The sequence below is a fragment of the Pinus tabuliformis genome, chromosome 3_2 (assembly GCF_031772625.1).
Source record: "Pinus tabuliformis cultivar Carrire ecotype Pingquan chromosome 3_2, CPIR1, whole genome shotgun sequence".
Classification (NCBI taxonomy): domain Eukaryota; kingdom Viridiplantae; phylum Streptophyta; class Pinopsida; order Pinales; family Pinaceae; genus Pinus; species Pinus tabuliformis.
The window spans coordinates 511893107-511965195 of NC_142302.1; the positions used below are offsets into that span (position 1 = coordinate 511893107).

General features: G+C 35.8%; 2 protein-coding genes across 2 annotated transcripts; both read right to left on the reverse strand.

The window, feature by feature from the left end:
• Positions 1 to 26862: 26862 nt before the first annotated feature.
• On the reverse strand, positions 26863 to 32546 carry LOC149181570 (ubiquitin-NEDD8-like protein RUB2). The gene is made up of 3 exons (XM_089418355.1): positions 32454 to 32546; positions 31750 to 32009; positions 26863 to 26971 (listed from the first exon to the last, which is right to left on the reverse strand). The coding sequence occupies exons 1-3, from the start codon at positions 32544 to 32546 to the stop codon at positions 26863 to 26865; spliced, it is 462 nt and encodes a 153-aa protein (XP_089274481.1).
• A 6625-nt stretch (positions 32547 to 39171) lies between these two features.
• On the reverse strand, positions 39172 to 40330 carry LOC149181571 (auxin-induced protein 5NG4-like). The gene is made up of 4 exons (XM_089418357.1): positions 40058 to 40330; positions 39783 to 39944; positions 39520 to 39671; positions 39172 to 39447 (listed from the first exon to the last, which is right to left on the reverse strand). Exons 1-4 carry the CDS (start codon positions 40328 to 40330, stop codon positions 39255 to 39257), a joined length of 780 nt encoding a protein of 259 aa, XP_089274483.1. The 3' UTR covers positions 39172 to 39254.
• Between the last annotated feature and the right edge of the window lie 31759 nt (positions 40331 to 72089).

The following is a 72089-nucleotide window of genomic DNA, read 5'->3' on the forward strand; positions in this document are numbered from 1 at the left end:
TACCTTTCCTGATAAAACAAATGTTTTGTCAGTTTGAACAAAAGGTGGCCTTTAAACTTTATTTTATACCCGGGGGCATAAAAACCTTTTGGCATGCAAGCGAAGAGTGACTATTTATTTTTTTAAATTTGTAGGTCCTCTAACCCTTTAAACTCATAGGATTGGTTGTTTCCTAACTTGCATAAAGAAAGGATGTGGGGAAAAACTCTAAAAATTGTCGTTTTTAAATGGGTCATTCTTATTATATGACTGGATGTATTGAGCAGTTTTAGCGCATAGTTCAAGCTCGTTAAAAAATAAACATAAGCCATGAGCAAATATTTCCCCCCGCGTTTAAGCTCATTAAAAAATGAACTATTTCCCTGTAAATAACCATCGTGAATGTAATATTTCAGCCTTTAAAAGACTTGGTCATGTTCTAATCATCACCTCCACTCTGTATTGGCCGATCATTCACCTCCATTTGATTGTTTACCCCTTTTTGAGGAACAGCTGCGAAGAGTGATCTCACTAGCCATCCTTGTAACACTGTCGTGCTTGGAAAATTCCAAACCTTACCTGGAATCAACTGCTACCAAATTTTATCACTCGTTCCTCAAAAGAAGAGTCTCCTTTAAGCTCTTTTCAGCTGACTCGTAAAACATGAAAAGATTCCCGAGCCATTGGCCTCTCTAGCTCGTTAAAGGGACCGGAAGTGCTATCCCTCCTCTAAATTTTAATCTCTTTGGACCTGAGGGATTATTACACAAAAAGATCGAGCGCTTGTTTTGTTCGGCTCGTTAAAAGGATCGAAAATTCATCCCTTCTGTATTGTTTTATACTTTTTCGAACTTAAGGGATTAGATGACGAAAAAGGGAATTTGGAGTTTTCTTTACGTTCCTTTTCAGACTCTCTAAAATTGAAAAGGACCTAGTTATCTTTGTCATTAAACTCGTTAAAACTTAATAGCGACAAACTTGTCTATAGACGAGAACGAGTTTCACTATCGCTAGGCTCGTTAAAGCATAGCGATGGGTTTGCCCGAAGGGCAAATTATAGAACAAGCATATGTTATCCTCCTCAAGCTTGACAAAAATAAAGAGGTGCTAGTCAGCAATGACTGGGGAAAAATTGGGAAGAAAACTTGAAGAAACTTTGTTGGTAGCAAGTCGCTCTTGAACATGACACTTTCACTCTGCATCCAAGTCGGGTTGGGTTGTTTCATTCACTGGTCACGTCACCATGATCCCATCACACCATCCACATTTGGGGTTAATGCTACCAATCCATCATGTCAGTGTCGCCGATATGTTCAAGAGAAGTCATTCAGAGAATTCACCTGTGTCTCACCCGCTACAATACATTTACACTCCATTCTTTCATGACCGCCACCCTGAACCTTATATCACCAGATCGTTTTCACCTCCATTAAAATCATTAGCTTTGTTCCGTGTCATTGATGTGGGATTCATTAAGGCCCTCCTATGACAGATCGCTTCTTGTCAACATCATCTCATTATCCAAGAAGTCGATCTAGGAACACCCCATTCAGTACTTTGAAGCTTGCATGCCTCAATGGCAAGTTTCTCACTTCCAGTGACAGGTTTACATCAATGACCTTTGACCGAAATATTTTGCGTGGTGTTCAACGCCAAGTCCTTTATTCACACCACATGAATTGTACTGTAGTACCTTGAGGGTCATTATCATTATCGGTGATTCCTCTCGCGCCTATTAATAGCTTACATCATTGGCTGGTAATCAGGCGATATCTTTCCATGTTCGACTCGAGAACATCTCTCACATGGATCGACTTGTACTTCGAGTGAAGATCGAACGAGATTGAAGACCCCGGATCTAGTTTCATCCATCCTGGCTGCGATATATATTCAGGGAAATAAAGACATCAAATGTACATCATTGCTGCACAGATAATCATCCAATCAAAGGGATGATGGCTCTACCAGAATCATCAGTCTACACTCATACGATTGTCTGTCCTATGTACATGAAAATGAATTTATAAAGCTGAGCATGGGAATGCCCGCCTCAGCTAGATCATGAAAATATTATGAAGATAATGTATTGTATTATATCTTATTACAGGTCTCCTCCCATCTTGAAAGAACTTCGGATCCTCATAATAAAGCATTTCACCCGACATCAAAAGATTAACAACCTCATGCTTTATGGGGCAACTGTTATAGACATTTTTGGGCACTACAACCCCAAGCATGAAATTTCCATAAACCAAGGGCTCCTAAGTCCCTAAAAGTGTTGTTCTAACCCCTAAAGGAGCAAGGTCAACTGATTACAGCTTCTCCCAGAATTTCTCCATGAAAAACTGCTCAGAATTGGTCAAAACAGGATCATTTCAGATGCTCCATACGCAAAGTGCATTGCATCTCACCTAAACACACTGTGTGGGTGCATTTTATTTCAAAAAGCCCTTCTATGGGGTGCGATGGGCGAGAAGTGACAAATGGCAGTGTCATTCCGCGAGGTGGAGAGGCATGGAAACTTCCAGAAACTTCTCCTGTGACACTTGCCTCTCTGAATTCAACCAAGGATGAGTAAGAGATCATCAATATCCAAGTGGAAGCAAGAACTATCAGAGGGAAGACACTAATCAAATCACAAGCTCACTCATCTCCCTTACAGATATCTATATATGGATCCCTCATCCTAGAGATCCAGAGGCTGGAATTTTGCATATTGTGAGGAATTGTTGTTGGTTTCTTGAGATAAAACATCAAATTGTTGGGTGATCTAAGCTTTGTATGAGGTGAAGAGGGGCTTCCTTGCTGAGAGGATGATGCTAGGTCAGAACAACTGGTTGTAACTCCCCTTGGCTCTTTCTTGTTTATCAATAAAAGCTATTCAAGTTTTCCTCCATACTCTTGTGTAATTTATGTTTGCTGCATTTGTATGGTCAATTTACATCCGATCCTAGATTGTTTATGATTATAGATCCATGTTCTTGTATAGTGCTATGCTACTGTGATCTTACAAGTACTCTTTGAAGCTGGGCGTTCAAGGGAACAAGTAGCGAAATACTATCAAGAAAGAGAGGAATCGAACCAGGAGATTAGCGCAAGACAGAGGTTGGTCTTCTTCATTCTTTTTTATCTATACTTCATAAAGGAAAAACGAAAGTAGTTTTACTTTGTTTGTTTCTAAGGCAGCTATCACACCTTAGTGGGATAAGTAGTTCTGAGTAGACATTTTTCCCTGTAACAGGGAGATAATCATTTTGAGCTCAACATTCCCCCATTCCTTGGCATGCACCCAGTGTTCAATGTGGATCACCTTCATCCATACTTTCCACCATTACTTGACACATCTAATATTGTAGAACATATCACACAAACAGAGTTAAATACAGAGTGTATGGAACAAGCTGCAACTGATCAGATCATGGATACATAGATCAAGAACACTCACCAGCAGAATATCCAACTGTATCGAGTTGTCAAAGCTGGCTAACTCCTGCACCAAGGAAAATTGCTCACTAGGAACCAAGTTCAGCAAAAGCATCTTCATCTCATGGAGGAACTCAATGCAATGGAGACCATTTCTTCCTAAGGGGGAGGAATGATCTAGGTGGGTATTGGTGTCCACCCACCTATTCCATGTGCGCCCACCATTATTTCTTTCAGTTTTTCAATTTTCTTAATTGTAGCACAGTTTACTATTTTTGGCAATTTTTCGGGTCGTGAACTTCCGGAGCCATTTTCAAGCACCAAACAATGTTTTTTCTGGAAATATTCCTATAATTGATTTCACTGAAATATCATTTTTAGTTGTATTCCTTAGAGACATATTTCCAACAAGGTATCATGCACGTCAAACAAAGATAATATGACCAAGTTACGACCCTGGGAAGTTGGCTGCCCAACTAACCCCAATGAGGCCCATAAACTCTTGGTGTTACACCTCCTCGGTATAGGGTTTTGGTTGTTTATGGTTTTCTCTTATTGTTCAATAATAAAAAGGACCTTGAGCCTCATTGTAACTCAGTTCACATGCATGTAACCACGACATCTCTTCTCAGAGATAAGCTACGATTGCCCGAGCTAGTCTCATTTCCATTCTATTTGTAAGTATATTTCATTATTTGATATTAATGAAAGATAGTGTTATTTGTGTTGCATCTTTGTATTTATGGTTATATCTGTAATATTTTTCATTCCTATTTAAATTTGGATTAAAACATGTGGGAAAGAAGGAAGATAGGGAAATATTGAAGAAGGAAAAGGAAGGGGTGGGATAGAAAGAGTAGGATGGAGAGAATGAGGGAGAGGTAGAGAAAGAAAGATAGTGGGAGTGAAATGGAGCAGGCGGGAGGGAGAGAGAGTGGAAGAGGAAGAGGGAGAGGGAGTGGCCAAAGGATGGGGGAATGGTGTGAATGAGAAGGATAGGGGGATAGGGAGAAGGAGTGGGGTGATATAGATACATATAGAGAAATAAATATGGAGATAAAGAGTAGAGGGGGGAAGAGAGACAAATAGAATCATGGGGGAGAGATCAAGAGGAGAGGGATCAAAAGGGATCGTGAGGAGGAGTTTAAGGGGAGATGAATGGAGAAATTAATTGGGCGGGTGAGGTATAGGGAGAAAGAGGGGAGAGAAAGGGATAAATATAGAGAAAGATTTGGTAGGAGAGTACTTGAGAGGGAGAGAGAGGTGAAGAGGTTTGATAGATAAAAATACAAGATATTGAGAGAGAGGAGGGGATGAAAAGGGGGAGAAATAGAGGTAGAGAGGGAAATAAAACATGTGATAGAGAGAGAGAGAGAGCGAGAGGATAAGAGGGGGAGAGAGGGATACAAGGAGAGTAGAAGAGGAAGACAGAGATAGAGGGAGAGGATAAGATATATGGAAAGGGAGACAGGAAGTGGGAGTAGAGGAGAAATAGAGGGTGAAAGTGGGAGAGAGGTAGGGGTGGTGGGATATGTGAGAATATGGGAGAGTAATGGAGAGAGAGGTGTATAGGGTGAGGGGGTACATATGGAAGGTTAGACAAAGGGGGGAGGTGAGGGAGACAAAGGGGACAAGGAGGTGTAGAGAGAGGGGGAGTGAGTGGGATCATGAGTGAAGAGAAAAATTAAGAGAGATATAAGGATAAAGAGACGAATGGAGAGGGGAGAGATCAATATGGTAATAGTGTGAGAGGGATAAAGGAAGCATAAAATAAAGAGAGGGAGGGAAAGGCTAGGGAGAGCACAATGGGAAAGGAGATTAGAAGAGAGGGAGAGAAGAAGAGGTAGTGCAAGGGAAGGAGGGTAGTATAATTGGAGGGAGCATGTTGGATAGGGGGAAAGAGGGGGTGTGAGGAAGAGATTAGGAGAAATTGAGAGAGGGATTAAGAGAGACATAGAAAAAGGGTGAGAGGGATAGGTGGAGGGGAATAGAGAGAGGAGAAAGGTTGGTAGAGAGAGAGTAGAAATAAGAGGGAGTGATGGGGATATAGATAATGGGAGAGAGGGGAGAGAAATGGGGAGTGAAGAAGGAGAAACCAAGTGTGGGAAAGTAGGAAAGGGAGAGAGGAATGGGGGAGAGAGAGAGGGATAGGAGGAGAGAGTGAGGGATGGAGGGAGAACTTGAGAAAAAGGGTAAGGGACAAGATGATGGGTAATGGAGTAGAGGGAGACGGGGAGGCAAGGAGAGAATAAAATGGGAAGGAGGTAGGGAGGGAGGAGAACAAAGTGGGTAGGGGAAGGAATAAGAAAAGGGAGATAGGGAGGGGATAGGCATAGAGTAGGAGAGATGGATAAATGGTTCAATATATACAATTATATAGAATGTAAGCTATAAAGAGAGAGTAGAGTGGGAGAAAAAGAGAGAGAGGTGGGGATAGAGACTCGAGGTGAGATGAGGGGTAGGGAAGGAGGTAGGCAGAGAGAGTGGGAAAAAGAGGTGATGGGTGAGAGAGGGAAAGTGTAGATGAAAGGAACAGGTGGGAGAGAGAGTGAAAGGGAGTGAGATAGAGAGTGGGCAAAAGAGGGGCAAGAGATATTTTTATTAGTGGGAGAGAGGGAGAGGGAGAAAAAATGAGAGGCAAATGGGGAGGTAGGAATGGGAAAGATATAGGAGAGGTAGAGGCAAATTGAAGGAGAGTGTGAAGAGAGGAGAGGGAGAGGAGAATATGGGGCATGAGTGAGTGAGAGAGGGTAACATAGTGGTATGTAGCATGCATGAGAGTGAGAAAATGAGGGAGGGAGAGAAGAAGAGGGGGCATGCGGGTGTGAGAGCAGCAACATAGTGGGAAATATGATGTACGAAACTCATAAAGAGAGTGGGATATGGAGTGACCATTTTCGGGGGACGAGAGATAGTGAACAGTGGGTGCGAGTAGCTAGGGTTATGAGATTAGCAGAGGCGGTTTCCAATGGAGGGTGGTAGAGGAGGGAGCTCCACTCTCTCCTACAAGGACACGGTATCCAACAAAGGTAAATCACTGGAGATAAACAGCAAAGGGGTGGATGAGGTAAGAAATAGGAACAACAAAAAGGGGACAGAGGGGACCAAGACCAAGGTTAATAGTAGCACAAAGGACAAGGAGGAAGAAGACAAAAGCCAAGGTTCAGAAGTACAGAAGCAACAGGGACCTTGCAGGACTAAAGCAGAAATCACTCCCAGAGTAATATTAAATGATCCTGCTTTGCAGGCGCACAGGGAACACATGGGTAACTACACCATCATCTTTAAATTTATGGGGCTATGGCCCACAGAAAAAGATTTACAAATGTCGATCAAGTATCACTAGAAACCCAAAGGAAGCATTGACCTACATCTCGAGTCAAAGGGTTTCTTCATAGTGGTGTTCTCAAACATCGGAGATAAAGACAGAATATTATAAGGAGCGCCCTACTTTTATGCAACAGTTGGTCTCTATATGAGGCCTTGGATGATGAACTTTGTCTCAGAGCGGGAGACCTTTACTTCGGTTCCAGTATGGGTAAGGCCCTATTCTTTACCTCTCGATTATTGGCAAAATGAATCTCTAGCAGCCATAGGTAATAAATTAGGGCGTTTTGTCAAAATTTCTAAGGCCACAAGGAGAGGGAAATACACCTCTTTTGCAAGAATATGTGTGTGAATGGATCTATCAGAAGCTCTTCCAGATGAAGTAATTTTGGAAGTTTTTGATGATGAGTGGGTGCAGACAGTGGACTACGAGCATATCCCATCAACTATTATAGATGCCATGAACATGGACATCTTTTCAGAGATTGCCCTCTAAGCAAAGAAGACAATAAAGGGAAACCCAATACAATGAATGATACAAAAAGCTTTCAGAAAGTGGCAAGTAGAAGAAAAAGTGGAAAAAAGGGGTTAAAGCTACAATAGAACGAGAGGCAGAAGGTCAATCAGAACAATTTTCAAGTGTTAGAAGATAATGAAGAAAACATGAAGGTATATCAATCTCAAGAGGAAGATCCTAAAGAAAAAGAAAAGGAAGAAAACAATAAACTTTTTCATGATAGGGGCAATCGAAATGAGACTGGTACAAGTGAATTAGGAATGGAAATGGACCAGGAAATGACCCAAAGTGAAATAGATCTGAAAGATCATGAACTATAGGAAATTTTAGACAAGGAAAACTTGGATCTGGAAGGATTCTTGAGGCAGGGAACTAAGGGAGGAATCGATTCACTACCCCAAGAATAAAACACTAGAATACAACAATTATTTTTATGGAAAACACAAGAAAGAGAGTTGGATAAAGGTAAAAATATTCACAAGTAGGAGCACAGAGGTGTGAAAACTATGAAATTAACTCCAGGATTATCAACTAGAAATCCAAGAAAGAAAAGGGGTCAGAAGAAGAAAAATGAGCTCTTGATGGAGTGTGGAAAGCTAATGATAGATTTGGGTAAGATGAAAGACCTAACCAGTTACTCTTTCACAAACCTTTAATTATGAAGTTCATATCTTGGAATATCAGAGGTCTAGGTAGTAAAAGAAAACAAATAATGCTAAGTAACAGAATGAAACTAGCAACACCAATTATTATCTTTATTCAAGAAACAAAATGTTTCATTCAAAAAATAAAGAAAATCCACAGTAAATGGCTGGATAGATTTTAGTTTCTAGAAGTGAAAGCAGAGAACATAGCGAGAGGCATCCTCACTCTATGGAAACCCCAAAAAGTGAACATATTAGATGTGGAGGCATCAAGAAATTATTTATCTATAATTTTTCAACCAGTGGGAGTCGTGGACAGTTTCCTCGTTACAAATGTTTATGGTCCTCAAAGAATAGATGAGAAACTCATACTCTTAAACTCCTTGGCAGGACTCAGAAGCAAACATAAGGAAATACCTTGGCTCTTGGGAGGAGATTTCAACATGATTAAATCCATTTAGAAAAAAAAAGGGGGCACCAGATTGTTAAGTAAAGACTTTGAATTGTTCCAAACCTTCACAGATGATATGAATCTGGTGGACTCAGCAACACATAATGGCCTTTTTACTTGGAACAATAGAAGAGGAGGTGAGGCTCAAGTTGCCTCCAAGCTACACAGATTTTTGGTCTCAAAGAAGCTCATGCTAGCAAATAGAGAAGTAACAACTAGAATTCTCCCCTTTGGAGGCTCAGACCAGTGGCCGATTCAATTAGAGATTAAGGGGTTTGATTCTCCCAGGAATAGATCGTTCAGGTTTGAGAATATTTGGCTCTCCCACCCAGATTTCATCAGCAACATTGAAAAATGGTGGACCAAAGATTTGTAGATCCAAGGCACTAATATGTTCATCCTGCAAAAAAGACTTCAGCATATTAACTTCAAACATAAAGAATGGAATAAGAAGGAGTTTGGTAACATTTTTGTGGATAAAAAGACAGTGGAAACCAAACCACAAGAACTTAATGAAGCACTGGTCATAAAGGGTTTTGATAAAGTCAAAATTTAGCAAGCTGATATACACCATCACGAATGGGAAGAATTATGTAAACTAGAGGAAATCTTTCGGAGACAAAAGTCTCGAATTCAATGGCTCAAAGAAGGTGAACGTAATACTAAATTTTTTCATAGATCCACCATGGCCAATAGAGCACATAACAGAATCTCTTCGATATTGAATAATAATGGGGAGCTCCAGACCTCTCATAAGAATATTGAAGATGTGTTGGTACAACATTTTAGAGGTATCACTAAGGAAGACAATCCAGACAGAGAGCAATGCATTAAAGAAATTACAAAAAATATCCCTAAGCTGGTGTCAAGAGAAGATAATATTAACCTAAATAAACCAGTGACCAAAGAGGAAATCAGTGAGGTTATTAATGACATGCAGAATGGCAAAGCTCCAGGGCCAGATGGTTTCAATGTAGACTTTTTCAAGGCCTGCTGGAACTTTGTCAAGCAGGATATCCTGATTGTTGTGGAGGATTCCAGAAGAAGCAGGACTATTCTGAAAGCACTCAACACCTCCTTCATCTCCCTCATCCCAAATAGGATGCCGCCCTGACTGCTGACAAGTTTATACCCATTGTTTTACACAATGTGGTATACAAGATTATATCCAAAGTTTTGGCTAACAGACTCAAACCTCTTCTTCCTTCTTTAATTTCAGGGGAACAATCTGGTTATGTGGAAGGAAAAAAAATCCTTAACAATATTATTCTAGCCCACGAGGTAGTGCACATGCTAACCAACAAGAAACAGGTTGATATGATCATGCAATTAGATATTGCCAAAGCCTATGACAAGGTAAACTCGAGCTATATCAAAAAATTCCTTTCTGCTTTTGGGTTCGATCACAACTGGATCAAATGGGTTATGGCTCTGGTAACCTCTTCCAGCTTTTCTATTTTAGTGAATGGCTCAACCTCTGAAATCTTCTCTTCTTCCACAGGACTTAGGCAAGGTGATCCACTCTCTCCCTTTCTCTTTATTCTAATGATGGAAGGACTCGGTAGGTCCATCAAGCAGGCTAAGTCTTAGGAAAGATTAAGGGCCTTCAATTAACAGAGAATGGTCAAACCATGACTCACCAACAATTTGTGAATGACACAATGTTGCATCGAATTCCTATAGTCAAAGAAGCTTCAACGTACAAACATATCCTGAATGACTTTGCCTTGGCTACATGTATGGAAGTAAATCTCTCCAAATCAAAAATATTTTTCTTAAATACTAACATTGCTATTCAGAGAAATATCTCCCATATTCTGGGCTATCAAAGGGATTCCCTCCCTTCAAAGTATCTGGGAATTCCCCTTACAGAAAGACCCTTGCACAAAAGTAAATGGGAACCAGTGCTCAACAAGATGCAAGACAAAGTCAAAAAGTGGACTATCAGATTGTTGAACCTGGCTGGTAGGTTGATTTTGACAAAAGTTGTCCTTCAGGAAATCCCGGTATTCCTGTTATCAACACTCCCAGCCCCCAAAGGTGTCTTATAGCAATTCAGGAATATCCAGAGAGACTTCCTTTGGGGCAAGGAACATACAAGGAAGAAATGGGCCCTTGTTTCATGGGATAAAATCTGTAAACCCAAGAGTCACGGGGGTCTAGGCTTATATGATCAGGAAATTTTGAGTAAAGTTTTAGGAGCCAAACTCTGGTGGAGATGGATTAAAGAACCAGAAGCTCAATGGGCTAAAATATGGAAAGAAAAATATGCAAGTTCATTGCCAACAAAGGATCTTATCATAATGTCTAGAAACATAAAGGGCTCTTACATCTGGAATAAAGCCTGGGAAAATAGAGGCCTAGTACAAGACAATAGTTTCTGGGAAATCAGATCAAGAGACCTTGCTCTCTTTTTGGAGGATAAATGGTAATAAGAACCAATGCTGTTAAGCGAGGAATTTAGAAGCCTCAAGAAGGAAACAGATTCCCAACGATTAACAAAAGTTAAATATTTCTGGAGTCTTCCTCACATCTCCAAGAAGTGGAGAAACTGGAGAAACATAGACTGCAGAGATTGACAACCCCATAAAAATAAAAGCAGAGGAAATCATGAACAAGCTAAAACAAAGAAAAATATTGGTAACAGAGGGGCAGGATCAGTTAAGATGGAGACTCGATAAAGAAGGCTCCTTTAATCTTAAGGAAGCAAAAAGCATCATCCTGAACCTAGATTCCAATGTTTCGACGAATCCCTGGCAACAACTTTGGAGGCACCAAGGGTGGATGAAGATCAAGCTTTTTATGTGGTTAGTTCATCACAATAAAATTTTGACTTGGGACAACATAAGGAAAAGAGGGGTCATTGGGCCTTCCATATGTCAGCTTTGTGATGCTCAAGAGGAAACAATGGAGCACATTCTCAATAGTTGCACCTATACTTCCTGGCTGTGGGATGCTTTTGCCACCTTTTTTCAACAGACAGACAGAGATAAAGGCAACATCACTAACACTCTAATCAAATGGAGAAGGAACATTTCAGAGAATGAGATCCTTAATTTTGTTTGCGTCTTTACACCAAACTTCATTATCTGGAATGTTTGGAAAGAATGGAATAAAATGATTTTCAAGGATGAAAAGACTATTACTCTTCACCTATTGGATCTGATCTTTAAGCAGATTAAGGAGACAGTTAGCACCTCTGTTCGTAATTATCCCAACAACCCTCCCACAAAAAATGAGATGAGAACTCTCAGACAACTTAGAATGCATGAGTTGACTCCCAATGGACTTAGTAGAAAGGATGGACATTTAGAAACGAAAAAGGATTTCCGGCATCCTCCACCAAAAGGTTTTCTAAAATAAAAAATTGATGGTGCTTCAAAAGGCAACCCTGGAATAACAGGATATGGACGGGTTTTATGAAATGAAGGAGTCATAATCTTCATTTTTCACTGCCACTTAGGTAAAGCCACAAACAATATGGCTGAATTAATTGCTTTAGAACAATGTCTCGAACCGCTGAGTCGAAATTATAGCTCTAATGTCATTGTAAAAGAAAACTCAGAGATCTCTATAAAAGCTATTAAAAGAATCAGTTGGGGAGTAGCACAAGAAAGGGTCTCAAAACATTGGAAACTCATACAAGTGTATCAAAGAATTCAAAAACATCTCCTGAGTCTACGAACTGTGAGTTTCAGCCATGTTAGAAGAAAAGCCAATAAATTAGCAGATACTCTAGCTAACCAAGGGGTGATTAATTTAGAGTGCAAATTTGAGATGAAGTGGTATGAGATGCCTCAGGGCAGAATAAAAGATCTATGCAAAGAAAAAGTAGCAGAAGATAGAGAAATTTTCAAATATTGTGCCAGCGTGAAAGGCACTGAATGAAGAAGTCTAAAATAAGTTCGATCGCAGCATTCAGGTTGGTGCCTGGAAGAATGGCAAGCTCATTACAGTCTTTTAACGCCCAGTTGTTAATCAACCAATCCCCTTTTCTTTCAGACTACCCCACAAGGTTCATTACACTATCAGTGACAGTCTCTATAGCAAGTTTCAACAGGGGCTTGGGTGGAAAAGGGAGGTACATTTTTTCCGGTGGATGTCGTTCAACTCCAATCTTCTCTCGTAACGAAAAACCAGGCTCAAGCAGTAACTAGTTGATCGTGCGACTTAGAAATGGTAAGTGGTTTTGGTTTGTTGGGAGTGATTCCATTGGGCTCCTAACGCGTGGCAAGGGTATGGTTTCGAAACCACCATCCATCATGAGTTATTTTTCGCACATCTCGGTGAGGTGAAATTTTTCCGAACTGTCTCATTTCGCAATGCGAATTAATGCTCATATTAGAAAGTGTTGTTATGGTGGGGCCACCAGTCTTATCAGGCTATTCGTGACTGAGAAGTGGTGGGGTAGAGGTACTTTATATTAGGTTTTTGAATTTTATTATTCAAACTCAGGTTTTATTTGAAAGATTATCATTGTATGTTGTGAAGGGTTGGGTCATTACTGTGACAGCATGCCCTTGGTTTTCCTAAGTCCATGACGAGTTCATGGCTTTTGTATATTCTGTAAATTTATTAATGGTTTAATGAAAAAGAAGGATCAACTCTTGATTAAGAAAAAAAAGAGAGTGGGATATGGAGAGAGGTGTCGAAAATGATAGAGAGAGTGGCAAAAAATGAAGAGAGGGGGACAGAGAGTGGAGCTAAAAAGGAGTTATGGAGATAAAGAGAGTGGGAAAGCTTGAGAGACATTTGTGAGAATGAGAGTGCGAACAATAGAGGGATAGAGGAAGAGAGAATGTGCAGAGAGAAATTCGAAGAGTGAGAGAGGGAAAATATGGGGGTATGAGTGAAAGAATGTGGAAGAGAGTGAGAGAAAGGGGATGTGTGGGGGAGATAGGGAGTGGGATATATAGTGAGAGTTCCAGACACTAATATGGGGAAAAATACCTTGGGTTTCTCTATGGGATTTTCAATCAATAACATTCAAACATATTTATGATCTTGAAATAAAAACAATTTCAATACAATAATGAAAAAATAGGTTCCAAATGTTATAATATGAGATATTTGCAAGCCACAGTTCTTGCACTTCATTTGTGCATAAGCAAATGTCGTCACAAGTTTGAGTTACATTCTAAAATACACTACGTGAAATGAAAGGACTATAGCTTTTTCTAAAACTTATCGAGTCAAATATATACATAGTAGATGTAAAGAAAAACACAATGAGTAAGTAAATCACCTCACACATGTACTTAGTTCCATTCTAAAATGCACTAGCATAAATGAAACTACTGTCATTTTTTCTATGACTCACTCAGTCTAATATATAGATCATAGATGAGAAAGGTTCACATATAAGTACTTATATAACTAATATACCTAACATTTTCTATCACAAACCTTTTGAATACAACCAATCAAAAGTAGAAGAAAATTATAATTCCATATTTCATTACCACTTTAGAATCTAGATCATTTATTTTCTTATTTTAGGAAGAACTAAATTGTCTAACACAAACAAAGTATAACAATTTCCTATATCTGGGATAAATTTGCCTTGGTAACATATAAATTGTTGGAAGTGTAGAAGAGGCCATGTCTAATATGATATTAAATGACTCTAAAAGTCCACCAACAAATGATAATGTTATTAATATTAAAGATATTAGCTAATTTCCTAAAATTAATATTGAAGTATAGAAAATGTATAAACCTTAATCATAAGGAATTTTAGTATAAGGAAAATGATATAATTGAGAGGGAAAACTAACTAAAAATATATTTTAAGTACAACTATAAAACAAAACTAGCTAATCTCTTTTGATTTATAAAATGCAAAATTACATTCATTATAGACGAGTTTATATGTAAAACAAAGTTTAAGTTTCATAATCTAGATAATAGCTAACAAAATATTTAGCAGGATATATAACAAAATCTGTTGAATATGAAATTTAAAATTCGCAATTTGTTTGCTCCCATCCCCGAGTAGAAGGAAATCTTCTATTTAGTCTACTAAAAGCAATTAGTAGACTTAAAACACAAGTTGTTATCAAACCTCAAAAACAATTTGAAAGATCACTTGTTATCGAACATCCACAGAAGAATATAAGGGAACAAAACCTAAAACTTTAATTAACTTCCAAAGAGAGAAGACCAAAAATTACACGTATTGCCTAAGTCTTGCCTAAGTCTTTCATCCAAAATGGCTCAAGACAAAAATTGAAAGACATTCCATACATTAGGGAAACAGTAAATATACCAGCTACTTAAAAACCAAAATAAGTACAAGATTTTAAACAAAATCCTTTAGGTGGACACTAATTCAAATTTGGTTTCAGCATAACTTAGTGCATTCAGCGAGAAAAGCAGTTTATATGGTCTAATTAGGGCTAACTTTTTTGGATGATTTTTTAACTAAATTATGATATAGAAGGCTAGGATAACTCTAAAAGAACTAAATTATATGATAAGAGGCACACAAATATATCCTAGAACATACAAATATACTTGACCCAGCGATCTTAATTTGTTGTATGTGTAGTATTACTTCCTTTTCCTCAACTCGCTGCTAAATTTGCTCAATCATCATTGCTAACTATCTCGCCACGTCATTGAAACCCTTAACGACTTTGAAGTGCAATCTTTTAACCTGGATAAGTGAGAGTTATCCTGAACAGACCCAGGATCAAATCAAATTTAACTCGCAGGAAAACAACCTTAAGCCTAATAGCAACAAGACGTCCTCTATGGGGTCGCCTACTCTTCTAGCCAAGACATAATAGGTCAATTATATACTCAATGAGATTTGAACCCTCATCTCGTGACCGCTAAACCCCATATCACTGTATTAATCACGGTGATCTCGAGGGATACCTTCCTTGTCTTTTCTTGTCTGGCCACAACAACCAAGTAAGACCCACTCTAATATGTTTTCTCTAAGACACCCACTCTAATATGTTTTCTCCCTTTATAATGATTTTGCATGTATTTTTGAGGGTAGGGGCTCACTTTACAATCCATTACTAGGGAATGTGTAAGTTTGCCCATATTTAATTTGGATTTGCATTGATCTTTTAAAAATATACTTTAAATAAAAAAGATTTCCCATATTTAATTTGGATTTGCACTCGTCTTTTAAAAATATACTTACAAAAAATGTATAAATATTTGGTTAAAATCATTATAAAATATTAATAATCATATTATCACTTCATTTCTATATTTCATTTTTATTCAAGTAATAAATACAATATTTCAATGTGTATGTTAAATAATATAATTTTATATATCTTTATAGATTAAAGTAATCCATCTTAAGCACAAATACAACTTGTAATTTTCCATTTTTTAAATTGTATTTTTGAACTCTATAAATATTACATAAATCAAACTTGTAAATCCAATAAATATTTATTAATTTCAACAAAAAAATCATATACTTAAAAAATGATTAAACTACTCACGACTTTAAATGTTTTAACCATAAAACTTATTTCATTATATAACTTTATCTCATATATACATAATTTTTTAAAACAATATATAAAATATTTTACATAACACTTGGATTGAGCTATTCTATGAGCCCATTTAAAATGGTCTTTTTTAATTAAAATGTTTTTAAATATACCTGAATATTAACTCATATTAAAAGATTTTATTCATAACCCACATTTGATATTTTATCATATACAACAATAAAATATTTTCTTTTAACATTTTTTTGGATATATAGATATGAAGTTGATATAGCCATAAATTAGTTAATCTAGATCTTTAAATAATTTATTTAAATAAGTGTTAAAATATTTTTGAAAAGTATAGCATGTTTTACTTCTCATTATTTTACAAGTGATATGGATAACTAATTAAAGGTTCATAGAATATTCTTTTATATATTAGTTATATAATATGGATAACTAATTAAAGATTCATAGCATATTTCACATTCACTATAATAATAAATACAATATTTCAATGTTTATGTTAAATAATATAATTTCATATAATTTTTTAGAAATAAAGTAAATTAAAAAAAACCTTCTATTTATGTTATAAACATTTCAATATAAGAATTAGGATAACCTCTTTGAATATCCATATTAACTAATATATTTCAATATGAATGTTTTTCTTAATGTTCACTTTAGTAAAATATTTCAATCCTAGAAAACAAAATATAATTACTTCAGTAATGTAATTACTTCCCAATATGTATAACTTATTCAAATCTTAATATAAAATATTATTAATAATAAATTATTCAAAAATGCAATTTAAATAATGAAAAATTGCACATAGATAAATATCTAGCTTAATTGAATTTAACAAGCATTAAAAGGGATTAAATCTCTTAGCATGTAAATCTTTTCTTCATTCAAAAAAATAATAGCATAGATGCATGGTTAAGATGGTTATATATCAAATTTATTCCACTTTCCTCTTCAAATTTTCAAAACCTCTAAACTATCATAATTTTGGAGATTATTAAGAATGAGTAAGAATAAAGTATTCCAATATTAGTGGCCACTCATTTAGGGATAGTTGTTTTTATGCACTTCTATAGTTGAGAATAAGATTGTTTTGGGTGTTTTCCTCTAACCAATAATTTAGGGTTAAATTTTTTTTAATTATAAATTGACCTCTTAATAACCTAAATTGTGAAATCCATAATTATTAGTTATGAAAACTAAGAGGAATTTGTGTAACTTTACAAGTATTCTTCCAAATTCCACTCTTATAATTTCCCCATCACTCATATCAATGTTTTTACTCTCAAAATTATTCTTTATATCTAATTCCAAAGCTACACTAAGATAAGGGGGAGTGAGTAAAAATGAGATGGAATAGGAGTGGATGAGGGAGAGGGGAAATAGGTGGGGTTGAGAAGTAGAGAGAGAGAGAGAGATAGGGGGACTGGGTGGGGGTGAGAATTAAAGAGGGAGAGAGGCAGAGCTAGGGGTATAGGGTAGGGAGAGGGTGGAGTAAAGGATAGAGGGTATGATTCCGAGGGATAGAAAGTATGAGAGGAGTGTAGGAGAGAATGAAAGAGAGTATAGGATAGGGAGGGAGGGAAGGAAAGGTGGAGGTAGGTAGAGACTAAGGGAGAAAAATAGAGGAGACAAATGGATAGGGTGGAAGGTTTAAAAGGAGTGGAAAGAGTGGAGTATAGTATGAAATAAGATACATAGGAAGGGGGTGGTAGTGATAGAACTAGTGAGGGAAGGGGAAGTGTGTGTGTCTTAGAGAGAGGGAGAGAGAGTAATGTTCAAATAATAATAGGAGGATAAAGGGAGGGAGTAAGGGAGTGACGAGAATATAGAGGGAGGTAGTAATGGAAGCAGGGGAGAGGATTAGGAGGGGGATAGAAGTGAAGTGAGAGACAAAGCATGATGAAATAGAGCATGGGATAAGGGGATATTGACAAAGGGAGAGAGGAAGGGGTTGTAGTGAGATAGGGAAAGGGAGGAAGAAGGAAGGGGGAGAGGGATGGGTGAGGTAGATACATAGAGATAGAAATATAGAGGAAAGGGAGAAGAGAGATTTGGAGTGGCAGAATGATGTAAAGAGAGAGGGAGTACCAGAGGGGGAAGGTTCATTTCTTGATTACCATAGATTATATTACTTATTAAACTAGGGAGATGACTAAGATATATTTTGAAATTGAATTTGGATATAATGTAGGCACTCTAAGAGAAAGTTAATTTCTTGATTACCATAGATTATATTACTTATTAAACTAGGGAGATGACTAAGATATATTTTGAAATTGAATTTGCATATAATGTAGGCACTCTAAGAGAAAGTTTCTATCTGTAATCCTCTTAATATCACAAAAGGGATGGATTTGTTAATCCTATAGTGTTTTGAAATTTCTCAACCTTTAATTTCACTATGTAAATTGTGAGAAATGATTCATATTCTATGGATATTGATTTTCTTCTTTGTAATAGTGAAAAATTAAAAACTCCCCTTTTCATGTTTTAGTTTTAGATAAAGATTATACAATTTTTTATAATATCTCAATTTATTTTTACTCTCCATTCTTTATTTAGTTACAAATTACATTTAAACTTAGAAGTAATTATCTATATCTTACCAAATAACATCTTTGTATAATATAATTTTTATTTTTTATATTGATTAAAATGTTTTTAATTTATATAATTGGTTAGTAATTGTGTTTATTGTTTAAATTATATATATATATATATATATATATATATATATATATATATATATATATATATATATATATATATATATATATATATATATATACAATTATATAAATGGATGAGTACCTCATATTATATTTTTTATTGCATTTATATTTATATTTATATTTCATCTTAACTTGATATCTATCAATTATCTTAACTTTAGATCTATAAGTGCCAAAAGGAATGGAATTATACATATAGATCTATCAAGTGTTAGAGGGATAAAATTTATTGAGATACATGCCCATTTTAAACATTTTTTATTTTTTAATTACAACATACAATTAAAAATAAATATATAAATTCATATAAAACATTAAACAAATAAAATTTATTTAAAATTTGAACATCAAGTAAAACTTGAGTCATCTTAATCTTATATATATCAATCATCTTAATATTAAATCTATAAATCATCTTAACCTTATATCTACCAAGTTCCTACACGGATGGAATTATACATATAGATCTATCAAATGAGTAGGGCGATCAAATTTCTTGAGATACATACCCATTTTAGTCACAAGATCCCTCTAAGCTCTTGGTAGATCTAGGCTTAACATGTATCAAACTAGTGCTACATGAAGACACCATCATACATTGAATCATATAACTACAAGTATGATGCATGTATGATGAGTTTAAAATCTTTAATAAAAAGATGACATTGGATATGTTGTGCTCATTACTTAAATGTTTGTGCACAACCTCTACAACTCATTAAAGAAATTAGATGTGTAGGTGTAATTGTTTAATATTTAACATAAACATTTAACATTTATATGTCGCCTCAATCAAAAAATAATAAAAGGTTAAAGTAGTCTTCTAAACAATTAAATAATTTAAATCCTAACTCAATTAATCACAAAAAAGTTAAAAGTAATAAAAATAATAAAACACAATTTGGTATATTCTCATTTTGTTTTAAAGGGAAGATTAAAGTTAAAAGTAATAAAAATAATAAAATACAATTTGTTATATTTTGATTTTGTTCTAAAAGAAGTTGATCCTCTAGAACTAAAGTTAGAAATTATGCTCTAAGAAAAATTGTATAATTAATTATAAATTATATTGGTCACTGCTAAATTAATAATGGTTGATAAAAAAATCATCTTATAGTTTGACTTGACATTAAATACTAACTTTAGATGTGAAGTGGATAAGTAATCATCCTATAGTTTGGATTTTACATCAAATAATAACTTTAGATGTGAAGTGGATAAGTAAATTGTCTCCTTGGAACTTGCATAAACACATTCAAAATTTTAATCCTACATAGGATCTCAATAAAACATAAATAATAGTTGGAAGTGACAATTTTAACACTCTAAAACTAATTAAAGGCATTATATGTGTATGTGTAATTGTACAATATTTAGCATAAACATTTAACATTTATATGTCACCTCAATAAAAAAAATAAAAGGTTAATAAAGTATTCCTCTAAACAATTAAATAATTTAAATCCTAACTCAATTAATCACCAAAAGTTAAAAGTAATAAAAATAATAAAACACAAGTTTCTATATTGTGATTTTGTTTTAAAGGGAAGCTTAAAGTTAAAAGTAATAAAAATAATAAAATACAATTGGTTATATTTTGATTTTGTTTTAAAGGAATGTGAGCTTCTAGAGCTAAAGTTAGAAATTATGCTCTAAGAAAAATTGCATAATTAATTATAAATTATATTGGTCACTACTAAATTAATAATGGTTGATAAACAAATCATCTTATTGCCTTTGACATTAAATAATAACTTTAGATGTGAAGTGGATAAGTAAATTTCTTGCATGGAACTTGCATAAACACATTCAAAATTCTAATCCTACATAGGAGCTCAACAAAATGTAAATATTAGTTGGAACTCATTCACAATTTTAATACTACATGAGAGCTCAAGAAAACATAAATAATAATTGGAAGTAAGTCATGTAAGTATATTCCTTATATGATATCCATTTTTTATGGAAAAAATTATATTTTGTTACCTTTGCATGGTTTTCTAAAATATCTAAGGTAATTATCCACATAGCATCATATGACAATAATACCTTCAAGTTATAGTAGAATAAAATTTTCAAAATTATTTATTTTTCAAAGTTAAATATTATATTTCATATTTTTCAATGACATGCCCATTTTAGACATTTTTCTATTTTAATGTATACCATACAATTAAAAATAAATATATAAATTCATATTAAACATTAAATAAATAAAAATTATTTAAAATTTGAACATCAAATAAAAGAGGGATGAAATTATACATATAGATCTAAGTTCCTAGAGGGGTGAATCCCATTTTAGTCACGGAATCCCTCTAGGTTCTTGGTAGATCTAGATTTAACATGTATCTAACTAGTGCTAGATGAAGGCACCATCATACATTGAATCATATAAGTAAGAGTATCATGAATTTATGATGAGTTTGCTTCTAACTAGTACGGCAAGTAGTATTTTGTAATGTATATTGTGTTCACAATATTTAATCAAAAAATGACATTGTATATTTTGTGCTCATTACTTAAATGTTTGTGGCTAGCTTAGAGACACTATACAACCCATTAAAGACATTATATGTGTAGTTATAATTGTTTAATATTTAACATAAAAATTTCACATTTATATGTTACCTCAATCAAAAAATAATAAAAGGTTAAAGTAGTCCACTAAACATTTAAATAATTTAAATCCTAACTCAATTAATCACAAAAAGTTAAAAGTAATAAAAATAATAAAATACAATTTGTTATACTTTGATTTTGTTTTAAAGGAAGCTTAGCCTCTAGAACCAAAGTTAGAAATTATGCTCTAAGAAAAATGGCATAATTAATTATAAACTATATTGGTCACTACTAAATTAATAATGGTTGATAAACAAATCATCCTATAGTTTGGATTTGACATTAATTAATAACTTGACATGTGAAGTAGATGAGTAAATTTCTTTCTTGGAACTTGCATAAACACATTCAAAATTTTAATCCTACATGGGAGTTCAACAAAACATAAATAATAGTTGGAAGTAACTCACTCACAATTTTAATCCTACATGGGAGCTCAAGAAAACATAAATAACAATTGGAAGTAACTCATGTAAGTATATTTCTTATATGCTATCCAGTTTTTATGGAAAGAATTGTATTTTGATGGTAGAGATGGTATTTACTTGAATATAAGTAACTCACTCACAATTTTAATCCTACATGGGAGCTCAAGAAAACATAAATAATAATTGGAAGTAACTCATGTAACTATATTTCTTATATGTTGTTCCTTTCTTCTACATGGGAGCTGCATAAAACATAAATACTAATTGGAAGTAACTCATGTAAGTATATTTTGTCTATGTTATTCATTTTTTATGTAAATAACTATATTTTGATGGTATAGATGTTATTTGCTTGAATATAAGTTATCTTCAAGTATTTTACTTTGCAAGGTTTTCTAAAATATCTAAGGTAATTATCAACATATCATTATATGCCAATAAGTCCTTAAGTTATATTGGAATCAAATGTTTCAAAATTATTTATTTTTCAAGTTAAGCATTATATTTCACATTTTTCAATGCCAACCTAATCAATCTATCAAGTGCAAAGAGGGATGGAATTATTATAGAGTGCCTAGAAGGATCAAATTTATTGAGATACATGGTTATTTTAGACATTTTTTTATTTTTGAGTAAAACATACAATTAAAAATAAATATATAAATTCATATAAAACATTAAAATAATAAAAAATATTTAAAATTTGATTCATCTTAATCTTGTATCTATTAATCATCTTAATCTTAGATCTGTCAATCATATAAAACTTATATCTGCCTAGTTCCTAGAGGGATGAAATTATACATATAGTTCTATCAAGTGCCTACACTGATCAAATTTTCTCGAGATACATATCCATGTTAGCCACAAGATCCCTCTAGGCTCTTGGTAGATGTAGGTTTAACATGTATCCAACTTGTGGTACATGAAGACACCATCATAGATTGAATCATCTAGCTACAAGTATGATGCATGTATGATGAGTTTGTTTCTAAATAGTATGGAAAGTAGTATTCTGTAATGTATATTGTGTTCAAAATCTTTAATCAAAAAATGATAATTGATATTTTGTGCTCAATTTTCTTGAGATATATACCCATTTTATTCAATCCATCCCTATAGGCTCTTAGTAGATCTAAATTTAACATGAATTCAACTAGTGCTACATGAACACACCATCATACATTGAATCATATAACTACAAGGAGGATGCATGGAGTTTCTTTCTTACATATGACAAGTAGTATTTTGTAATGCATAGTGTGTTAAAAATATTTAATCAAAAAATGACATTGGATATTCTGTGCTCATGGCTTAAATGTTAGTGAGAGCCTAGAGACACTTTATAACCCATTAAAGACATTAGATATGTAGGTTTAATTGTTTAATTTTTAAATTTAACATTTATATGTCACCTCAATCAAAAAATAATAATAAAGTTATAGTAGACCTCTAAACATTTAAATACTAACTCAATTAATTAAAAAAATTAAAATTAGTAAAAAGAATAAAACACAATTTTTTATCTTATGGAAGCTTAATGTTAAAAGTAATAAAAATAATAAAATACAATTTTTTATATTTAGAGTTTGTTTTAAAGAAAGATTAGCCTTAGAATAAAGTTAAAAATTATGGTCTCCTAAAATTTGCATAATTAGTTATTAATTATATTGGTACTTGAGATGTGAAGTAGATAATTAATAATGGTTTATAAACAAATCATCCTATAGTTAAGCTTTGGCATTAAATAATAACTTGAAATGTGGAGTGGATAAGTAAATTGCTTGCTTGGAACGTGCATAAACACATTCAAAAACATTTTGGCTTTGACACTAAATAATAACTTGAGATGTGAAGTGGATAATTAATAATGGTTGATAAACAAATCATCCTATAGTTTTTCTTTGTCATTAAATAATAACTTGAGATGTGAAGTGAATAAGTAAATTTCTTGGTTGGAACTTGCATAAACACATTCAAAATTTTAATCCTACATAGGAGCTCATCAAAACATAAATAATAGTTGGAAGTAACTAATTCACAATATCAATGCTACATGGAAGCTCAAGAAAATATAAATAATATTTGGAAGTAACTTTTTTAAGTATATTTCTTATATGCTATCCATTTTTTATGGAAGGAATTGTATTTTGATGGTAGAGATGTTATTCACTTGAATATAAGCTATCTTCAAGTACTTTACCTTTGCATGGTTTTCTAAAATATCTAAGGTAGTTATCCACATAGAATTATATGACAATAAGACAAGTTATAGTCAAATCAAATGTTCCAAAATTATTTATTTTTCAAAGTTAAACAAAATATTTCATATTTTTCAATGCTAACCTAATCAACAAAAAAATAGATCTTGGCATAAGAATTCCATAATAATTTTTCAATTTAATTAACCATGGATATTATTAACTTCTAAACTTATTTTGTAACATGAAAAATATTGAAGGTAGTACATATACCATTTATATATCATATGAATGGAGAGAGAGAACGAGAGATAACAACAGAAAGGGTGGAGGGAGAAGTAGAGAGGGAGGGAGATAGTGATAGAGCTATAGGGAAAATAGAGAGAGAGGGGGAGCAATAGAGAAATGAATAGAAGGATGGGATAGAGAGATTCCACTAGTTACATAAAAAAAAAAAGAAACATAACTTTAAATCTAATGAAAAAAAATCTTAACATAACTTTTCATAACATTCCACCCACCCACATCTCATATATTCCATACCAATCACACTACAAGATACTACAAGATTATGTCTCATATCTTCAATATCATATATTGCATTCTATATTTATTTTTTCTATGGATATAATCTCTATTCAAAAGTTATATATCACATAATCCCCCAACCATACCAAAAAAAAAAATGTAAACTAAATCTAAGTACAACAACATAGTGGGGGAGGGACAGTGATATAGATATAGGTAAAAGAGAGGGAGAGAGGGGGCCATAGAGGAATGGATAGATAGAGGATGAGATAGAGAGGAGAGAGGGATAGAGTTAGAGGGATAAATGTAGGGAGTGAAGAAAAAAGGCATAAAGAAGGTAGGGAGAGAGAGTGACAAGATAAAGATAGAAAGAGGGATATATGTGAGAAGGGAAGCTTGAGAGTAGGAGAGGGAGGGAGAGAAATGGAAGAGAGATGAAAACATAATTATAGAGACTATAGAGAGGTGAAGAGAGAGGAGGGGACATAGAAGAAGATACTGACACAATTAGGGGGGATAAAGAGAGAGATAGGATGGTGAGTTAGGGGGTGGGAGAGAAAGGGAGAGAGGGGAAGGAAAAGACGGAGACAAAGAGAGGGAGGGAGAGAGTAGAGCACAAGGGAAAAAGGAGAGAGAGGAGAGACAACTCTAGAGATGGATGCACAACAAATATCTTAAAGTAACTTAGATAGAGGTTAACTAGTGATCTATCAAAAGCTTAGAGGGATCCAATGTCTTTTCACACTAAAATAAATTTGCATATCAAAAAATTTGATCCCTCTAAGCATTCCATAACTCAGACACTTATAAATATGAAACTAAAAAAAAAAATTAAAAACTAACAATCATTCACCAAATCCACCATATTTTCAAATTATAACAATTTAATAAAAACTTCCACTAATTACATTAAAAAATAAAAAACATTACTTTAAATTCAATATAAAAAAATCTTAACCTAACTTTAAATAACATTCAACCCACCCATATCTCATATATCTTAATATCTTAACCAATCACGCTACAAGATTCTGTCTCATATCTTACATATCATATATTACAAGATTCTGTCTCATATCTTACATATCATATATTGCATTGTATATTTATTTTTTCTATGGAAATAATCCCTATTCAAAAGTGATATCTCACATAATCCCCCCACCCCTACCCAAAAAAATAACAACAATGTAAACTAAATATAAGTATGACAACATAGAGGCAACAAGGAGATACCATTGGGAAATAAGGAGCATTAATGGAAGAACCATAAAAAAGTAAAATAATAATGTAAACTAATATAAGTACGACAACATAGAGGTCATGAGGGGCATTAAGGGAAGAACCATAAAATAAAACGGCTCAAATTGTTAATCACGTTTACTTAAGGCCACATATCATATATTGCATTCTATATTTATTTTTTCTATGTTTATAATCCCTATTCAAAAGTGTTATATCAGATAATCCCCCACCCCTTCCAAAAAAGATAAAATAATAACTTAAACTAAATATAAGTACGACAACGTAAAGGCAATAAGGAGCATTAATGGAAGAACCATAAAAAATAAAATAATAATGTAAACTAATATAAGTACGACAACATAGAGGTCATGAGGGGCATTAATGGAAGAACCATAAAATAAAAAGGTTCAAAATGTTAATCACGTTTACTTAAGGCCATTAGAGGCCTAACCTAGCATTATAATTCCACCAAATAATCACTTACATCACGTATATATTTAAAATAGTTTCAAAATTATATATGTAGAGCAAAGAAAATAATAACACAAACTGTTTAAAAAAAAAAAATAGATTAACCATAAAATAAAAAGGTTCAAACTGTTAATCAAGTTTACTTAAGGGCATTAGAGGCATAATCTAACTTTATAGTTCTAACAAATAATCACTTAACAAAGTATATAATTAAAAGAGTTTCAAAATGATACAAATAAACAAAAAAAATAATATTACAAAATGTAAAAAAAATAAAAATAATAATACAAAATGTAAAAAAAATAAAATTACAAATTCTTGTTGGGGCCATTTTAAGGAGACGGACATTAAAAACCATAAAAATATGAGAAATTTCGCATAACTCAATGCATGCATCCATAATGTTCTATCATTTCGTTAATAGTGATAATACTAATGGGATACATTATAATTCCACTTAATATCACTTGCATATTTATATATTTAGAAGGGTTTCAAAATGATATATGTAGAACAAAGAAAATAAGAACATAAAATGTAAACAAAGTCACGAAGTCTTATTGGGGTCATTCTAAGAAGAATGGGCCATTAAAAACTATAGGAAGTTGGGAAATTCCAAGTTCATGGATCTATAATGTTCATCATTTAATTAATAGTGATAGGATCACTTAGTTTATACTTAGAGGATCTGTATAGATTCAACTAACTCCTCGCTACCATTTGTTAAAATTAAATATTCGTTAAAATTAAAATTGAATATTGAGTAGCATAAAATATTCCTTATCCATCCAACTAACAACCACCACGCAGAGCCAACATGAGATGAAGAACAGAACCTCCCTCAATCTTAACCTCACGGGCTGTCTTTTCATCGGTCACATGTTTTCCTCTATAGACGAGCCTGCAATGGGCATCAAGACAAGAATTTTTTCAGCCTAAAACAACCAATCATTCAACACAGATAAGAACGTTTAACACAAATAAGAAATTTGTTTATTGACATCATTGAATATTTCAATATTGTATCCTGCCCAAAGGTACAAAATTACCAAGAACATTCAATACAATAAGAAATTTGTGTATCATGCACAAAGGTAATTATACTTAATATCAAAGTAAGTAATTAAGTCATTTTCAAGTTTAGAAATTACCAATTCATCTAAATAGTTTCAATTCTAAAATTTACTAATTCATTTATATAGATATGAAATTCTCTTAGTTTAAGGGTTCAATTTCAACATATGGTTAACAAATGTAGCTAGTTTCATGTCTACAATTGGGAGTTGAAAGTCCACTAGATAAGAAGCACATGTCTACATATATAACCTACATGTCTACATGTATAACTTAACTAGGTATTGCCATCTACATATATAACTTAACTATGGATGTCATCTACTAATAGCTCAAAATATCCCTCCTCAAAATATCCCTTGGGTTTCTCTAGAGAGTTTCTAATCAATAACATTCAAACATATTTATGATATTGAAAGAAACAAAATTTCATTGCCATAATAAAAAAGTTACTCAAAAAATTATATGGGTAAACAAATAAAGTCTACACTACTATTTTTTTTTTTAAATTGGTACAGATCTAAATTACTATTTTTTCTTTCTACAACCTAGTACATAGATAACACAATAGGTAAATTCATCATGTCACTCTTGTAGTGAGTTGCATTATAGATGTAATCAAAACACAATGGATAAATAAATCATGTCACTGTTGTAGTGAGTTGCATTCATAGATGTAATCAAAACACAAGGGTAAATAAATCTAGTCACTCTTGTAGTGAGTTGCATTCTTTAGAAGATATTATGTTAACAATAAAATAATTTCAATCTGCCTAGGTAAGCCATAATTTAATTTCTTGGAAGCTTCCAATTAGCACTTTAGAAGATCTTATATGATATAGTTTAGGAAGTAGTTGTTTGGCACAAACAAAGTAGTATAGCAATTTCTTACATAGATAACACAATAGGTAAATACATCATGTCACTCTTGTAGTGAGTTGCATTATAGATGTAATCAAAACACAATGGATAAATAAATCATGTCATTGTTGTAGTGAGTTGCATTCATAGATGTAATCAAAACACAAGGGTAAATAAATATAGTCACTCTTGTAGTGAGTTGCATTCTTTAGAAAATATTATGTTAACAATAAAATAATTTCAATCTGCCTAGGTAAGCCATAATTTAATTTCTTGGAAGCTTCCAATTAGCACTTTAGAAGATATTATATGATATAGTTTAGGAAGTAGTTGTTTGGCACAAACAAAGTATAGCAATTTTGTACATAGATAACACAATAGGTAAATACATCATGTCACTCTCGTAGTGAGTTGCATTATAGATGTAATCAAAACACAATGGATAAATAAATCATGTCACTGTTGTAGTGAGTTGCATTCATAGATGTAATCAAAACACAAGGGTAAATGTAGTGAGTTGCATTCTTTAGAAGATATTATGTTAACAATAAAATAATTTCAATCTGCCTAGGTAAGCCATAATTTAATTTCTTGGAAGCTTCCAATTAGAACTTTAGAAGATCTTATATGATATAGTTTAGGAAGTAGTTGTTTGGCACAAACAAAGTATAGCAATTTCGTACATAGATAACACAATAGGTAAATACATCATGTCACTCTTGTAGTGAGTTGCATTATAGATGTAATCAAAACACAATGGATAAATAAATCATGTCACTTTTGTAGTGAGTTGCATTCATAGATGTAATCAAAACACAAGGGTAAATAAATCTAGTCACTCCTGTAGTGAGTTGCATTCTTTAGAAGATATTATGTTAACAATAAAATAATTTCAATCTGCCTAGGTAAGCCATAATTTAATTTCTTGGAAGCTTCCAATTAGCACTTTAGAAGATCTTATATGATATAGTTTAGGAAGTAGTTGTTTGGCACAAACAAAGTATAGCAATTTCCTATTACTGAGATTATATTATAACCTTTTTCAAAAAGCATTTTTAGTGTAAGAAAAAGTAGCTAAAAATATATTTAAGTTTATACAACATAAGTTTGGCTAATCTCCTTAAAGTATAAGGCATAATTTAATTTCTTGGAAGCTTCCAATTACCACTTTAGAAGATATTATATTATATAGTTTAGGAAGTAGTTTGTTTGGCACAAACACAGTATAACAATTTCCTATTGCTAAGATTATATTAGAACCTTTGTCAAAAGGCTTTTTAGTGTAAGAAAAACTAGCTAAAAATATATTTAAGTTTATACAACATAAGTTTGGCTAATGATATTATATTATATAGTTTAGGAAGTAGTTTGTTTGGCACAAACAAAGTATAACAATTTCCTATTGCTAAGATTATATTAGAACCTTTGTCAAAAGGCTTTTTAGTGTAAGAAAAACTAGCTAAAAATATATTTAAGTTTATACAACATAAGTTTGGCTAATGATATTATATTATATAGTTTAGGAAGTAGTTTGTTTGGCACAAACAAAGTATAACAATTTCCTATTGCTAAGATTATATTAGAACCTTTGTCAAAAGGCTTTTTAGCGTAAGAAAAACTAGCTAAAAATATATTTAAGTTTATACAACATAAGTTTGGCTAATCTCAAGTATAACAATTTCCTATAGCTAAGATTATATTATAACCTTTGTCAAAAAAAAAATTTAGTGCAAGAAAAACTAGCTAGAAATATATTTAAGGTTATAGTATAGCTGATATCTTTCATGGACAATATTTCAAATTGCCTATATCTTTAATAAGAATTTTTGAACAAAATACTCAAATACCCAAATAAATAAGGAATTTTGAACAAAATACCCAAAAGGAATTTTGAACAAAGTACTCAAATACCCAAATAAATAAGGAATTTTGAACAAAATACCCAAATAAATAAGGAATTTAGAACAAAATTTCATTTGAGTGGTTTTGATTTTATAAAATGGAAAATTACACCCATTAGAAAAGGTATATAGCTAAATCTTGACACAAATTGCCTATATCTTTCATAGACAATATTTCAAATTGCCTAGATCTTTCATCACAATAGCTCAATCATGGGTCTAAGGCATAATTTAATTTCTTGGAAGCTTCAAATCAGCACATTAGAAGATATCATGAAACATCATGAAACACACTAGCTACTTAAAAACCCAAATCAATAAGGAATTTTGAACAAAATACCCAAAACCCCAAATAAATAAGGAATTTTGAACAAAATACCCAAAAACCCAAATAAATAAAGAATTTTGTACAAAATACCCAAATAAATAAGGAATTTTGAATGCAAATTTCATTTGAGTGGTTTTGAATTTATAAAATACAAAATTACATCCATTAGAAAAATATATAGCTGAATCTTATCTAGATACTTTCAAAGAGAAAACACAAATATGACACAAATTGCCTATATCTTTCATAGACAATATTTCAAATTGCCTAGATATTTCATCACAATAGCTCAAACATGGGTCTAAGGCATAATTTAATTTCTTGGAATCTTCCAATCAGCACTTTTATATTATATAGTTTAGGAAGTAGTTTGTTTGAATTTTGAATGCAAATTTCATTTGAGTGGTTTTGAATTTATAAAATGCAAAATTACATCCATTAGAAAAAATATATAGCTGAATCTTGTCATATACTTCCAAAGAGAAAACACAAATATGACACAAATTGCCTATATCTTTCATAGACAATATTTCAAATTGCCTAGATCTTTCATCACAATAGCTCAAACATGGGTCTAAGGCATAATTTAATTTCTAGGAAGCTTTCACTCAACAGTTTAGAAGATATTATATTATATAGTTTAGGAAGTAGTTTGTTTGACAGAAACAAAGTATAACAATTTCCTATAGCTAAAATTATATTATAACCTTTGTCAAAAGGCATTTTTAGTGTTTATGCAACATAATTTTGGCTAATCTCCTTCACATTTATAAAATGAAAAATTACATCCATTGTAGATAAAACACACTTTAAGCTTTATAATCTAAATAAAATGCAAAAATTGCATCCATTATAGATGACTTTACAAGTAAAACAAATTTTAAGTTTAGTAATTTAGATAATAGCTCATAAAACTTGCCAATCTCTTTTGAATTTACAAAATGCAGAATTACATCAATTATAGCTGACTTTATTTATAGTCTAAATAAAATGCAAAATAGTAAAACAAAGTTTAAGATTTATAATCTAGATAATAACTCAAAAAATATATAGCTGAATCTTGTTGAGATACTTGGAAAGAGAAAAATACAAATATGAGACAAATTACCTATATTTTTCGTACACAATATTTCAAATTTCCTGAACATTTCATCACAATAACTCAAACATATATTTTTCATACACAATATTTCAAATTTCCTGAACATTTCATCACAATAACTCAAACATAAAACAGACCAGGTACTTAAAAGCCCAAATAAATACTCAATTTTGTGGCTAATGGTAATGCAAAATTTCATTTGAGCGCTAAAAACTCAGTGCTGCAACATTTGGTAACTCAAATTTTATTTGAGTGGTAGAAACTCAGTATACTAGATGAAATCATAAAATAAAGTAAATAAATTATATTATTATAGGCACACAAACAGATGAAATCATACTATAAAATAACTAAATTATATTATAAAAGACACACAAAGAAAACCTTCACAGGGATCTAGAAACGTTGCTTACTTTTGCTGTGTAGGCGGTATTCCTTCCTTTTCCTCAACTAGCTCCTTAATTCTGCCAATCGTATCATTGGGATCAATATCTATCTCGACTTCACTTCCTGTAAGGGTCTTGACCTTGATGGAAAATCCTCCCCTTAAGCGCAAAACCAAGTGAAGAGTTGATTCCTTTTGAATATTATAATCTGCTAGAGTGCGCACATCTTCTAGCTGTTTTCCAGCAAATATTAATCTCTGCTGATCAGAAGGGATACCCTCCTTGTCCTGCCACAAGAACCATATAACGGGCCCACTTAAAGGGTTACTGCAATTGCACTTTAGAAAAGAAATAAAATACTCGCTATAGACAATACGAACCCTTCAAATGCTGCAACGATTTAAAAGACGATAAGCAAGTCGTATACATATTACAAACCCTTAAAATCCATAATGATTTAAAACACTATCAGTGAGTACTCTACAAACCCTTCAAAATCTGCAAAGATTTAAAAGATTATCAGCAAGCACTATACAAACACTATAAAAGAATCCATTCACAACCAAATGTCATCAGTAAAAGAAAAACCCAACATGTAACAAAAAAATTCAAAAACAAAAACTTAGTTCTACTATTCTGTCATACAAAACCATACTCGCACCAAACAACTAAACAAACGAAATCGTAAACCTAATTTGGATACAACATGATCCCAATTTCAAGAGAAATACCTGGATTTTTCTCTTCACATTATAAGCGGTATCGCTGGTTTCAACATCGAGGGTGATCGTCTTCCCTGTGAGAGTCTTCACAAATATCTGCATCTTGGACTCCAAATATCACTGATCCTCCAGAAAACCTGTGCGAGATAGGGGGAGTACAACCCAGATTGAAGGGTGGCGAGAATTATGGAGTCCAAGAGAGCAGCGTCTCTTGAAATGAGATTTACCGAGCACGGAATAGATAGATACATATAAGGGACATGGGATGGCCATATAAGAAGATGGAAGGATAAATCGTTAGATACGCCAAGAAAGAAGAATCCCTAACTGAAAGGCAATGAAAAATTTGACACCGAGGGAATGCCTGATTTCCGCATGACCGTTATAAGTCCACAATCTTGTCCTTAAAGAACACCCAGAGGTCTTCATAAGAGTAGATGAAAAATATTTTACTATAATGCAAATTTGCTTTATAAATCTAAGCAAGGGCGTGACAACATCTATTAGAGTAGTGGTTCACCAATATTACTGCATGAATCTACCAAAATTAACTTATATCCCATTTTCAACTCAATTTTGTAAGGAAATTTATTGAATTTCTTTGTGAACGAGGTAGAGTCTGAATGTGTAACCCACTTTCAACTCAATATTGTAATGAAATTTACTGAATTTCTTTGTGAACAAGTAGGGTGTGAATGTATAAAATTATTATGTTATTGTTTTAATAGGTGCTTTGCATGGTAAAGATGCGTATTTAAAATTTTGATCCAGGTAAAATAAAACAAAAATAAAATAAAAAGTATGAAATTTGTGAGTTTATGTTTTTTTCTTATAATATTTTTCTTAATATCTTATATTTAAAGGCTAATAATTAATTAGGCTAGATCTATCTTATCTTTTTTATCTTTATTTACATTTGGTAAACCTTGAATAAGATAAATCTAGATAGATTTGTGGGATGCCATAATTTTCTAAAACTACAGTATATGTTTTTAAATATAATTAAAATGAATTAATAATTAGTATAGTAAATCTTTGAAATGGATTCAAATGAAATGTTCAAATAAAAATTATTTAAATGTATTAGTTGTAATGGTGAAAACCAAATAGTATTTTGGTATAAGTATAATTGTAGTGAGGGTTGCCTATATTAAAAGTCATGGGAATACCTTGATGTAATGGACAAACAATGTGGTTGCACCATGAGAGATTATATTAATTGTCTTGTGACCGAGAACCACATAAAAAGTCTCAACTAATTTCTTTTAGTAAGGTCCCATAGACCTCATCACTCTAAGTGGAGGTCATCATTAGTTATGTCACTTATCTTAAAAATTATGGAAATACCTTGAGGTAATAATTCAACATTCTACTTGCACTAGATATTATGTTAATGATCTTTTCACCCATGCACACATAAGTGAATTATTCTTACCCCATCTTTGTTTTTTAAAAAACCTCTAAGATATAGATAAGTGGGCCATAGAGCTCACTGATAACACACTCATAAAATCATTGGTTAAAACTTCAATTAATCTTTTATGCCACATGTGCTATAGCATGGGAACACTTAAATGTTATAATGATAATAAACTAGATCACCCCTAGGTCATGCAAGTACAAACATGCCCTAATTACCATTTCACCAATTAATCTATATATAACTTAATAGCCTGATATAAATGTAAATAACTAAAGAAATTTTAAAAAGAAGAAGAACAAACCCTTCCCTAACCTAATATGAAATATTTTAAAAATACATTTATAGTTATATATTGTTATAAAATTTATTGGTAAACAGTTTATAAGTTTATTAATAAAAAATAATTTGTGTCATTTATCAAGTGCCCTCTTGGATAAATATTCTCTCTAAAAGCTCCATGGAATTCTGAGATGAAAGGGACTACAAAGAGCCATGGCAAGGTGGAGGATGGAGGTTCAAGGGTTAACCTATTGCTTGGAGAGGTGAAATGCTGTCCATTGAACTTGGACATGAAGTGTGTTTTACTTCATGCCTCCATTAGATTTTCTATTTGAAACCTTCATCTATCTGTTTCAATGTCGCTAGGTTCAACTATAGCAACTAGTTTGCAGAAACAGATTCAATGTTGGCACAGGTCTGATACGAGGAGGTTGGATTGCTACTTTGAATATTAATTTTTGTAGCTTTTGTAATATTTCTTTTTTTTTGCAAGCAATTTACCTTTTCACAAGCACGTTTTGCAGAGGATTTGCTTGTAGGTGATTCTTTTTTCATAGGCGACTTTCGAAATCGGGTTTTCATTAAAAGTTTGTCCCTTGAATGCTTGGGGATAAATCTAACCTCTGTAAAATAATTTTTGAAAGTATTTTCGAAAGATTCCATAAAGGTAACATCATGATAATTTTACTTATTACTCTCCCTGTACGGGCATAAAATTATATGCAGGAAAATAGTTTTTTAAGCTCGAGTGGAAATCTCTGTCTGGTTGAGGTGTTGGGGGTGACAACGACTCACCCTCATTCGACTACGCAACCTTGAGGACTTCGAAAATGTAAAATAATGTAAGAGAATCTTTTAAATCTATGTTTCTTAAAATGTGAAAATGAATAGTTACGTGAGATTCCTTGTCATTGATGATTCATATACAAAACCATCTATAGGCGATTTGTTTTTTTGCTAGTGATTTGTTTTGGAGGCCATTCCGTTTTTGCAGGGAACTTTCAAATTCTGGTTTTCATTAAAACTCTGTCCTTTCAATATTTGGGGATAAATCTACTATGCTTTGTAAAATAATTCTGAAATTCTTTCGGAAGCCATAAAGTGATATCCTGATAATTTTACATATTACTCTCCTTGTACGTGCATAAAATGATATGCAGGAAAGTAATCAGGCCTTAAGGCATTTCCCTCTAAAATCAACTCCCCTCTCTACCTACTTGTCATCTTTATATACCATAGGATTATATTGCAAAGGTTTCAGCAGTTAGATTAGAAGCTGAAACGGTTTGTGCACTGGTCCATTCTCATTTTCCATTATTCGACCTTTAGCTTAACCAGGAAGGAAACGGCCAATTCTCATTTTCCATTCTTCCCCATTCTTATTTTCCATTATTCGACCTTTAGCTTAACCATGAAGGGAACGGCCAATTCTCATTTTCCATTCCTCCCTAGAGCTGAAATTGAAGGGAACTCCATAGCTGGATTAGACTAGTAGGAGGAGGAGAGCACCATGGTCGAAGGGCTAATGACCAAAAGCGTCTCATAATGGGTATTCCTGAATTCTTCCAGTTATGACAATTAAAATGGGCGTTCCAGACGCTCCAAGTTATCATTGCCCCGAGATTTTGACAGCAGATGAAGAATGCGGCTGCAAGACAGTCGAATTGAAGGAGCCTTTACCACGCGGCCATACGGACATCTCTCCGCGGTGCTCAGTCCTATCTTCTGCAAACATGGAGACGAATTGCAACAGGACGATGAGGCTCCCCTTCATACTGTCCTTAGCTAGACGTTGTTTTAGGAAAAGCTTCTTGCAATTTACTCGGTGTTTGAAATCATGGAATCGTTGCAGGGCGAGGGTTTCTCTCTATCCAACCCTCGTAAATAGCGCACCTTTCTCTAGTGGATAACGGATAGCCTTCTTGAAAGTCAAGCTGGATCTTCATTTCATTTACACGCAAGTTCTAACATCTACAGGCTAGGCATCTTTCGAACAAAAAAATTCCTATAGTTTACAGCAGAATGTTCGATTGCTTGTCAAATTATAGTATGTATTCTGTTTATAAAATTTAAATAATTGATAAGCCAAAAAGCTAACTAGAAAATATTAATTTAGCAAGGAGCAGGCCTGGAATTTGCTTTTCATGCCCGGCATTTTAGGTTTTATGTAGATTGGTTTTATGTAGGTTCCTGAGTGTCAAACTTTTTTGTTGTTATACTCAAATTTTATATAATAATTGGGTGGTAGGCTTCAAAGTAGTCATCGTTAGAAGAAGAACGCACCATTATTAGTGAGAATTAGTTGACTTCTTTACCCATTATTGTAGTACAAAACTCTACTCTTAACTGCCCATATTCCACTGAAAATGCCTCCTAATAACAGGCAGTGTGAAATGACCATGTCTAATATAATCATAACTAGACAGCTCAAACTGCAGAGAAATAAAATGGTTGGCAATGATTTTCTCCTTTATGTAGTCGTATTATTTTTCTTTTGGATTTGCTATCAGGAGCAGTAATATACAAATTTCTTAACGTTGCAAATACTTTCTGAACCATTATCTCAATCTAATAAATCTCTTGTTGATAGCAACAATAAGTTGGGAAACCTCCGGAAAGATTTCCCCTGCCCTTTGGCAGGAATGTGAAAGCTACTAAAATGTGAGAATGAATGATAAAGGAAAGGCTTACCTTATTTTGGCTTCTTCATGCATTTGTCACTGCAGAATAATTTATGAAATTAACTGCTTATGCATTGTCTACGGCTGAAACAACGACATCAAAGTCACTAACAGTCATCTCTGCAATTTCATCCTTGTCACTGACAGATTTCAATGCCAACGTCAAGTGAAGTCCATATTCTCCTTGCTGGTTTGATATGATTTAGGCTAAAACAGAGTCAAGTATTTAAGTGGAAAATAAAAGTGGATTCATCATTGAAAAGAAGTAATTTACAAAAAAAATACATCTCAGTATTCCTTGAAACAGTCTATATATTAACCAAGATTGTGATATTTAGGGGAACCCCGACAGGACTTGTAACAAATGGATCCCCCAGAAAAGATGGGTCCTATAGTTGTGGAACTTTTAGATAAAGATTCATGCACAATGCTGAACGAGTTGGATAAACTTAAATCTATCTTAACCTTCATATGTTACTTGTCTCAAAATATCATAAAAGCATTGCAATCTCATTGTTTACACCTTCAATTTTTAATTCCTATCGGTGCTTATTTAATTTAGGGTTAAGATACATTTATGCTCATGTTGAAAACTTCGAGTTAAAAGTGATTGGTGAAAGCCATGTTAGATGATCAGAATAATATTCCTTTCAAATTTTCGCAGAAGATCAGAACAATATTTCTTTCAAATTTTCTCCAAACAAAGAAATGTATGGATCATTGTCCCAAAACTTGCTGGCAAATAGCAAGCAAAAACATCGATTACTAGTTAACTTTTCTCCAAACAAAGAAATGTATGGATCATTGTCCCAAAACTTGCTACCAAATAGCAAGCAAAACCATTGATTACTAGTTAACTTTTCTCCAAACAAAGAAATGAATGGATCATTGTCCCAAAACTTGTTGGCAAATAGCAAGCAAAAACATCGATTACTAGTTACGTCGTAAGGCATTTCCCTCTGAAATCAACTCCCCTCTCTGCCTACCTGTCATCTTTATACGCCATAGGATTATATGTTAGACGATTGCAAAGGTTTCAGCCGTTAGATTAGAAGCTGAAACGGTTTTGTGCACTAGTCTAATGGTTACAAATTCGTTGCTGAATCTGTCTCCAAAAATTAGTTGCTGAAATGGTTTGCGCACTGGTCTAATGGTTACAAATTCATTGTTGAATCCGTCTCAGATCTAGATTTCCAAAAGGTCTCAATTTAATTTGGATCTAAATGAGCACGGGTATTTTTCGAAATTTTTGCTTATCCACTGAATTTTTCTGAAGACTCTAGGAGATTCCTTAAATGCCCTAATCTAAACTCGTTTAAGTTCATATTATTTGGTGTTACAGGTTTCAAATAGTTTCATGAATTTTAGTTCAAAATTTATGTTCTCTAGTCTCGAAAAGTAGAGCATAAGGTGTTTGATTTCTAATGGCCGACTACTGATGCTAAAATTGTTTAGGAAAACAGGCATTTACTGTGCATAGAACTCCTGGCACAGGAACCTTTTTGCACATTTCGGTGAAATAGACTGTAAAACCAAAGGAAATGACAATTGAAGCCGAGTCTTCTCCGTTTTCTTCCAGAAACCCTCGCATTAGCCGGTGCTATGAGCAGGACAACGCGTTCCCTGCTTCTGCTCAGGCAAAGCCAATCAGCTTCCTGAAAACACAGGAGAAAATTGATCCTTTTCATGCTCTATACAAGGTCCCGATTGGAGACACCCCTTACAGTAGAGCCAAGCACCTTCAGGTGAACTATTTTGTCGAATGTTTCTTAGAACACACTATTTTATTCATACCTTCTGTGTGAAAGATCAAATTAATCGAAATTTTGAGGATACAGCTCATGGAAAAGGATCCTGCTGGCGCCATTCAAAATCAGTGCAACCAACTCTTTATCGAAATTAATCCATGTAGAACCCTGATAAAGTGGTGAGCAACATTCATCAGAAATGATTCAAATGATAATATTAAAAAGATTTCAGAATGTAGTTAATGCTTTACAAATTCCCACTTACCAGCAGCTGGTGAGTTGTGAGCATTCACTGACTATACATCATACAAATGATAATGTAAGGATTCAAGAAGATTTCAGAATGTACATTTTCATAGTTTATATGTACTGTTTTTTTTTCAAACTGTGCAATAAGTTTTTGTCTAATTTGTCAGGTAACCACATTACCTATGAATCTTGTTAGCATTGAACAGCCGAGAATAATACACAATAGTGTTATAGTGTTGGAATTCTCAGCGATTCTACTGTGTTAATGACTAAATGTTTATTACAAACATTGCAATTTTTCAACAAAATGTCAAGAATGTTAGTGTAGTAAAGGTGTTTTCACATCCACTACTTCAGAAGCAGTTCTACTGTGTTAATGACTAAGTGTTTATTACAAACATTGCAATTTTTCAACAAAATGTCAAGAATGTTAGTGTAGTAAAGGTGTTTTCACATCCACTACTTCAGAAGCAGGAGGTGGGTGCTGATTTTTTTCTCCTTCTGTTGCTATGGCTATATCTGCTTCTTCGTCAGAAGATATTTTGATCTGGGTAGCATCGTCTTGGCTTTTGCCCCACAGAAAAAGGTAGAGACCAATGAATATAAGAATCACGCCCATCAAACTGTTCCAGTGCAGGAAAATCAAGCATTTCAGTTAATTAATTTTGTAAATCTGTAGGCAGAATGACACACACCTTCCCAGACGCAGCGTGTCTCCCAGAACTATAGATGATAAAATTGTTGAGCACACGGTAGACACTGGGCTGAATACTGTAACGAATACTGGCCCTCGTTTCTGCAAACACCATAACTGTAATGGAAATGCCATTGCATTGAATATGATTCCCTGCCAAATTGAATTAATCTTCCACAAATCAGCTTAACCACCTAACAAAAATTTAAGTTATTCATGGCTGGGAAAATTGAGGAAGAACATCATTCATGTATGTAGACTTACTGCAGCGACCACAGTCAAAATCCCAGCCCTATCCAGTATCCATGATGTTGGAATGATGCCTCTGTCAAGAATGGCTATTAGGAGAGCATTTTGGATGGAGCCTAGAATGGCAGTAATTGATGTAAGGGATAGTGTGGCTGGAAACTTCTTCAATGTCTCAACCTGCACATGAAATTATAATCATACATTTGATTAGGTGGGGAGCTCTCAAACTTCTAAATACAAAAAAGGGTTATAATTAGGTATCAATTTAATATGCAAGGTGGTAGGGAGACCTGCAATATCATGGTAGTGGATAACATTATCACTGCTGAGATAAGGTAAATACGCCCTCTAATCTGGTTGCGTGAATCTCCCTCGTGTAGAATGGTTTCCACTAGGTGTACTGTATTAGTGTTGGAAACTAATGTTGATTGTCCCCACAGAGGCCAGAGTTGGGCTAGAGTAGGACCTTGAAGGAAACTCATAGCCATTTCTCCACCCACACAAATTACAGTTCCCAGAATTTTGGCTCTGCTATGAATACACATAACATCTACTTTCTCCATCGTACACATTTGACACTCACATTAGATTCTGGTCATAATAAATCTAAATGATGTAATCAACTCCAAATGAAAGCATCAAATATTTTAGCTTTTATGGCTGAACTCTAGCGATACAATTGTGAGTGAGATTGCCATCTTCGGTTGTCTGAAATATATTATTGATTCCATAGATGGATTGAACACTTGAGACAATCTTGGAACATCTGCATTATGCAGGTTACACAACTCAAATATGTAATTGTAACAAATATCTACCGAATTTTGAGCAAAATTGACCAAAACTTAGAAGAATCAGACTATAGGAACAGGGGAAAATTTCTCAAACTGTGTGCCTACGGTGTTTGAAAAACTGTTTGCTGATATTTTTTGGGCATTTAACATCAAATGTCCCGATTTTTGGACGGAAGAGAGTATGAATCTCCATGCAACATCTGCTTTACAATCAGTGCTACCTTTGTCTAGGAGCTGCAACTGAGAATTGTCTGTTCTATCAAAGTCCTCGAGGACTTGCATCTAGCTTCTTATATGCGTAAACAACAGTGCCAACATGGAGAATGTGCTGCCCGGATTTAAATTTGGGTCATCACTTCTCCAACCGCTTAAACTTGCTGCTAGACCACATTCTGACGTTCAACTTGTTTGCAATTTTGCTAGGTTGCAGCATTGAGAATGTCCTATGTGATTGATGAGTAAGGTTGATATTTGCGTCTTGCAGCAGTTTTACTCACAGTTAAAAGGGAATCTCATATATGTCTGTTCTATAACACTGTTAGCTTTTCTCACACTTATTTGTTTTTAGATTGGAGAATTCTTAGAAATTCCTTTGAGACATTGTTCAACAGTGGAGATTAATATGATTCTTTCTTTGTTGTGCCGACTTGGACACTGAGCAAACCAGCCAAAGACTGTTTCCTTTACCTCTTGATCACTCACTCAGAAACATTCCTTTTGTAGTTGACACATTGATGTCCAGGTGTTAAGGAATTGCACTGTGGTTGTAATCCTCTATTCCGATGTGGGGGTTGTTTAAGGAGAGGGCTAAGATTGTGTCAAATAATGACCATTATGTGAAGCCTTCTCAGGCTACTAGATCAATCCCTTCTTTTTCAATCCTTTTTCTCCTGTTTGGATTGGCTTATATTACTTCTGAATTCAGAACCTTTTACCTTTGGATATTCCTTCTTTTTCAATCCTCTTTCTACTGATTGGATTGGCTTATATTACTCCTGAATTCAGAACCTTTTACGTGTGGATATGGATCCATAACATCAAGCTAAGATGTTTGACATCACTAGAACCCCATTTTCTTTTTTCTTGTACATGTAGATGTAATGATGCAGCACCACCGAGGGGATTGGAACTCAGAACTTTTTACCCATGGATACGGATCCTTAACCAAAACACCAAACCAAGGAGGTGTTTGACAAGTAACCCATGTCATTGGAACATTATTTCTTTTTTCTTGTATATGAAGGTGTAGCAATGCAGGAACACAGAGGGTTTTTCTTGAACTTTTAATTGCTTTGACTTCATGAAAGTGTAACAATGCAACATCACAGGGTTTTTTTTTTTCCTTCTGTCTATTTTTTCTAATGGAGGCAGATTGTTTCTTGAACTTTTAATTGCTTTGACTTTTTTAGTATGTATAGACCATGAGACATGTAAAAATGGACCATTTGACATATTTTCAATGTTTTTGAATCATGCTATGTTTGCACATTGTCCATACATCTGCGGACCACTTTCAGAGAATTGGGAAGGATGCTAAAGTGTGGATGTCTTTTTCCAACTTTCAGAGACTAACTCGGAAGGATCCTAAAGTGTGGAAGTGTTTTTCCCATTATGAGAAACTTCTGTCTTCCACCTTACGGTGTTGATTGTGAAGGAGGTGTTATTGTAATATGTTGGAATTTTACTGTTTGAGAAATTTTGACTGCAATCTCATGCCTTTCCTATTCATAATGTTTTGGTGAAACAGCTTATGCAAAGGTCACGCCAAAAAGAATAATCAGTGAAGAAAGAAGAAGAAGAAGCAACTTCCTCAAAGAGTGGAAGTCCCTTCTTTTTCAATCCTCTTTCTACTGATTGGATTGGCTTATGTTACTCCTGAATTCAGAACCTTTTACCTGTGGATATGGATCCATAACATCCAACTAAGGTGTTTGACGTCACTAGAACCCCATTTTCTTTTTTCCTGTACATGTAGATATAATGATGCAGCACCAATGAGGGGATTGGAACTCAGAACTTTTTAGCCATGGATACATATCCTTAACCAAAACACCAAACCAAGGAGGTGTTGGACATGTAACCCATGTCATTGGAACATTATTTCTTTTTTCTTGTATATGAAGGTGTAGCAATGCAGGAACACAGAGGGTTTTTCTTGAACTTTTAATTGCTTTGACTTTTTTACTATGTATAGACCATGAGACAGGTAAAGATGGAACATTTGACATATTTTCAATTTTTTTGAATCATGCTATGTTTGCACATTTTCCATACATCTCGGGACCACTTTCAGAGAGTTGGGAAGGATACTAAAGTGTGGATGTCTTTTTCCCACTTTCAGAGACTAACTGGGAAGGATCCTAAAGTGTGGAAGTGTTTTTCCCATTATGAGAAACTTTTGTCTTCCACCTTATGGTGTTGATTGTGAAGGAGGTGTTACTGTACTATGTTGGAATTTTACTGTTTAAGGAAGTTTGACTGCAATCTCATGCCTTTCCTATTCGTAATGTTTTGGTGAAACAATTTATGCAAAGGTCACAACAAAAAAAAAGAATCAGTGAAGAAAGAAGAAGAAGAAGCAACTTCCTCAAAGAGTGGAAATTGGATATGGTAGATCTGCTTAAGCCTTACATACTATAGTTGTGTCACCCACTCATGTCACTTACCTGAAATTGTATAGCCTTTTCTTTTGCTTTCTAGATTATAACGGAATCTGAATTTCCTATTTCATATAGGAACTATTTGAATTTCTTATTTTCCCTAATCATATATACATTTATTTAATTAGAAATCACACGTTAGTATTAGAATTCTATTGTAACTATTGGATAGGCAAATTAACCCCAAGTTACATTGATTTTCCATTACTCAAACATTCATATATACAAGATTTCATGACCTTTGGTTTTTTCTTCCAAGGTGCTCTGTCTCTTCCTATTCTAACTGTTCAGATTTCCCCTATTTTAAATATTTACAAATTACCAAATTCTTAAGGATTAGGTGTCTATCAACCCCCCCTTTAATCGGAAGGGGTGTTCGTAATGATTATGCAGAGAGATGAAGTACAACTTCCAATGGCTCAATCTGCTCTTTAAATCTAGTGGTTTTGGGGATGACCATAAACTGAAAGGCCATTAAATTATTAACTGCCAAAAAGAAATAAATGAGGATGCCAGTACTAGATGACTAAGCGACCTGTTAAACTTACAGTAAATTTGGCACCTCAAGATATTACCAATGACCTTGATATAAGTGGCTACCATGTTTTCAATGTTCAGGACTAGAAACTCTCCAACTCTTATTTTGCACATAATTCAGTGTATTATATGATAAATGTGCACAGTGTATTATATGATAAATGATGGAGCCGATCATAAAAGAGAATTTGAATGAAAATGAAAATGTTGCAATGCCCTTTGCTATAGATGCCATGCTCATGACGGGTAGCTTGAGCCATTTCCCTATATAAATGGCCACACAACCAAACCTAAAATCCTCTAAACATGGAGATATTTGTTAACTACTTCAAGAATAGCCAAAACCACGTCAACTGTTCAAAGATTATTGGAGGCCATTAGAACAGCCGTCATCGTTAATTCTTCAAAAGACTACACCTGTCGTCAAGATTCCTAGCAGTTTCAAATCTTGATATCTGTTGGTCAGAACTGGCAGAAATACATTGAATATATAACCTAATTTCAATAGGTAAAAGAACACCACAACAGGACTTTCAAAATTCATGCATTTCTATATAGCGTGGACATAATTTTCCATTATAACCAAAAGAAAGAATATACAAATGAGGAATTTTGTTCTGATCTGATTTTTTTTTTGCACAACAATAAAAATGAGTAGAAGAAAAAGTCTAACAGTAGTTAACACTATCTTACAAAGTTTAGTCAGCTAATGTAAAAGAGTGTGATTTTCTTACTTGCTCATACTCCTCTTTTTTTTAGAGCCTTCAATGCTTCATAGGCTTCTTGTCGAACAGAATCTGAATCATTCCATTCATCTTGCAATTGCCTCAAATCAGATTTCAAGGCACCAAATTTTTTCCTAATGGACTTGATTTCCTCACGAAATGCCCTCTCTTCCTGCCTTGCAGCTCTCAACCTCTCTATCATTTGTTCTTTGTTGGACTACACAAAAGGCCATATGAAATGTATCAGAGTAAGAAGAAGAAACAATTTTCAAAAGACTAAAGCAGATGTACTAGATGCTCAAAACAACAAATAATATTCAATTAAAAGACTTACGAAGATATATAAGCATGTTACTCATGTCATCTGTATGGATGCTTTGACGAAGTCCCTTATTTGGGTTTTCTCATCCAAATGTAGCTGCACAAGTTGAATTTGAGTTCTAATTTTGTTGTCCAAGTGCCTTGGTATTTTCACTAAGCACAGGAGCTTCTTCTTAGTGACCTCTGCTTCAGGCTTTTTCTCATTCTCTGAAACAGGAGTAAACAGACCATTTGAACCAGCAAGAACACCTGTAGATACCAAATTAGAGGCATTAACAGCAACACCCTCTTGCATGTCTGGTTGCACTGTGTGATTGTAGCCTCCAGAATTTTTATCTACCATGTGAAAAGAGCCACCACTGTTAGACACATTGCAGTTACTTGACTCTGGATCATATATTTCATCTTTCCCATGATGCACCTTGTCAACCTGTTGTCCATCCGTGTCTTCAGTGAGAATACCATTATCCTCATTATCAAAACACCCTGATTCAAGCTCATTGTAATCATTTAAATGAAAATGAGGTTCTAGCTCACTATCCCCATTTGGCAAACAGTCCATTTCAATCTCATCATTTTGCCCCTTGTTTGCAGGTTCAGATTGCTTCTCCTCATCTATTATATGGTCACATGCATCGTCCTCATTTTCCAAGTTTTGGCATCTAGATTCACTATTCTGCTCTACCTTGTTGTCCTCACTCACCACAGACTCTATTTATTCAAGTTTACCATATAACGCTGGCAATTCCAGCTTTTGTTGCTTCACTGAAATGCTCTCAGATTCAAACTCTTGGATTTTATCAATTAAACACTGGAACTCAGAATCACAAGCTATATTATGTCCATTTGAATTGATCTCTCGAGGCTCAGCAACGGGCTGTGATCCCTGCTCCAATTTGTCGTTCTCCACAAAATCTCCACTTGACGAACACTGCACATACTTCTCATCATTCCCTGTCATTACCTCTGGTGAATTGATCTGATGAAACTCCACAACCAGAGGTGATCTCTTCTCCAATTCATTGCTTCCCACAAAATTACTTCCAGCTCCATCTTTATTAATGGAACAGGGTGATTCAAGATTGTTGCCCACAAGATCCCTTTCAATACTTTCTTTCCCGTTAACCAAACTGGGGGATTCAAGCTTGTCCTCCACAAGATCTCTTTCAATACTTTCTTCCCCATTAACCAAACAGGGTGATTCAAGCTCATCCCCAACAAGATCTCTTTCAATCCTTTCTTCCTCATTAACCAAACAAGTTAATTCATGTTATTCCCTCACAAAATCCGCTTCAACCTCATCATCGCGATTAACCAAACAAGCTAATTCAACCTCATTCCCCGTAAAATTATTTTCAAATTACATAAATAAGGATGGTTCAAATGGCAAGATCACATAGATTAAGGATTCTGTTTAAAATATTTAGGTAGTGTAAATGAAGTTTATTAGATAAATTGGTTTCAAATATATGCTATGGAAATGAAATTTAAGAAACAGGGAAAATAAAACATCGTTACAGTGTAAATATCACCTCTATGGATTCATCTATCAAAACACAACCGTATTCTAAACACACAATTTCATAATTTCCCTCTTACCCCAACCAATATCAATAATATCTATCCATTTCCCTATCAGACGCTGCAAAAAAAGCAGCTCACTGTGATGCTGTGATGCTTTGCACTTTTCATTTTGAACAATGACATTCAACAACACATCTGCAAAGATTGCACAGTGATCGATGGATACACTTCAGACTGAGGAAAAAAAAGATTCGGAGACCCAATACTGCATTGAATCAAAACTTTTGATAACAAATAAAACAACTAATGTTAATTTAATCAATCTTCCTTTGGTTACTTTATAGTTTCACAGTATATATATCATATCCGTGTGTTTGCTATTCACCTAAAATTCTGAGAAGAAGATTGTGAATCATAGCATAATAGATACTTTCAAGTGTTGTCAATGGCCATTACAGATGGTTACACAATCCAGGTCTGTAATTTGTCTACCAAAGCAACAGTTAAGGACGTTACGCAGTTTTTCTCATACTGTGGCATAGTAAAGAATGTAAAATTAGAGAGGTGGGTGTTGGATTTCTTGACTGAGTTTTATGTAAAAGTGTTTATTTCCAATTTCTACAATATCTTTTGAGCATAATAGTTGTCAACTTGTGTATTATCAGAGTTGCAAAGAAGTGTTCTATTAAGAATATGTTGAGAAATAGAGTGCAGTCGCAATATTATTTGTGTTGCAATATCTATTGAGCATAATAATTGTCAACTTGTGTTTTATCAGAGTTGCAGAGAAGTGTTCTATTAAGAATTGGTTGAGAAATAGAGCGCAGTTACAATATTATTTTTGTGTTATCAAAATAAAGAAGTGATTCATGGAAAACTTGTTGGATGTAGTAAGACTTGACATCAATGACTCAGGAAATACCAAGCCAGGCAGTAGCCCTAGTGTGTATTTTTCCTGATAAAACTGGATAACACTAGAGGATTTGCATTGATATACATACTTAAGTTCTGTGTAACAGCAGACCTTAACCGGCCAAAACCATGTTGAAATTTGGTACCGGAGGACAGGTGGTTCCCTTAGGCTTTGATCTTTGGCCTAGGGAAAAGTGTCCAAAAGAATTTAATTTTTCTCCTAAAGTGACTTTATAATTTTATAAAGTTAAATCTAATTTAAAAGTGACTTTAAGTGATAAAGTTATTAAGTCTAATTTTAAAGTGACTTTTATAAAGTCAATGAAAAATTAGAAAGGAAAAGTGACTTTGGAAATAAATGACTAAGTGGGTCTTTATTAAAGTGGGGTGAATTAAGAAATAGAAAGTGAGATTTAAATGAGCATCTAATCTCAGCCATTGATCTAAATCTATTTCAGCCATTGGATTTAGAAATCACCCAAAAGTCACTTGGATCACCCAAAAGTCACTTGGAGTTATATTAAAGGAGAAAAAGGTCATTCATTCTTTCATGAGCAGACTGGGAGAAGGAGAGCAAGAGAGCAAGAGAGATTTCTGAGCAGGGAGGAGAAGGAGACAGCAGCTTGGCACACATTCCAAGGCAGCAGTTGAGCAGATTTGTACAGTTGATTCAGCACATAGTGAAAGGCAGATTTTTGCACAAAAATCGAGGAGCAGTTTGCTGATTTTTCTGCACACAAAATGGAGGCTGTACAGCATTTATTGCTGTCATGTTTGCTGTAATTTCTAGATTGCTGTGAGGCACGGGAAAGGAGATAAGTTGTAAATTTTCTTGCTGATTTTTTGCTGAATAATTCTCACTGTAAAAAGGCAATTTTCAGAAATAAAGAAGAGCTCTCAAACTGGTTTTCCCCAAGAGTTGTAGGGGGTTTTTCCAGGGTCAAGTTGACCAAAAATATCAGTGTTTTAATGTGTTTTAATGGCTGTTTTTGATTGCTGATTTTTAATTCTGCAATTTCCAGCATTCTGAAAAATTTCCAGAATTTGTGTTTTCAGCAATATTTATTTTTTTCAGTCTGTTAAATGTATGGTTATGGGAATGGGCATTTAACTACATGGGAGAAATAAGGAGAAACTGAAAACCAGGGTGGGAAAACAGAAATTTTTACATGGTATCAGAGCTTGAGTGCTGAAGGGCAGTTTGGGACAGCAAAAGGAAAAATTACAATTGCTGATTTTTCACTCAGAAAATTCCAGCAAGCTGATTTTATCATAAACAGCAGTTTTATCTTTACTACAGCAGTGCTATTTTTCAGTTTTAGAACAGCAGGATGTCATTGGGATTGAGGGTGGAGGATAGGCTGGATGGGCATATAAATTACAGCGTTTGGAAGGAGAGAATGCAAAGTATCTTTGAGGAGGCAGAAGTCTGGGATATCATGGTGCATACCGCACAGAACCTTGTTGTTGTTCCCACTGATGTTACTCAGTTGGCTGAGTATAAAAAGAAGAACAATAAGGGTAAGAGGCTGATTCTAGACGGAATCAAAGACCATTGCATTCCTCATGTGAGAGGAAAGAGCAATGCCCGTGAGATGTGGACAGCATTGTCCAATCTCTACCAGAGTACCAATGAGAACCGGAAGATGGTCCTGAAGGAGAAGCTGAAGAACATTAAGATGGGGAATGATAGTGCAACTGGATATCTCACAAAGATTACCAATGTGAGAGATGAGTTGGCAACGATTGGAGAGGCCATTCCATCCACTGAGTTGGTGCGTATTACAGTGAATGGCCTCCCCCATTCATGGTTGAACTTTGCTGATAGGGTTTGTGCACGTGAGACCCTTCCCACATGGGAGAGGTTTTGGGATGATTGTATTCAGACAGAGATCAGGAAAGGACAGCTTGGGGCAGCCAAGCCAGTTGAGCAGGATGAGGACGTAGCACTGGTGGCAGGAGGCAAGAAAGGCAAAGGGAAGAAGCAGGCTTCCACAAGCAGTGGTGGGGGCAAAGGCAAAGGTAAATGTAAACAGGGGAACACACAGAAGGACTATTCCAAGGTGAAGTGTTGGAATTGTCAAAAGATGAGGCACTATGCAGTTGTGTGTCCGGAGAAGAAGAAGAAGAAGGGGAAGAACCAGGAGATGGAAGCTTCAGCAGAGATTGAGGACTTTGCTGGTCGTTTTGACCGAGAGTTTGCGTTCACTACATGTGAGTCCTCTAGTGCAGGATCACCTGCCACACAGGTTCAGAGGGAGCATGCTTTTCCCTCGATTAGCGGAGCATCTACAGGTATCTGGTATGTGGACAGTGGGGCTTCACGTCATATGACAAGAGTCCGTGAGTACTTCTCAGAGCTTTCAGAGAGTGGCACTGATATTGAGGTAGTACTCGGTGATGACAAAGTTGTTAGAGTAGTCGGGGTGGGGACAGTGACATTTCAGAGGGAGTCCAAACCTCCCTTGAAGGTGTCAGAGGTTCTTTATGTGCGAGGGATGAGGAAGAACCTCATAACCGTCTCAGCTTTGGAGGACAGAGGATATGAGGTACTGTTCAGGGGAGGACAGGTGTTGATGTATCCCAGGGGCGCTCCAGCTGATTCAGCTAGAGTGATAGGTGTACGCCATGCAAAGGTGTACAAGTTTGCATTTCAGCCCCTTTTGGCATTGAGCAGTAGTACCGACATCAGAGCTAGCAGTTCTGAGCTGTGTGAGATTTGGCACCGCATGATGGGACATATGTATCATGGAGCCTTGAGGACATTGCGGGAGATCACTACAGGTGTGCCAGATTTCAGTACTGATCACTTTGATACTTGTAGAGGTTGTGCGATGTGCAAGTTTGCCAAATCCCCTTTTCCCAGCAGTGACAGCAGAGTGACGGGGATACTTGATTTGATTCATTCCGATGTGAGCGGTCGGATGTCTCATGTTTCCTTGAGTGGATATGAGTACTATGTTTTATTAATTGATGATCACTCCAGGAGGACCTAGATTTCTTTTTTGAAGACCAAGAGTGAGGTCTTCAAGCGGTTTCAGGAGTTCAGAGCTCTTTTGGAGACTCAGACAGGTCGAAAGATTAAGTCCCTGAGGTCGGACAATGGAGGAGAGTACACCCTTGGAGAGTTTGTTGATTATGGTGCGGAGGCAGGCATTAGGAGGGAGTTCATTGTTCCTTACAACCCCCAGCAAAACGGGGTTGCAGAGAGGAAGAACAGATCCATCATAGGGGCTGCCAAAGGCATGTTACATGATCAGGGGTTGCCATTGTTCTTGTGGGCAGAGGCCTGCAACACAGCTGTTTACTTGCAGAACAGGAGTCCGCATCGTGCCTTGGCGCACATGACTCCGGAGGAGGCTTTCTCTGGGAAGAAGCCTGATATTGGTCATCTTCATATCTTTGGATGCATAACATACTCCTATATACCCAAGGAGAAGAGGACCAAACTAGAGCCCACCGCAGAGAAGGGTATCTTTGTGGGCTACAGTGAGACCTCAAAGGCCTTTCAGATTTACATTCCTGCACAGAGGAGAGTTGTTGTCAGACGGGATGTGAAGTTCAAGGAGGACAGGGCCTTTAGGAGGTCACGGGAGTTAGAGTATCTGGATCAGCCAGACCCTCAGCAGCAGTTGAGTTAGTCACAGGGATCCAGTGGGCAGGGACCAGGAGGATCTGGAGGTACATCTATGAGGATGTCAGGTCCTTCAGTGAGCAGTGGCTCGCCGAGCCAGAGGGGTGGTGCTCCGGGCAGCATGCAGAGCAGTTCACTAGGGAGTCCACTGATGGACAGTTCACACGGTACCTCAGCTTCTACAGGTTCAGGTGCAGGCAGGAGGACAACAGACAGACAGTCAGGAGTTCAGGCTACTGATGGTGACGAGGAGGAGGAGTTTCATTCTCCTATGGGAGAAGCATGCTCAAGGAAGAGGAAGCCCAAGTGGCTTCAGGACACCTTGAGAGATGCCACATCTGTTGCTGAGCCGAAGAGGCCGGTCAAAGAGAGTAGACCACCTGAGAGGTTTTGTAGTTATATGGCGATGGTTACCAGCATCCTTGACTCTGAGCCTTCTAGCTATGAGGAGGCAGCTAGCCAGCAGGTCTGGAGAGAGGCCATGCAGGAGGAGTATTCTTCTATCATGAAGAATGATGTTTGGGAGGTGGTGCCGAGGCCTGAGGGCAAATCCGTGGTTACTTCCAGATGGCTTTACAAGGTAAAGCATGCTGCAGATGGCAGCATTGAGAAATTCAAAGCGAGGTTTGTGGCTAGAGGGTTCTCCCAGGTAGAGGGAGTTGATTATGAGGAGACCTTCGCTCCCGTGGCTCGATATACTTCGATCCGCTCCATTATATCGATAGCAGCAGAGATGGGTTGGAAGATCCACCAGATGGATGTGAAGACAACATTTCTCAATGGCTTCATACAGGAGGAGGTGTACATTGAGTAGCCACAGGGCTTTGAGGTGCATGGGAAGGAGTCCCATGTGTGCAGATTGAAGAAGGCTCTTTATGGCCTGAAGCAAGCTCCCAGAGCTTGGTACTCCAGGATAGATGCATACTTGCAGGGGATGGGTTTCACAAAGAGTGAGGCAGATCCGAACCTTTACTTTATTGTGATTGGTGAGGAGCCTCTCATTCTGGTGCTGTATGTGGATGACTTGATCATTACAGGTGCAGAGAGACTCATAGAGCACTGCAAGAGAGATCTTGCGGCGGAGTTTGAGATGAAGGACATCGGCTTGATGCATTACTTTTTGGGTTTGGAGGTGTGGCAGGAGGAGGGGCATTTCTTCCTGTGGCAGGGGAAGTATATTGTGGACATCATTAGCAGATTCCACATGGAGGATTGTAGACCCATGTCGACACCGATGATCACCAACTGGAAGAAGCTTCATGCTTCGGATTCAGAGTTGGTGGATCCCACATTGTACAGGCAGCTGATTGGTTCCTTGATGTATTTGGTCAACACTAGACCAGACATCTGTTTTGCAGTCAACACGATGAGTCAGTTTATGTGTGAGCCTAGGAAGGTTCACTGGGTGGCTGCAAAACACATTTTGCGGTACTTGCAGGGGACAGTGGATTATGGTCTGGACTACAGGCAGGGAGATGGAGTGAGATTGGCAGGGTACACTGATTCTGATTGGGCAGGTTGTGCTTCTGATAGGAAGAGCACTTCAGGGTGCTGTTTTGGGTTGGGTTCAGCAGTAGTGTCATGGTTCAGCCAGAAGCAGCAGTCAGTAGCACTGAGTTCAGCGGAAGCAGAGTATATGGCAGCGAGTCTAGCTAGTTGTGAGGCTATCTGGCTTCGCAAGATGTTGTTTGGCTTATTTGGTCAGCCGTTGAGACCTTCAGTGATTTACTGTGATAATCAGAGTTGCATTAAACTCACGGAGAATCCAGTATTTCATGACAGGTCAAAGCATATCGGGATGAAATATCATTTCATCAGAGACTATGTTTAGAAGGGAGCTGTGAAGCTTGAGTATATTTCCACTGATGAGCAGGTTGCAGATATTCTTACCAAAGCCTTACCACGGGGCAAGCATGTCTACTTCAGAGACAAGATGGGTGTGGTGAGGAACACCTTCCTCGGTAAGAGGGAGTGTTGAAATTTGGTACCGGAGGACAGGTGGTTCCTTTAGGCTTTGATCTTTGGCCTAGGGAAAAGTGTCCAAAAGAATTTAATTTTTCTCCTAAAGTGACTTTATAATTTTATAAAGTTAAATCTAATTTAAAAGTGACTTTAAGTGATAAAGTTATTAAGTCTAATTTTAAAGTGACTTTTATAAAGTCAATGAAAAATTAGAAAGGAAAAGTGACTTTGGAAATAAATGACTAAGTGGGTCTTTATTAAAGTGGGGTCAATTAAAAAATAGAAAGTGAGATTTAAATGAGCATCTAATCTTAGCCATTGATCTAAATCTATTTCAGCCATTGGATTTAGAGATCACCCAAAAGTCACTTGGATCACCCAAAAGTCACTTGGAGTTATATTAGAGGAAAAGGAGGAAAAGGTCATTCATTCTTTCATGAGCAGACTGGGAGAAGGAGAGCAAGAGAGCAAGAGAGATTTCTGAGCAGGGAGGAGAAGGAGACAGCAGCTTGGCACACATTCCAAGGCAGCAGTTGAGCAGATTTGTACAGCTGATTCAGCACATAGTGAAAGGAAGATTTTTGCACAAAAATCGAGGAGCAGTTTGCTGATTTTTCTGCACACAAAACGGAGGCCGTACAGCATTTATTGCTGTCCTGTTTGCTGTAATTTCCAGATTGCTGTGAGGCACAGGAAAGGAGATAAGTTGTAAATTTGCTTGCTGATTTTTTGCTGAATAATTCTCACTGTAAAAAGGCAATTTTCAGAAATAAAGAAGAGCTCTCAAACTGGTTTTCCCCAAGAGTTGTAGGGGGTTTTTCCAGGGTCAAGTTGACCAAAAATATCAGTGTTTTAATGTGTTTTAATGGCTGTTTTTGATTGCTGATTTTTAATTCTGCAATTTCCAGCATTCTGAAAAATTTCTAGAATTTGTGTTTTCAGCGATATTTATGCTCCCCTAATATGACACTATTGTAAAAGTGAGTCCCCTTTTCAATAGTTTTCTTTTATGCTCCCCTAATGTTCACCAAATTTATGTTTTCAACAATATTTATGCTCCCCTAATATGACACTATTGTAGAAGTGAGTCCCCTTTTCAATAGTTTTCTTTTATGCTCCCCTAATGTTCTCATATTAAGACTCCCCTAATGCCTTCTAGCGTAGACAGAAATATTTTATGTCTCTATGGTAGTGAATATTGCTCAATAGAAAGAAACAACAACATTGATATGTTCTTCAGAATTAATGTCTACAAGGAATAAATCCAAGACATTTTAAAGAAAGGACTAATAGAGCCATTCAAAAGGGCTTGGGCCTACAAATGCTTTGTGTTAACAAACATTCAGAAGAGAAAAGAGAGAAGATGTGACTAGTAGTGAATTGAAAGCCTTGTAATAATATTCTCAATCCTATAATATATTTATTACCTAAGAAAGCATCATTGTTGCATAGGATCAAAGGAAAATCTATTGTTAGTAAATTTGTTTTCAAGTCTAGTTTTGACCAGATTGGAATTATCTTGGAAGATTGACATAAAATAACATTTCATGTTCCACATGGTCATTACCAAATGAAAGTGGTTCCATTCAATTCAAATACTAGACTCAATGAATTCCAAAAAAATGATGGAGGATTTCTTTAGAGATTTTCCTTGGTAAATCATCTATATTGATTACATTCTTATTTTCTCTAAAAATGGCTAGGAACACTTGAAGCACCTTTAGGAATTTTATGAATTCACCTTCCAACCCAGCTAGTGTTATCTACATAAAATATGGAAGTGGGAAAAATAGAAATTGAATTTCTAGGTGTCAAGATTAGAAAATGACAGGTTCTCCCACAATATTATATTTTGATGTGTTTTGTTAATTTTTCAAATGAAATAATTCACAAGTTATAATAACAAAGATTTTTAGGTTTTCTTAAATATGACATACATTTTCATAAAGGCTACATATATTTTTTTCCTACAAAATCATCTAAATAAAGCTCTTCTAACATGGAACCAAGAAATGATAGATCAATAAGGAGGATGAAGAGAAAATTAAAAGAATTGTTGCCATTATCCCTTCCTATGAAAATAGGCTCCTAAAAATTATTGTTAGGTCGGCTGGATTATATTGTGGCTCCTTAGACTCCTATATATAGAAAGGAGGTTGTGTCATTTGTATCATCCAAGAATTGTTCATTTATGTAATGTAAAGGAGGTTGCCCCCTCGAAGAGGCTGAATTCTAAGGCGTTGATCTATCTTTTCTATCTTTTCTTGAGCTGGTTTCATAACATTTGGTATCAGAGCTTTGGATTCTAGGGTTTCGCTGCTCCAAACAGGTCATCGTGGCATTTTCGCTATAACTTTTTTTCTGTGACGTTTCCCGGGAGATCTTAGACTCTTTTTTTTTTTTGAAAACTCCTAATGGAGTTTTACTCCTTCCTTATGAATATTGCAGTCGCAAATTCTTCCAAATTTCAATGCTACAAAAAGTCCTGTGAAAATTATGCCCAGGTATAGGAACCCCACACACTACTCAAATTGGTGGATCTGAGAGATCTGAATGGTGGATATGATGGCTCTGCGGCTCTGATGGATCTAATAATTCTGATCTGTGAACTCGAGACTGTGAGACTAATGTCTGTTGTTGCTGCACCTCTTTGCAAAAGCAGATCTGGAAGAGCTGATGCTGATCCCCTGACAGAAAAGGGAACTATGGTCTTGAGGAGTGTTAGGTGCTACAGATCGCAATATACATAAGGGTCTGGCAGTAATACTCGGCCCAATGTTTCAGGGCTCTAACTAAGGAGGATCGACTGTGCCCTTAGCCGTACAACCCGACTACCCTTTCGTACGGGCGAGTAATCTCTCCAAGTGCTATTCTCGGTGTACTATAGCCGCAAGACGGCCGACGGTTTATCTATGGCGAGGTTTCAAGGGAGCCTAGGGGGCTTCGGATATACCCAGAGGGTATGTGGAAGACAGTCCGTGTGCGGTTCTGTCTAATGCGCTACTACTCAAAGGGGTACCCACAGGGGTTACAAGGGAGTCTAACAGACGTGACCACCTCTTGTATTTCCTGCGTGCATGCCTCCCCAAATCCGCAGGTTTATGCGTTCAACGACAGATCCAGTGGTTTAAAGACACCGGAACACGTCTCTAGCCAAAAAAAAATTTTGCTAAGAAATGGAGATCCCACCAGCCCTGGAAAGTGCTCTGATACCACTTGTTATGCTATTAACCTGCAAAATGATACCCAAATATAGAATATGCGAAGAAAAGATACCCAGAACACAGAACAACAATGATTTTATTATTCAGAGGGTAATGTTCACTTGCCTCTTCGAGGGGGCAACCTCCAATAGAGCAGAGCTCGCTTACAAAATAAGACACGATGCTCCTCGCAGGGAGTCTCTATCCTTTATATATGACTCATACATGCAATACCACGGATCAATACCGTGGGGTTTATTAATACCATCTATCTAATACTACGGCCCATTTGCAACTAACTGTGGTCCCGTCATTAATTGCGGTTTCGTCATTAATTTCGGTTTAACCACTTACAAATATTAATATGGGCTTTATTGACTCTTGACTATGACGTGATCCTATTACATAAATAAGAGGGTTAGGGTGGGACCCTAACACGAAAGGTGCTAGAGAAGTTACAGCAGAAAAAACGGCTGATAAACTTAAAGAAATGTACTTTCCTGCAGAAGGAATTGGTCTATTTGGGGTTTGTAATTGCGGAAAATGAATTGAAGATGGACCCAGAAAAGATTGCGGCAATCATAAATTGGCCGTCACCGAAAGGGGTTTATCTTACCTGGATGAGCTAGATTTATAGATTATTTCCAAACTGAGTGGGGTGGTATCAGGAGGAAACACAAGACCTAGGAATCCCTCAACCAATGAAGGTTGGATTCTAGTAAATCCTGATTGTATATAATCTCATTGGGTTAGGAATCCTCGGCTGGTGAATGTTGGGATATATGGTAAAGCCTGGAAGGTGGAGTCTTTTTGGGCCTAGGAATACTCAGTTGGTGAATGGTGGGATATACGATAAAGCCTAAAGGTGGAGATGGAAAAATTATTCACAATTTAGGTGGATAGATCTAGCAGCAACCATGGTTGTCTAGGTCTAGTGATTGTTGGATTGATATATGGTGGGATTGTTGTAAATTCTATCAATGTATGTTTCTTGTTTGTGCCTACGAATCCCTTGATAAGATTGTGGTAAGGCTTGGTTGTATAGATAGGTGACTGGGCCTAGGAATCCCTTGGTGGATTGCATTAAAGCATGTGAAATCCCTGGTTGTTTTGTTGTAAGTTTGACATTCATGCTTCGAATATGGCATGGGGGTGATTGACTTAAAGAAAGATTTGGCTCAGCCCAATGTATGGTCAGGTGGTATGTGGAAGTCCTTGGCTTGGCTGGATTTTAGATATGCTAATAATATATTCTTTCCTATTGTGTATTATGTGTAAATGTACTTTTTAATATGTGGTTTTAATGGTTGTTCCATGATTGTTATTATGTTGGTTATAAGCATGATTTATAACAAACTTAAATTGTGGTTTTTACATTTTTTTGTTTCATAAATTAAATTTTAATGTGTGTAAGACCTCATAGATGGTAATGTAACTATTCTGAGAGGGCATCATACCTTCTTAACTAATTCTTAGATAAATATGACGTTCCTATGTTCCATTTTTATGACATGTAGATTACATGTTCATGATGTGTTTGACGAAATGACTGTAATGGCTAGGCCTTGTTAGGTCAATTCCTTATTCATGTTTTTCTTTACAATCCTTTTCATCATGTTATTTATCATTTGTGGAATTTTCATGAAGTTCTGCATAGATGCCTCAGTTCTAGCCGTGAAAAAGTGGCCCAAAATCTAGGGTCACTTGCACAAAACTACCTCAAAAAGGTCATAGTCACATGGAGGGCTTATCATGGGAGAAATTAGTGGTGTAGCTCAAAAAAAATTAAGTTCTCTCAGGGTTTGGACACCTTCAGTGGTTGGTTATCTCCTGAAGGTTTTTTAGCTCCTGAGAAATGTCAGTTTGGGTTTGTTTAGTTGATTCCAGTTCCCTAACTATGCTTGGGGAGTTGAATCATCTCGTCACATGTTTACCAAGGTGGACCGGTTAAATTAGGTAAATGTGGGAGGAGGGTGTCACATTATGTGTTTGTACGCTATGGATCTCCTTCAACCCAAAGAATGATAATTAAAATGTTTACTATATCAGTATGTTACTTTGTTTTCTGAGCAACATCTTTTCAATTTCCTATAACTTAACAAAATTGAAAAACAATTCAATAAAATTTTAGAGTAATTTGGTAAATTTATTTGTGTTTTTGGTTTGAGCCTTATAATCCTCGTAAAATAAATTCACTAAGAAATGAAATGAAGAAAACTTTGAATTTAGTCAAGTTCGTTCTTGGATATTTCATTTAATCTTACTATTGATTTAACTTATTTTTTGTAAGTGAGCTCAAGACCATAGTTAATAGGATTATAGAGTTTCTTGAAGATTATGTTCATTTGAAAATGAAAACAAGAAAATAATAATTGAATATATTAATATGAAGCACATTGCAGATAATTGGGTTCATTTAAACGAGGTAAATTAACTACACATTGATCAAATTCCTCCTGATGAACTTGGGATAACAATCAACAACTATATCGATGGAGGTATTAATTTTTTCAACTACGGTCAAATTCCACATTGGATGGATCAGATGACTGATATGATACTTGCATTAAATTCTTCTTTTCGAGAGGACCAATATCGACCTAGGGATCACTTAATTTGGTCAAGAAGAAGTTAAGTTCTGAATTGTTTTATTCATACATACATTATGGAATGGGTCGGCCCTAACCACATGTGTAACTACTTGGGTCAACCTTAACCTAAAGTAAACACTTGGGAAAGCCTATAAATAGAATTAACCTCAAGTTCATTTCATCACATTGATCAAGTCATTTTCTAATCTTCTCTTTTGTCTTGGTTCACACAGGTTCCATGAAAGGAGTTCACAGAATGGTCTAAAATCACTCGTGAAAGGTTTGCTCTGAGTTAAGGTTTTCTGGGTTATGGAACCTGACATAGAATAGGGAATTTTAGTCCCTGGATTCTAGCAAAGAGTAGAGAAGACAACATCTAGAGTGCCTTAGACGCTGGAAGACAGGCTTATGAGAGCGTTGAGGGGTTCAAAGTTAGACATGGATGTATTAGTACTCAGACGCTCACGCAAAATGTCCCAAAGAGTATCCAAGCCATCCCAGATACACACACACCAATAGTATGGGAGAATCCAAGGGTTTCTAATGTATTTTTCGCTGGACACATGCACAAACTCTTCGTAAGAGCATTTGAGTAGTCAAATATGCCCTCACACAGTGACTGAGAGTGCGTCCAGGGAGTTTCTCACGCACACAAAAAGTTTTGATGAGAGCGTCTAGGGTTCAGATATAGTCCTTGAAATCTTCGATATAGTTGGCTTTAGTGGTGTGGTGGATTTGGGTTTCTCTCTACTATTGTACAGACCTATAGATGTGTAGATTTGATTTATTGGCATTCGCTGCAAACATATATATTGAGATCATTTTACTCTCTGTTGAAATCTTTTTATGACGATGTATTAAAGAAGAAGATTTGAAAGGATTTCCCCCTTGTGGGGTTTTTCCTTAGTCTTGGAGAAATATGTTGTCTCCTTTGGTTTTGTTGTTGTATTCTTTGTAACTACATATATTGTTCTTGTAATAGTTACATTTTTTATTGATTATACTGCTAATAATTGGTTGCATTGTTAATGAAAAGTTAAATTGGGATAAAGTAACTAATACAACATAGAACAATTAGAAAACTTAACATGGTATCAGAGGTAAGGAGAAGGAAAAGCCCAGAAGAAGACAAGCATTGAAGCCCTCTCTTTTAGAAAGCACATTTCCTAGTCACTGTCAAGATGTCATCCTCTACCTTCAAGGAGCATGAAAAGTGGGGTGATGCATCAAATTTTTCTACATGGAAATTCAAATTGGAGATCATAGCTGACAATAATGATGTGCTTGAATACATCCAAGGAAGGGTTCCCGAGCCTTCAAAAAATTATTCTGCTTCCCTCAAGAATAGGTACAATAAAGGTGAGTCCAAAGCAAACAAAATTATAGCTGATGGTTTACAAGATTATTTACTTGCATATGTTGGGAATTTAGATATGTATGACAAGATAGATGACATTTATTAAATCAACAACTTGAATGAGATCCTCACCTTGGAAGATCAACTCAAGGACACCAAGATGGACGAGGGAGAAGTTGCTCAATCCTACATTATGAGGATCTCTCACCTTAGAGATCAACTGCCAAGAGTTGAAGAAAATGTGCCTGATAGGGAGCTAGTAGTTGTGACTGTAAGAGGTCTCCCTCCCATTTGGGAAACATTCGTCACTACAATTAGCAACAACAATGCCCTTACAACAATTGATGAAATTGTTGGGAAACTCAGTCAAGAAGAATCAAGGATTATAGCAAGAGGAAGGACCCAAAAGGATGAAGAGGGAGAGCCCGCTACATATATCACTCTTGACAAAAGGAGAAAGGAAAATGGAGGTACATCAAGGAAGCCTCCTTCTCAAAATACAAAAGGAAGGACTGAAAAATAGTTATCTCATATTGAATGCTTCAATTTTCACAAGAAAGGTCATTATGCTTGTGACTATCCCAATAGGAGCAAAAGACCACGTTACAACACTAGACCCAACTACAATAACAAAAGAAGAAAATACTATCAGAGAAATAACTATGATAGAAGATATGAATAAAGAGGAAGGGACTCTTCAAGCGACTTTGAAGAAAATCATCCTCCTAAAAAGAAGTCAACGACTCCCATGTATGAAAGTAATGCTTTAAAAAAATCTGAATACATTCTTATTCCTCTCTTAGTTGTTCTTCTCCACCATATTCATGGGATAGTTGGTTGCTTGATAGCGGGGTCACTCACAATTTTTTTGGATACAAGGAATTCCACTCTAATATGGTAGAGAGGGAGAGTAATTTGAAGATAATTCTTGGAGACAACTCCACTCATCCCGTGAAGGGATTTGAGTTCGTCAAATTTCAGTTGAATTCCGGGGAACCAATTCTACTACATGATGTTACGTATGTACCTGGATTAATGAAGAATCTAGCATATATATCTACATTAGAAGATAAAGGAATGAGATGTGCCTTAATTAAAGGTAAAGTTTCGACTTGGTTTGTTGATTCATCTATGAGACATGCATTCACATTAGGATCAAGATTTGAAGGACTCTATAGAGTGACTAGAAGACCTCTTCTAGCATTGGCTCATAATACCAATCATCTGAGGGAGTTATGGAACTACAAGCTAGCTCATCTACATTATGATGCACTTCCAAAGTTGAAGAAATTAATCTCAGGTGATGTTAAATCTCATCATGATGGACTTTGTCTAGGTTGTGCGAGTGGAAAGAAAAAAGGGGCAAATTTCCCTCTAGTAAGAACAAGACAAATGACATCCTCCATCTAATTAATTCTAATATATGAGGTATGATGCCTATACATTATGTTGGTGGTCATCTCTACTACATCAACTTTATTGATGACTTCCCAAGAAAGACATCGATATACTATCTAAAGCACAAGGATGAAGCCTTTGAAATATTCAAGGAATTCAAATCCTTGATTGAAAAGAAAGTAGGAAAGAAAATCAAAGTCTTCAGATTCGACAATGGGGGGGAATACATTTCAAAAGAATTAATATCATTTTTGCAAGAAAGAAGGGATCAAGGAAGAAACAATTATGCCATGTACTCCTAAAAATAATGGTCTAGTTGAAAGGAACAACATGTCTATATTGGAAGTTTCTCGTGCTATGCTCCATGATAAGAAGGTTCCAAAGTTATTTTATGTCAAATCTACATCTAATGTTGTGTATGTTCAAAACAGGGTGCCTCATCAAGCATTATAAAATAATACCCCCAAAGAAATATTCAAAAGTATGAATCATGATATTACCCATCTTCTTGTATTTGGATGCCTCGTATATTTTCATGTGTCGAAGGATAAAAGGAATAAATTGGAAGCTAAAGGAATAAGAGCTACATTTGTGGGTTATTGTGAAAATTTGAAAGCATGTCGAATATATATTCATGGTCAGAGTAAGGTTGAAATTAGCAGCGACATAACATTTGATGAAGATGCAGCTCTTGGAAAAGCAAGACATCTTCCTCCACCACCTCCTCCGAGGGAAGAGAATGATTATAGGGATACTCTAGATGGTCTATTCATGCTCAAGTCCAGTATGGTTCATGAACCCATGGAGCCTGTGGATCTGTTAGAATCTCCTCCAAGTGATCCTCCTACTAGGAAGAGAAAACTTTGGCTCCATGATACTTTACAGGATATAGAAGGATATGACCTCATTCTTAGATCATTATGTAACAAGCATGGTAAAAAGTTCATGTAATAAAATTTAATAAAGGAAAACTAAGACCACGGTTAAGGGACACTTATTCCAAGATGAATGTTGGGCAAAGATATCCTATTGGGTATCATTGGATGTGTTTTTGGCTAAGGAATCTGGCAAAGGATAAGACAAAGATAGAAAAAAGAATTAAAAGGAAAAAATGCATTTTTAGGAAAATTTAATTATCAAAATAAAGGAAATTAGGAGGAAAGTAAGGTGAATGGTCACCGGTTGCATTTGAGGATGAAATTAAAGGGAAATAATGGAAAATAAAGGAAAATAGAGGCCTCATTAATAAAAGGGTTCTGAGGATTAGATTGTAACATTTTGTCAGTTCAAATTGAAGGTCTCTCATTATTCTCTCTCTCTCTCTCTCTTGGTCACTTATATTTTTCTTGGAGCACTCTAGCTTTGGATCATGGAAGGAAAAGAAAACAAAGGGAAATGAAGGAAAGCAAGGATCAAGAAAGGAAGAGAACGATCATAAATATTTAGCTAGAATACTTACAAGTAGCATATTACATGCATGATTTCCTCATGATATTTGACATGCATGACTTTCCATGTTTGTGTATGGTTCTCTTGCTGTCGTTGGCATGGTTTTTCCAGGTCATGACATTCTTTTTCATCCTAGCCTTGCCATTTTCTGGATGCCATGGTATTTTGGGATTTTTATGTCAGTGTTGAACTTTGTATTTCTAGATGGATTTGAGAAGCCATGGTGGAGGTGGTCTCAAGGTTCATTCCTAAAGGCCTAGGAATCCTTTGACCAATTTTGGTGGGATGCATGGTAAAGCCTGAGTGAGAAGTATCAGTTTAGTGCCTAGTGATTTGAGTTTGGAATGTGATAAAGCCTGCGAGAATGGTCTCAGGTTAGGGCCCAATAATCCAAGACTCGATTGAAATAAAGCCTGAAAGACAAGGAGATGAAAAATTCCTCAAGGATAGGGATGGATTCTGGATGACATTCCAAGTTCGGTTCGATTGTGATTGGAGCACCGATTTTCATTTGATCGTTTTTTGGTTACGGTGGAGGTGATTTAACCTATTGATTCGCTTGGCTGTTTTTGTATTGTTTTACCCATTAGATCCCACATTCATGCTGGAATATGGCTCAAATTTGACTAGCTAAAAGAAATATTTGGTTCAGCCATGTCTACGGTCGGGTGGTACGTGGAAGTCCTGAACCTTTGAATTATCCTATGATTAATGAAAGATAAGTTCTCTTTCTGTTGAACTTATTTATATGTGGATTTAATGGTTGTTATATCCTTGTTATTTACGTGGTTTTATGTTGGTTATAGGCTTAGTTAATTGACTAGTTCATTTCATGGTTATTTCATGTATTTAATTGTAATTATCTAATTGATGAATGACAGACCTAATCGACGTTGCAACAATTCGATGGAGAAGGTGGTGATCCTTCTTATCATGTTTCATAAGCTTTTTTAGGCATTCACACTCTGTCTTATATCCTAGACTAGTAGGTTGAATTGATGCCAAGTGTTTGAAAAAATTTCAGTCCTAGTTGGGGATGGTTAGGCCTAGTCATAAGGTTAATTTTAGGTTTAGTAGTCTTATCATCATGTCTTTGATGGATTCTAAAAGTTATAACAAGTTTGGGGTAGTGGCCGTAATTATGGGCTAGAAAAGTTCCCTAAATTCTATGGATGCTAGCATAGGTCTACTCGGAAAAGTCCTTGAATGCTATCTTGCAGGACTGTGAGAGAATATAGAGGTCCCTAGACACTACCATGCCTATAGAATGAGAGTGTCCGAAGGTCAAGAGGTCTAAAATATCAGTGGGAACTAAGGGCAGGATGTTTGAGTGGCTAAGATGTCTCCTAGGGTTGTTGTTTGTTGATGTGTAAGGTTGGTTGATGTGTTCCATCGATTTCATTTACTTAAGGTCACCAATGAGGTTGAATCCCTTAGAGCTGCCTCTCTCATTGCAAATTTAGCCTAATTGGATGGTTACTTCGGTATATGTGGGAGGAGGGGGGTCATAGATTAGTATCAAAGAGTGGTTGTTCTCTTCTTGGGTGAAATTATGTTTCATGCATTCATGTTAGTTTTACATGGGTTAGTCATCCTTGAATGCTTATTGCCTATGCATGGTGTTAGTCATGATCGTAGTGATGTCGCCATGGGGATAAGGATGTTGATGTGTGAAGCATGTTGTCACGAGGGTATGATTGGTTACATGTTGTTATATGTCACGTACATGTGTCATTTTGTATGCTTGGTTACGTTTTGGTACTTTTGGTTACATTCTTGTATCCTTGGTTGCAGGTAGCATTCTTTTAGGTTTGGTTACAAATATAATCATTCATGCTTGATCATATGTGTTAATTCATGTGTGTGGTCGATTACACATTTCTTATGCATGTTAATGTTTGCATGTGGTCAAGTTATAGTGGTATTAGGGTTGTTGTTGTCATGCATGCCGTCATGGTATGTGTGTAGTTGATATGGTCATGCATTGATGACTCGACTCTAGCTAGACTAATGGTTACATGGTTATGTGCTTATGTATCATATGTCTATATGATGTTATGATTATGTTATACATGTATCACAATGATTTGATGATCTTACAGTTGAGATATCCTCCCTGAACTATGATAAGCTACATTGCCTTATTCTAATTTTGTTTAGTTGACATTGTATGCCTTGCAGGAAAAATATGAAATGGCTAGCAAGATGGTAGACTACGAAGACTGTGCCTATGAATCGATTGAGAAACATGGTTTTTGGCTCTATTCTTAGTTGGTAGATAAACTGACAATCTTAAAGGATGAAATAAGGAGTTGTAAGGCAAACGATGAGAAAATTATGCAGGCACAAGAGAAATAATTAGAGGATAATGCAATACTAACTCGGAGTTTATTAAAATTGTAGCAGTAGGGACCACTCCAGATCCGCCATCAGCGGGAGGAAAAAACTGATGGGTCATATGGGAATAGATCTCAAGGTGGTCACAGGTCGGGCATATATGAAACGATTAGTGATGGAAGGTTGTTGGAAACTCTGGATAGGAGAGGTGATGGACACAGGTATTATTCTAGTTATGGTTTAGACATGCATCATGATCGTCATCATTATCATCCTCATAGGAGGAGTGATAGGGGATACTTAACGGATGATTTTAAGAAAGAAAATCCACCTACCTTTAACGAAGAGATGAAGAAATCACAGGATGCAGATGCATGGTTGCTTGGTATGAGGAAATTCTTCAAATTGCATGGGTATTTAGAAAACATGAAAGCAAAAATAACGACTTTCAATCTCAAAGGTAAAGCAGATATTTGGTGGGAAGATGTGAAGAATGTTAAAGGTATACATGAGGATGATTTGACTTGGCATGAGTTTTAGAGGCTCTTCAAGAAAATGTATTTGTAGGGGAGATACTTTGATGACAAAGTTAAGGAGTTTTATGAGTTGCGGATGGGTTCCATGGAATATCATGAGTATACTAGTAGGCTCTTGGAGCTATTGGGACATGTACCATACCTCAAGGAGGAGAAGTCCAAGGTTCAAAGATTCATTAGTGGACTTCTAGTAGCATAAAAATATTAGTTTGAGTTCAATGAGTCTAGATCATTAGAGGAGGCCATCTGAAAGTTGAAACATTGTTATGTTCTTTAATAATGACTTGAAAAGAAATGAGAATGCTAAAGGAAAATGGCCACCAAAATGAGGAATACCTCATGGTGCAAGTGAGAAATAAAATGTAGTTCCTTACAAGAAGTTCAATACAACTAAGGAAGGAGATGGAGAGCAACAGGCTACAAGCAGTGGTCGAGAAGCATTGCACTGTTGGTAGGCCCAAGATCTACAATGCTTAGGAGGGGAATACAGTTGGGGTTGTTGGTCATAGCATTCCTCATATCTATGCACCTATTAACAATAGGAAGGGGGATCATTACGAATCTATCATTGAGAAGGATGGTAAGCTTTGTGATCAAGTTGTTTCTGTTTTGATTAATACTAGATCTAACTATAGTTATATTAATCCTGACCTAGTGGATAAGTGTGGTTTGAGAAAATAAGTGCATGTAGAATCTTGGTTGTTTTGGTTGTTTACAGGTATGAAGACGAGAGTTCACCATTAAGAGCTTGTGCATTTGAGTTAAGTGGTATACCTACAACAAAACATTTTAATGTACTACCATTGGGTTTGTATAGTATGCTATTGTGTATGGATTGGTTGTACCTTCATAGGATCAATGTGGATTACTTTGAAAAGGCCTTTGAGTGTTTGGATGATAGTGGAGAAAATATAATCGTGTAGGGGAAGAAGAAGCCTACATCAGTGAGGATTGTTACCACTATGCAGGCTAAGTATAGTTGCTGAAAAGGTTGTGTGATGTTTGTAGTGCACATTTCTAGCGACAAACACGAAGAAGTTGGGGATGCAGATGTTTTGAGAAGATATCGAGTTCTACAATAGTTTCAAGATGTATTTCCTGAGGATATTACAAAGTTGCCACGTCACATGGCGGTAGATATTTCTATTGCGTTGGTGCCAGGAGAAACTCTTACATCAAAATAACCTTACTGGATGAGAATACCTAAGTTTTTAGAGTTGAAGTTGCACCTAAAGGATATGCATGACAAGGGACACATTAGGCCAAGTGTATCGCCTTGGGGTGAGCCAATGTTGTTCATAAAGAAGAAAGATGGTACTATAAGATTGTGCATTGATTACAAGTAGTTGAACAAGGTAACAATTAAGAACAAGTATCCATTACCGAGGATTGATGATTTTTTTGATCAGTTGAAGGGAGGAGCAATGTTCTCTAAGATTGACTTGAGATCAGGATATCATCAGGTATGCACCAAGGAAGAGGATATCTTCAATACTACGTTCAAGACCAAGTATGGGAATTATGATTTTGTTGTAGTTACATTCGGTTTGACTAATGATCCAACTACATTTATGTGTTTGATGAATAGTGTGTTGCATCCATATCTCGAAACATTTTTTATTGTCTTGATTGATGACATACTAGTATATTCTAAAAATCGGGAAGAACATGTCGAGAAATTAGAATCACTATTGATATTGCTAAGAGAACATCAGTTGTATGTTAAGCTTAGCAAGTGCAACTTCTTTCAGAATGATCTACATTACTTGGGGCATGTTGTGTCGAAGGAAGGCATAATAGTATATCCAGAAAAGATAAGGGCCATCATGGAGTGGGCATCTCCTATGACTGTGGATGAAGTGACATCATTCATGGGATTGGAAGCTTAATATAGGAGGTTCATCAAGAACTTCTCATGCATTGCATATATTATCACATCATTGCAGATGAAAGGTGAGAAGTTTGAATGGATAGAAGGATATGTAGTTATTTTTGGGTAGCTTAGGCAGTTGTTGACAAATGCATGAGTGCTAAAGATTGTAGATCGAGACAAGGAGTTTGTAGTGTGTACAAATTCTTAAAGAGAGGATTTGGTGGATTTCTCATACAAGAAGGGAAGGCATTATGTTATGGGTCATGGGAACTGAATGAGCATGCACAAAACTATCCAACACATGATCTTGAGCTAACAAGGATCATACATGCATTGAAGATGTGGAGTCACTATATTCTTGGCAGGAGGTTTTCATTTATGAGTGACCATAGTAGGTCGAGGTATTTGTTTGACCAGATGAATTTGAATGCCAGGAAAACTAGATGGTTGGCCACCCCTAGTGACTCCGACTATGAGGTCAGATACATCAAAGTGAATTAGAACTAGGTTTTAGATGCTCTTAACAGGAAGGTACATGTAAATCATATGGAAACTATGAGCTCTTATGGGACAGAGATAGAGGATGGGATCTTGCAGGCAGGACAATATAATGACAAGTACATGGATATCATGCACAAGTTACAATAAAGAACATGTATAGGTGCAGGTGAAAGTACATGCACAAGTGTAGGTATATATATAGGTACATGTAGAGGTGGAGGTACAAGTACAGGTGATGAGGATGTAGAATATTGTCTCACAACAAATGGTTTGGTGAAATTTAAGGACAATATCTACATGTTGAATTGCACTGAGCTCAAGAGGCTTACACTGAGGGAATTTCAATGTCAAGCCATACTCAGGTCACACAAGATATAAGAAGACATTGGCAATGGTGAGAAAGTTCTACTATTGGCCGAATCTAAAGAAGGGAGTGGCAGGGTTCATGGCTAGATGTTTAGATTGTCAGTAGGAAAAGCTAGAATGTAATCATCGAGGTGGTCAAATACCACCTATACATATTCTGGAATGGAAATGGAAGGCCATTTTCATGGATTTCATTATAGGTCTTCCGAGGATAGTGAGACAACATGATTCTATCATGGCCATGGTCAACAAGTTGAGCAAGGTAGCTCACTTCATTCTAGTGAAGACTACATATTCAACTGGTGAGGTAGCACACGTTTTCATCAGAGAGATAGTGAGATTACATGGTGTTCCAAAGAATATTGTGTCAGACAGGGATGTAAAGTTCACTTCCAAGTTCTGGAAGGAGCTATTTGCTGGTTGGGTATAGAGTTCGCCTTCAGTATAGCTTATCATCCATAGACAGATAGACAGACAAACAGGGTCAATAGGATCTTGGAGGATATGTTGAGGATGTATGTGATGCACCAATAGAGGAGATGGGAGGAGTATCTTCCATTGGTTGAATTTGCATACAACAATGGTTATCAGGAGTCAGTGAGGTTGGGGAGCATGTGTATTTGCACATCAAGTCCTAGAATATCTCTTTGAGGATTGGATCATGTTCCAAGTTGGAACCATGGTATTGCGGGCCTTTTGAGATCCTTGAGAGGTTTGGACTAGTGGCCTATTGACTTGCAATGCGTCCAATAGTTAAATTCCATGATGTTTTCCATATTTCATTGCTTAAGAGGTTATATAAATGATGTTTATCACGTTATTGATTGGTCCATATTGTAGGTGGAGCAAGAAGAAGAGTTCTAGCAGAAGCATTAGTGCATATTGCAGTAGAAGCATCTCATGCTCAAGAACAGAGCCATAGAGAAAGTTAAAGTGTCGTTGAATTACTTTGGGCCTAAGGAAGCTGCATGGGAGATGACGGGTCATATGCAGGCCCTCTATCCTTCATTGTTTGTTGGTTGAGGCAAATCCATTTATAGGTTTTAACCCTATATGGAAATTACCTACATACGAATTCTGAAACACAAAAAATAAACAATGCGAGAGCATAACACATAAAACACATATACACAAAGATTTTCCCTTGGATCCCAAAACTGGGACTACCAGCTTGATCTTTCATTATGTTCCTTTCAATGTTACAATACATATTTATACATGCCAAAGCATCTAATACGATGGGCCGAAAACCATCACGTCCAAAACCATGGACCAAAAACCATAGGTAGGTCTGCCCAACCTAATATATGGTCCAAAAAAAATTTTCCAGGGGTGGAGGGGGGCTACCCACCCCCCTCAAACCCACCTGTGACCCCCCCCTGCGTAATTGGCACAATGAAGGGGGGGCTCCGGCCCCCCTCTAACCCCCCAGTTAAGTATGTAGGTTAGTTTTGGAAAGAATATAACACAACCCAACATTCTCCCACTTGTTGTTTTCTTTCCATAGGGAGCCATAGGAGAGCTTAGTCATTTTTCCAGCCCCGAAACGCCCATTATTTCTCTACACCAGGAGAACTTCTCAAAGCTCACATATTTTTTCAATGCATCTGCAGTATTGTTCAAAGTTTCCACCTTTACCAACAACACCTTTTTGTCTTCTATCATATCCCTCACAAAGTGATACTGAACCTCAATGTGCTTTGTCTTTGAATGGTAAGCAGGGTTATTTGCCAAGAAAATTGCACTTTGGCTATCACAGTATATACTTATAGCTCCCTGTACTAACCCCATACTTGAACACAATCTCTGCAACCAAATGACTTCCTTACTTGCATGAGTGGCTGCCATGTATTCTGCCTCTGTAGTTGATAGTGCCACTATAGATTGTTTCTTACTCATCCAACTGACTCTACCCCCAAATAGGTTAAACACATACCCACTTGTAGATCTTCGCTAATCTAGGTCTCCAGCCAAGTCTGCATCAACAAAGCCACGAATATCCAACACTTTGTCCAATCCTGGTCTTCCTTGGTAATGCAAACCATAATCACTAGTGCCACGCAAATACCTGAAAACCTGCTTCATTGTTGTCCAGTGCTCCTTCCCTAGTTTTTACATAAACCTGCTCAATACTGTCACCGCATGTGCAATGTCTGGTCTAGTATAGACCATTGCATACATCAAGCTACTGACTGCACTTACATATGGAACACGGGACATATCCTCTTCCTCTTCTTGTGTCTTGGGACACTATTCAACATATAACTTTACACCTACAGGAATAGGAACGTTCACCGGTTTACTAGCATATTAAATCTTTGCAGTACTGTCTCGACATACTTTCTCTGGTTTAACCAGAGCTTCCTCTTTGCCCAATCTCTTTTAATTTCCATGCCCAAAATATAGTTTGCAGCACCAAGATCTTTCATGTCGAATTTGGAGGACAATTGGGTCTTCAAATCCTAGAAAATTTCCTTGTCATTTCCAAACAATAGCATATCATCCACATACAAGACCAGATAAATAACATGGTCACCAATTAATTTAAAATACACAGTGATATTCTTTTCTTCTCGTGAAGCCAAGTCCCCGTATAAATGTATCAAATTTTTTATACCACATCCTTGGTGACTTTTTTAACCCATATAGAGACATATTCATCACATCCAAATACCCTCAGATGTGAAAGGGAATGTTTCTTACCATTCCACACCTCTTGTGGAGTCTTTTCCTCCAACACTGATGAAGGTGATCTATTGACCAGGTAACATGCTATCTCCATCGCCTCTACCTAGAATTCTTGTCTTAACCTAACACCACTGAGCATGCTTCTTGCCCTTTCCATCAACGTCTGGTTCATTCTTTCTGCAACTCCATTTTTCTAAGGTGTATATGGAGTAGTATTCTACCGTGCTATACCACACTTCTTACAGATTTCTTCAAATTTCTTACTGCAAAACTCTCCACCATTATCTGTCCTCAGCACATTTATCTTCTTCTCTGTCTGGTTTTCCACCAGAGCCTTGAATTCTTTAAACCTCTCAAAGACTTCAGATTTCTTCTTAAGGAAATATATCCATGTATTCCTTAAGAAGTCATCTATAAATGATACATAGTACACAGACTTACCCAGTGATGGAACCTTCACAGGTCCAAGCACATCACTCTCTAATATATGTTTCGCCCTCTTACCACCAGAGGGGAAATTCACCCGATTCTGCTTCCCATATACACAATTTTCATAGAAATCAAAATCCAGAGAGCTATTACTCATACCTTCTACCATACTTTTACCATGAAGTATTTGAAGGCCCTTCTCTCCTATATGTCCAAGCCTTTGATGCCACAGCATGGTCTTCTCTCCAAAGACCACTAGATTTTCTGCTCCACTTTCAGGAACCACAGAACTTTTGCATCCATCAACAACAGTGCTACCTTACAGCTTGTACAGAGTTCGAGTCTGAACTCCCCGCATCAATAACAATGCTCCTAAAACCATCTTGCAAGTATCCTTCTCGAACACTGTTTTTAAACCTGCATCATCCAGCTTGCTTACAGAAATTAGATTTCTAGCTAATGTAGGAATATGCATCTACATCCGGAAGTATTCTAACCCTTCCACCTTGAAACTTCAACTTTACT

Bases quoted from the DNA above. Each gene is read 5' to 3' on its own strand.
- LOC149181570 (XM_089418355.1), bottom strand. From the start codon at position 32,546: ATGCAGATATTTGTGAAGACTCTCACAGGGAAGACGATCACCCTCGAT. The intron at 32,010-32,453 runs GTATTTCTCTTG...TTCTTGTGGCAG, and splicing joins ATGTGAAGAGAAAAATCCAG to GACAAGGAGGGTATCCCTTC. The intron at 26,972-31,749 runs GTAAGCAACGTT...TGCCCATTGCAG, and splicing joins ATACCGCCTACACAGCAAAA to GCTCGTCTATAGAGGAAAAC.
- LOC149181571 (XM_089418357.1), bottom strand. From the start codon at position 40,330: ATGGAGAAAGTAGATGTTATGTGTATTCATAGCAGAGCCAAAATTCTG. The intron at 39,672-39,782 runs GTAAGTCTACAT...TCAATTTGGCAG, and splicing joins TTTTGACTGTGGTCGCTGCA to GGAATCATATTCAATGCAAT. The intron at 39,448-39,519 runs GTGTGTGTCATT...GCACTGGAACAG, and splicing joins GACACGCTGCGTCTGGGAAG to TTTGATGGGCGTGATTCTTA.